Genomic DNA, 72,089 nt, shown 5'->3' on the forward strand with positions numbered 1-72,089 from the left:
TGACAATGATAATTTCACTCCAAAACTGTGATTTACCGAACTATTGATGTATTCATGCATTGTTTATGACGACTTACATTTTTCATCTTTATTGGTATAAAATAAAATAGAACAAAAATTACTAAATGATTACATTAGTACATAGTATTATTCTATGAGAAGAACAACTTTCGTCGTGCAATACTATCAGCGAATATATCTACAATTTTTGTTAATTCGGATGGGCAACTTCATTTTCAATAATGCACTGCTTAAAAAACGTATGTATGCGAATAATATAACAACAAATTTTTAAATATATTTGACGGAAGATGGGGCCCCTAACATATTGTATGTATCTCTGAATAATTGTATGTATCGAAATACTAAACGTAGGTAGAGATTAAAGAGGAAACCCATTTCTAGATTTAGAAATATTGTTCTAAAATTCGGCAAATTGCAATTCTCAAATTTTCAATAGTCACGTACAAAGCATTATAGTTTATTGTCGTCACCATAAAATTCGAGAGACCGGAAAGGATATATACACACGCAAAATAAAAAATAATATATAACAGATTTTTACATCATATCAGACGACAAGATGGGGCCCCTGATCGATTGGGGCCCCTGATCGATTGGGGCCCCCCGCAAGCTTCATGCTGCGGGGGCCTCTGTTACGCCCCTGACTACCAATAGTTCCATGATCCTCGTTCTTCTGGCTGTGGCCGAAGTAATTTATTTAGGTATATAGGGGAGTGCATATAGATTTTCACTTCGGAAAAAATCAAAGTTAGAACTTTTTGTAATTTCATTAAGAAATGTTTAATAAACAACATATCAAAAAGTTCTACTCGAGAAGTGGGTGCTTCATTTTTTATTAAACAAATGAACTACGAAATTAGATGTTTTTTTAAATAACTCCGAAAATATAAATTTTAGAAAAAAACTGACTTGACCAATGAAGAATTCAGAAAATTTTACAAAAAAAACCTTATATAAAGAATTTTCTAAAATTAAATCTGTATCTTCTATAATTTTTTATTTATAACGCTAAAGTCACCCTTCTCACAAACATTGGCGCACTATAAACTAGCGTACGGCGAAGTGCATGGTTGAGTTATTTTAATGTAATTCTTTAACAAATGGATCAAATGAAATTTTACAAATTGAACATGAAAGAAGAATAATTAAGCTATCTTACGGTTATAATAGAAAGAAATAAAATGTATGGACATAAGTAAGGTGTGGGCATATGACTTACATGAATTTTGTTTAAAAATGATTTAAAAATTTGTAACTAATACAATTTTTCTTATAAAACTCTCAATTTTGCACAACTTACCTTTCAAGCATATTACTAAATGATGTTTCATTCAAAAAAATCTCAAAAATTTGATTCAAATGATATGACGTCTCAAAAAATGTAATTTTTGAAATCTTCGTAGTTTTACAGAATTACCACCACTTTAAGACGGTCTTACTCAAGTTTGAAGAGGTCTATTACAGTTCTATAAGTGCTTTTTTAAAGCTTAGGATGTAATTAGGACTAAATTATTTTACTTTAGAAATTAAATAAACTATTTCTTTTTATGAAAATTAAGAAATAAAACAAAAATGTAATACAAAAACCGAAAATTACCAGCTAAAAAAATGTTCATACAAAGTGATGAAAACTTTTTTCTGTAAAACTTACCTAAAATACGTTTAATAATAAGCTTCAACAATAATAAATGTTCAGCAAAAAATTTTTTTAGCTCTTATACAGTATGTCTGCGTAACTTGGAACCTATTGAAACTTTTTTATTATCAGTTTTTCGAAAAAAAGTTATTCTTGATAAAATACTCTGCATCGTATACAATCTAAGATGCAATCATCAAATATCAAATTTAATTAATGTTATACGAGGTATGTAAAAAAATATGAATTTCACTCAAGAGTAAAGTACTTTTCCATTTTTGAGAAAAAAGTGAATTTTTTTTCGATTAGAATGATGTAATTGTATATTTAGACATAGTTTCTAATTTCAAACAACTTTTCATAACAGCATTTTTTGATATTCTGGAATATAAAGGTACTTTACTCTTTAACGAAATTCATATTTTTGACATAACTCGTATAAAATTGATAAAATTTGATATCTGATGGTTGAGTTTTAGATATTTGACTATCCAGAGCATTTTATTAAAAATAACTTTTTTTCGTAAAATTGATAATAAAAAAGTTTTGCATGTGGTTCCTAGCTATGCAGACACACTGTATGAGAGCTTCTTTATAAGAATTTTTAAATTGAAATACCATATTCGGATTCAGCATAATCAAAAACAAAATAGAAACATATTTGATCAAAGTAAAATGACGAATTTAACAATATTTTTAAAATTATTTATACAAAACAATTGTTATTGTTTAAACCATTAATAAACAATTAGCGGCCAAATCTGCGAGCAGAACTTTTTACTTTAACATGTATATAAACTAACAAAAAAAGTTTTAGTAAAATATAAGCTTGTTTGAATTTTTCCGAAACAATGCATGTTTTCGTTCTAATTGCACTCCCCTAATAATTTTTTTAAAAGCCTCTCTTTTATATGAAGCTCTTTCAAAATTGACAAGTTGATTCTGTCTTCTGTCCAAAACACGAGTAGAACTATTCTGTAGACCCACATTTCGAAGGCTTCGATCTTACTTCTATCGATTTTTTTTATTTCTAAGGAGCAATCGCCATTGTTGGTTATCAAGGAGTCCAAGTATACAAATCTTTCTACTACTTCGGAATTCGCCACTTGCTGTATGTATGAGCTGTAGATTATTATCTACCCTGTCTAGGATTATTATTTTTGTTGTCCAGTACATAGGCGTAACCACGGGGGTTTGGGGTTATAACCCCCATTTGGATGTACTTTGAGCAATATAGGCTTAACACCATTACTAATCCATACCCCCCCTTAGGATCATCCTGGTTACACCTCTGTTCCAGTATGAATTTGAAGTCCGAATTATTCTTTCCATATCCAGTCATTCGGTGAATGTCGGTGATGGTAACCATTTCGAATCGAGGCAAAACAAGACAATTATTGATGTATTCTGTGACTGTGACAACAAAATCCAATAAAAGGGGAAAAGGAAAATTCTATAAACAAAAGCCGTAAGATCAGCCATAAAGTGAGACATTGAATAGTAAACAGTGAAATGCATATAAAATAAATGAAGAATACACAATGAGTGAGGAACAACAAGGTTTTCGGAAAAATATGTCCACAATAGACGTCATATTCATAGCCAGACAAATTGCTGAGAAAGCAGAAAGCACTGGAATATAATAACCAGCTTTTATGTGCTCTATAGATCTGACTAAAGCCTTCGATTGTGTAAGATTAGAAGATGGGCTAAGATTGCCAAAGGAGAAAAATCAACCCAACAAAATGATGAGGATAATAATTAAAGACATCAATATGAAGAACAAAACCAGAATAAAAGTCGAGAATGAACTAACATCGGAAGTAGAAATCAACTCGGGAATCAGACAAGGGAAGAGCTTGAGCCCATTGCTTTTTAATTTAGTAATGGACAAAATTCATAGAAAACATTAAAAGTACTGGCAAAGGATATAAGATGGCAGAAAAACCAAAAAAAATCCTTTGTTATGTTGACGACGCAATCTTAATCTCCGATAACGAGGATAAATCTACAGCGAATGGCACAAACTTTCAATACAGTGACGAAGAACTACAGCATGAAAATATCAACAGCTAAGGCCAGATCCCTGGTAGTGTCAAGGGAACCCATAAGATGCAAATTAGTAATTAACAACGAACTAATTGAACAAATCTCGAGATTCTAATATCTGGGAGTCGAAATATGTGGTTATGGAGGGAGATGTTAAAGAGAGCGTCCGAAAGCAAGCAAATAAAGCAAATTACGTGTCAGAGTCAGGATGTCTGAGGGATGTCATCTCGAGAAAAGATATGAGGCTGGAACGGAAAGTACGCATATATAAATCATGTGTAAGACCGATCATGGCGTAGGCGATAGAAACAAGATGTGACACAGCAGAAAACAAGAGGGTACTGAGAACATCAGAAATGAGAACGTTAAGATCAATAACTGGGAAAACACTGAGAAACAGAATACCGAACGACAGAATAAGAGATCTCTGTAACATACATGATATAGTACGGTGGGGAAGACAGAGACGACGATAGTAGAATCAGCATGTGACGAGAATGGACAGCGAGAGAATAGCCCGTATAGCCAGAGATTCGAAGCCAATAGGCAAGAGACCAATAGGAAGGTCCTTCAAAAGGTGGCGAGATAGCTGGCAGTCAACATCACAGCTACGAATACAAGCTCAAAATCGGTTAATAACAGGCCAAGAGGCCTAATATAAGAAGAAGAAATGCATATGTGACGATACAATAAGTATTTTATAAGCTTTACTATGGTATTTTCTGCATAACATTTAATTATCTCTCCCAATTCATCTGAACCAAACCTATGATACAGTCCTGATACAGTTGCAGACAATTAGACATGGCATGTCTTCTTCCTCTAGTGCCATCTCCCAATCGGAGGTTGGACATCATCATCACTATATTTAAGTACTCTACCGCTACTACTATGAAAACCGTACTGCATTTAAACCAGTCCATTAAATTTTTCAACAATGACACTCTCTTTTTTTGTATGTTTCTTCCTCCTCTTATATTTTCCTGTATTATCAAGGACATGTCAACGAAGTGTATTAATACTGATTTAAGCAACGATATGACAGGGATCATTAGACACAACATTTCGATAGATGAATACAATTTCGAAGAATTCAAAATTCAAATACTTGGGAGCAGTGATAACAATTGAAAACTGTTATGAAAAAGATGTAGCAACTAGAATCATATCAGGAAATAGAGAGTATTACTGCCTAAGCTATTTAAATCAAATTTGCTTTCAAAAACAGCTAAAAAAGACGAGATAACAGGAGATTGGAGACGAAGACATAACCAGGAATTTCCAGTAGTCTATAAAGACGAAAGCATAGTATAGATACATTCATACATTAAGGAAAATCGTATAAGATGGGTAGGTCATGCATCTACTGGGAACGAATGATGAAAAGCTTCTAAATACAACCTTCTGGAAAAAGATCCGATGACAGGAAAAGTCAGTTGGTCGCCCAAAGAAAAAGATAGAAAGATGCAGTAACCAGTCATCTACGTAAGATGGGGAGTGAAACAATGGGAAATTGTTGTACAAAATCGGCAATGGGGAGGAAAATAATAAACGCGGTCAAAACTAACTTACGAGTTATAGAGTCAAAAAAAGAAGAAAGAAAAGATCTGGCATAGGCATAAAGTAAAAAAAAGTAACAATAATAGAAGTCCTAAAATTTGACGCATATATCGACGCTTACCTTATTTTTAGTTGTTGATCTGATGCAGGTATCGTGATATCATGAAGCTATTAGCTGTTCTTTTTTTAATATTCCTCTGCCTAGCAAAAATGGTAGCAATAATATGATCCGTGTAGCGGGTGGGAGATCTACCTAAACTTCTTTTGGCTTCTATCTTTCCTGAATGGTAGATAAGTTTTTCAAGATCAAGACCGTTTCTTCGAAGTACGTTTTCAAAATAGCCTATTATTTGCTTTGATATTTTTGTTCTTAGTTTTTCTTTATGTTTAGCTAGTGCAGTATAATTATACAGATTTACACAAGAGTAAATTATTACCAATTTATAAATTTCCGTATAAAACTTTGATAAAAAAACCCAGAATCATAATTCCTAAATATACAGAATCAAATCATTTAAATAATATTTTAGTAAAATCTATACTGAGCGACTTTGTGGATTACACAGTAATTTATACAGACGGTTCTAAAAATCAAACAGGAGTAGGATGTGCTATGTATGTGCAAAATACCCATCAACATAATAATTACAAATTATCTAGTATTAGTAGTATTTTTACAGCTGAGATTATAGCCATCGAAAAAGCTCTAGAATGGATCAAAGAGAATAATATTGAAAAAGCTGTGATAATAACAGACTCCAGATCTGCAATATATGCAATTGAAAATACTGATTTTAGTTCATACAAATCAAAAATTTTATGTAATATAAAAAATGATTTGTCTAAAGTGGAAGTAGTATTTATATGGGCAAAAGGGCATGCCGGTATACTGGGTAATGAGAAAGTGGATGAGTTGGCCAAAGATGCAATAAAAAAAGGTGAGATACTAACTCACATCTTATCGACAGATGCAATAAATGACGTCAAAGTTAGAATAAATAAAATATGGAAAAAAGAATGGAAAAATATTACAAGCATGTCAAAAAATTTATATTTTTACATAAAAATTTACTGAATACATATTTAAATATAACCTGCCAAAGCAAGATATTTCTACTATCGTCAGATTAAAAACTCGACACGGGAAATATGACGCACATCTGCACAAATTAGGAATAATTAATTCATCAGTATGTTTTTGTGATAATGTTTCGATTAGAGATTTAAACCATATTTTCTTGGAATGCAAAATTATCGAGAGATATATAAATCAATTATATTACAATTTACGACAAACACAAGTTCATTTTCCAATTAGTATAGAATATCTACTAAGTTGTCATAAAATGGAAATATTTAAATTACTCATAAACTACTTGAAAGAAACAAATATAATCATTTAAGTGAAATACGTATAAATATAACAAAACTAATAAATTGAGGTAAAAATAAAATAAAAATCTGTGGCTAACGGACTCGCATCCAAGCCATTTTTTCACTCACACACACACATAGTGCAGTATAAATTCATTTGAACTTCAAGCCACTAGTGATGTTGATTATAGTTACTTTCGAGTATTCATTACAAATCGTTACTTTTGTATAAAGTAATCATTTACAGTATTCGTTACTTTGATTACTATGATTACTTTTGTATTTGAGTACCGGTAATCATATCGAAAAATCGTATTTCGCAGTAGGTAGGTATTTTGTATAAATTAATCATTTACAGTATTCGTTACTTTGATTACTATGATTAATACTTTTGTATTTGAGTACCGGTAATCGTATCCAGAATCGTATTTCTCAGTAGGTAGGTATTTTGTGTAGGTATTCCGATATAATAACGACCTTCACCGATCTATTTAAGGGATAAAAATAATTTGATTACTATGATTACTTTTGTTACTTTTTTATTTGAGTACCTGTAATCATATCGAGAATCGTATTTCTCAGTAGGTAGGTATTTTGTATAGGTATTCCTATATAACAACGACCTTCACCAATCTGTTTAAGAGATAAAAATGATTTGATTACTATGATTACGTTTGTATTTGAGTACCGGAATCAAAGTAGATACAATAGTCGGTACTCGCTCTGATATACGATTGGTACGAAGTAATCAGAGTAATCAAAGTAGATACAATAGTCGTTACTCGCTCTGATACGATTGGTACGAAGTAACGAAGTAATCAGAGTAATCAAAGTAACGATTTGCCTCTCTATATAGTAATCGTTACTTTCGGTATTCGTAAGTAACGAGTACTTTGTAACGAATAGTTACTTTTTCAACATCACTACAAGCCACCCATGGTATTCTCGGTATTCGTTTCCAGCAGTGCATCTCAAATATTTTCATCTATAATCTTATCTTTCTCCATAAAGGTCCAGCATTCCGATGCATAAGTGGAAACTAGAAAAACTAGACTACTTATCAGTCTCATTTTTGTATCGATAGTTATTTTCATGGCTTTTCCAAGTTTTTGTTCACTAAAACGTTCTTATTTTTTAAGATTCCTATACGATTTTTTATATTGATATTAGATTGAAGCGCAAGTTTGTATGAGAAACATCTCGTGTGTGAACCAACCGAACTTGTTTAAAGTATCTGACAAATAACCTTCTAATTCGTAAACAAAAGACGCAATAAATGAACACATCATTTTCTCATCAATCGCCAGATCGTTATCGAATACTGAAAATGTTTAACGTTCTGCATTCCGGCGAATTTCCATGAAAATGTTCCCCATTGGACGTAGATTAAAAGGAAAAAGATTAAATTTAGCTAGGTACATTTTTATCCTCATCAAAAATTGAAATTATTATATCTAACAAAAATCCGTGAAGAATCTAAAAAATCATTAGTTCAAAGGAGTTATACTAACAAACATAATAAGGTCCATAGAACAAGTACGGACAAAGTTTATTTTTCACTCGCCCATGTGTTCCGCACCAAAAACACACATTGGAGAATGAAAATCAGGATTTACAAAACTAGATATTATTGGATCAATAGTAGTTATGGATGACCATACAAACACAAAAAGAAAAAGTTGGAAGTCTTTGAAAAAAAAAATCCTAAAGAAGATATTTGGACCTAAGTATTAACCAAAAGGGAGTATGGTGATCCAGGTACAACCATGAACTGTTCAAAGAGGCACCGATCTCTGAATGCCACATACAACACCCTTGCATATTTAATTAACCAGATACTAAAAGTCCAGCAGATAACCAGATGCAAACAAAGTTATAATGCGCATGCGCCCGGTCGCTAGGTTTTACCATATAAAAAATTCACCCTCTATCGCCGGTAAAGAAGTATAACTTCAAAAATATTTGAAAATTAACAAATTGGATTCGGAATAGGACGATCTACGATATTTTTTTTCATACATCATACCAAATTGAAAAAGATTGATTTTGTTGATTATTAAGGAACTGGACATTTATTACAGACGTGGAATAAAAGTAATTATAAGAAATACAAAGAGAACTTTGTTGAATAGAAATTAATAAAATCAATAGATAATAATGAATATAATGTTGTTATAATGAATATTCCTAATACCTAAATATGTTTAAGGTCGCTGCCTGGGGATCGCCAGGGCACGTCTAGAGCCGACGCTGGACGTGACAGCATGAGGAACGTCGGTGGCAGAGCAGAAGGACCCCTGTCATAGAATCAGCTACAGCTACAGGACAAAGGACAACAACAGCCACAAGCGAGCCAAATAACAAGAGCTCCACCAGCTGAAGTTGCTGCGTTGGAACATCAACATCAACCTACCTGACTTTTATAGAATACGAGAAAGCGCTTAACAGCGTAGAGTTATGGGCCATCGAGATATATGTTATATAATCAATAATTCTTAATTGTTAATACGGTTGAGCGGAAATGATGTATGTACCTATCAACTGACATTTTTATTAACAAGCTTATAAGACACGACATAAAAATATATTACGAATATGCCGTTTGTTAATAAATTTAATGCTAAATTTTCCTTGTGAATTGTTTAAACACATGTGGATTGTTTTTGGAAAAAAAATTACGATATTTTTGGACTATTTTTATTGACAAAACACAGATCAGTTGTAGTTAAATTTACAATAGATTACTTATATAAAAAAGTGAAATTAGGAAAATTCTATAATTTTATAATTATTTGTAGTTTTAGTTAAATAATATCGCATTGAACTATTATGAACAATTGTATGAACTATATACAACAATTTATCGTAAATTCAATTGTAAAAGTGGTCTATTCCTATGTATAAAAAAAATTGTTAAAACATCGCTTAAAACTTTTTATCAAAATAGTGCAGTCACTGAAGGTTTTCACCTCCGATTTCGTTGAACCTCCATCGATTTTCATGAAAATTAATGAGTTGTTAGAGGATATCTCGAGGAACAAAAGTGACATGCTGCAAATCTGCGCTTTTACCCTGGGGGTGGATGCCACCCGTTCTCGGGGGTGAAAATTATTTTATTAAAAATAACCCCATAAATCGATAGAGGGACAAATTCTAAATAAAATTTGTTATATAAAGTTATTAAAATAAATTCATAATTTTTGAGTTATTAAAGATCAAATATTTTAATTTTTCGTTAAAAAAGTGCATTTTTTACAGCAGTTTTTCGCAAATAATTCAAAAACTGTAAGTTTTCATAAAAAAGTTATGATTTCCAAAATTAAAGATAATAAAAAACCGAATAAATTCTTTACTTCAGAAATCTTACAGTGGTAATTCAAAGTGAGTTGTAGGTACTTGAATGTATGTATTTTTTCGCTGAGTACTCAAATGTAAGTATTCAAGCTTAAATAACGGGGAAACGATACATTTTATACCATTTACTTGTTATACATTTGTCAAAATACTCAGAAATATCTATCAAGTAAGCTCCAGAAAAAGTTGATAGCATCAAAATTGAGGAAGTTATGATGAAAATAAGAGAACCCTTTCGAATTTTTTAGAAAAAAATGAAAAATATAACATACGCAATTTCCACAAAAATTAAAATTTATGGCAATCCCTACAAGACGTTCTTTATTTCAGCATACGCAATGACCTCAAAATTTTTAACCAGTTTAGAGTGCATATTTTTGAAAAAAAATATGATTTAAAAAAATCAGATTTATTCAAATTTTCGTAATTTCATTTTCTTTTGATAATAACTCCAAAAATACTCGATATACGTAAAAAATGATACAGAACCAAATGTTAGCTTTTTCTTCGGAAAATATTTTGTCTTTATCATTATTGCAGTAGGATAAAAAATGTCCGAGATAGAAACGTTTAAAGCCTAAATTTTACAGCGAGAACCATATAATATCAGGGTCCTTTAACCTTTTATCTTAAAAATAAATAAGGGGTTTAAAAGATTAAGTTTAATACGATTTTATAGCCCTTAAAATTACCTATCAAATATTTGTTAGATCAACTTGATATCATAAAAACTAACGGAGGTATTCTAAAAAAAAAAACATTTTTTTTGGAAAAATGTTTGGAACATAAATTTTGAAATATTTTTGGAGCATAAATGCTAATGCTATTAATTTATTCGGAAGCTCATTTGATATATATTTCTGAGTAATATGAAAAATATGGTGTAAGTTTATGATATAAAATGCACCCTTTTCCCGTTTTTCTAGTAAGAAGTTTATTGGATTTTTTATTATCTTCAATTTTGGTAAGTAGAATGTTTTTGTAAAAACTTATAGTTTTTAAGTTATTTATGAAAAACCGCTATTAAACATGCTTTTTTCACAAAAAAATAACTTTTGATCTTTAATAACTCAAAAAGTATTAATTTATTTTAATAACTTTATATAATACATTTTGATTAGAATTTGTTCCTTTATCCATATATGGGGTTATTTTTAACAAAATAATTTTCACCCCCTAGAAGGGGTGGCATCCACCCCCAGGGTAAAATCGCAAGTTGGTACCATGTCACTTTTGTTCCTTGAGGCATCCTCTAACCACTCACCAATTTTCATGAAAATCGATGGAGGTTCAACGAAATCTGAGGTAATAGTTCATATCCACCTTTAGTTACTGTACCTACTAAAAATGATTTAAGCATTTTACATTAATTTAACATTAAATTTATTAACAAAAGGCAGATTCGTAATATACGATAAATACATACTTACAAATTAAAAAATAAACGTCAAAATCATGTGTTATGTGTTAATTATGTGCCTGGTCATGTGTCAATCAATATTTTGGAATTTATTGTGTCTTTTAAAGTATAAAAGTTCTACACTTTCAAGTTCTACTGAACTTGTAATTGTAAAAAAAAATCGAAAATTTTGTCTTTAACTTTAAGATAATTTCTTTAAAAAAATGTAGAACCTTATAGGTATTCTATACCATAAAAGTCACACAATAAGTTCCAAAATAAAAAGATTTTGAAATTGACAAATGATAAAGTTCTACAATAGGTATGTATAGGAAATATAATTTTTTTAAATTCTTTTCATAGAATAGACCTCTTTTGCTTATGCTATCCTATCCGAAGAATCATTGCAAGTTTGGGATAAAAAATTTTATAACTTCTAAATTAATTCAAGATCAGACAATATCAAATCAAGATTCTAGGTTCATGTTTACATTAGTTATTAACCTTTATTGAAAATATGATAATTAAGAGGAAACAGTAGCGATCAACAGGTAGCGAAAACGCGTTCCAAGATTGCGGCTGTAATTTTGAATATTTTTTCGAGATATTTGGCACACGTATTCGTAATATAATAAGGAATGGCGGTACAGAGCCCAATTTGAAAAATATATTAATATGTGGAAATTACTCTGTAATTAAATACAATATTAAAAAACGAGCCTGTACCGCCATTAAGAAGAACAAAAAAATATACTTTCTTCAAATAAACTTTTTTATCTGATGCCTAGATTTTGTATCATTTTGGAACTACTAAAATTTTTTATTTCATTAGTAGTTCCAAAATGACACAAAATCTAGGCATCTGATAAAAAAGTTTATTTGAAGAAAGTGTATTTTTTTGTTCTTCTTAATGGCGGTACAGGCTCGTTTTTTTTTAATATTGTATTTAATTACAGAGAAATTTCCACATATTAATATATTTTTCAAATTGGGCTCTGTACCGCCATTCTTTATTATATTACAAATACGTGTGCCAAATATCTCGAAAAAATATTCAAAATTACAGCCGCAATCTTGGAACGCGTTTTGGCTACCTGTTGATCGCTACTGTATCACCTTAAGACTTCTTAGGGTTTTACAGTTTCTTAGCAACAAAAGATTAGTAAATCAACATTCATAAATCGCTATTAAGCCTTAAACGTATTCTATCAAATAATTACCTCCAAATTCATTCAAAATGCTTTATTTTTAGCGGTAGACGAAGTTCTTAAAATGGTGGCATTTTTGGCCCTAAATAATTATTGTAAAATACAAGCGCTAAAATTTCATAAACGCGAGCGTTACTAGTGTATTTTTCTAATATTTAGTCATATTTATCTATAAAAAAAAATAAATGTATTGAGAGGGATTATAATTATTTTTTTACTATTTTCAGTTAATTTTTTTACCATCGCGTTAATATAATGATTTTTTACTATACATTCGAATTACAGTAAATCTGATAAAAAAAATTTACAGCGCAAATCTACCTAAATGGAACGAAAAAGGGAAGTCTATGATATAAAATGGATATAAAAATCTCAAATTAGTAAAGTAAAGATTAGGTACTCAAAACAAAAACTTTTCGACGAAAATGTTAAAATTATAATTATCGCATGAAAAAATTCTTCATATATTGAACAAAAATATGTTTATGATATTTCCTGAGAAGAATGTTACATACAGAATTTGAAAGTATCTATCACTGTCATATACATTTATCTGATTCTTTTTAACAATCTGGTTTAAAAATCGATGTCACCATAATAAAGGCACATTAAAATAGTGTTTTAGAAGTAATGTAGAAAATTACGTAGTGTGATTTTTCTGACAAAAATAATTATAAGTGAAGTTAATTATTCAACTATTCGTATCATACGGTATAATGTGTGATGTTTCTTACCGTTTCGTATGCGCGATTCCGACATTACTCAGCCACGAAACCAGAGCAGATGCCGGCGGGTCCATCCCACACAAGCCAAACTTAGTCCCCGCCTGCCTCTATCATCATCCTCTATTCCATTCGTAAGAGAAGACCACATCCTAAACAACACATCTTTACCCACAGACGTCTCTCCAACTTCTACGCGAACAGTATCATTCAAATTTTCGACTTTTGTATATAAAATCGTCGGCCGCCCCGTTTGTATATAAACTTATACTGTATATATACAATATTTATGTATACATACAGTCGTTACGAGTATCAAATGTTTGTAATATAAAGACGAAAATTTAAATTGTTTAGTTTCGAAGTGTAAATGTTTAATTTATCATGAAGGAGTTAACGGAAAGTGTGCCTAGTCCGGTTGTGCATCAAAACATCAACATTCAGCAGCATCTACACCAGCTACATTTGCACCAGAACCACACCAGTGTGATTTTGGCCAACGAGCAACCCCAGACGTCGCAGACGCCAGAAACCACTCAACATGAAGCTGACACTAAACCTACCAGTACAGATAAAAAGTCCGGGATACGACGGCAAGAAAAACCACCATACTCCTACATAGCGCTCATAGTTATGGCTATTCAACATTCACCTACAAAACGGCTAACTTTAAGCGAAATCTACACTTTCTTACAACAAAGGTTCCCGTTCTTTCGAGGCTCGTACCAAGGATGGAAGAACTCAGTGAGACACAACCTTTCCTTGAACGAGTGCTTTATCAAACTACCTAAAGGTTTAGGAAGACCAGGAAAAGGACATTATTGGACAATCGACCCTGCTAGTGAATTCATGTTCGAAGAAGGCTCTTTCCGACGAAGACCACGAGGATTTCGAAGAAAATGCCAAGCTATGAAACCACAATACCATCCAGGTTCGTTCTTCACCAATAACATGGCTAACATCGTCAACCAAGCTACTTCCTACGATCACCAATCGCTGATAACTCAAGATTACAACACCTGTTCGTATAATGGTACTCCTCAGGTTCCTAGTGTTTCGGCGTCGCACTATGGAAGTTACGAGTACCCAGCTTCGGTGTACCAGCAGCAATGTGATAGAGAATGGAGTGGTGCTACTGGACTATTGCCTTCGTATTCTGATAGTACCATTTCTAGTACGTATATGAAAGCTCCTTTGAGTCCGATCCAGGACGGGCAAGACGCTCCGTCGCCTGTGTTGAATGAGAATTACTACCCCTATGGTGGAATCAGCTCGTCGTCTTCAGAAAACAGTAAGTTTTTTTAATGATTGTTATTTTATTCTTTAAGAGATATCTATTACTTTTTTTGCGATTAAGTTTTTATTTTATTTTTTTTTATTTAGTTTTTACATACCTATCGTTTTCTTGATTGTTATGTTTCACTGTTTCAGTATTATCATTCATATTACCGATATCTATTTGTAAATTTTGATTTTTTAAATATAAAGATTGACAAATTACAAACACTGTTGAGAATAATACATAATATGTTAATAATTATAAAATAACTGTTAATTTGGCGTCTCTTGTTTTATCTATTTCAAAATCAGTCAACAATTAACGCAAGAATTAAAGCAACTATGTCGGGTAGATTTGGTTAAACCATGGCTATTTTTTTCAGCCTCTATTTTTTTCGTTCAGTTCTTTCCACATTTAATGAATATATCTTATACAAAATACACCATAAATGAAAAAATTACTGTTTGTTTATTTGATTTTTCGGCTTTTAAGGTGATAGGCGCAAACTTTTTGCCTAATGCTTTGAGCCATTTGGTTATTTAAATGCATTCATTTTTTTCGAATCCTGAGAAAACTAGTAAATGTTTTTGAAAAATTAAACGCAGAATAAAAGATTACATTATTACCGAGGGCCGAAAGTCCCTCAGAATAAACAAAAAGTTTTTTTGGGTGAAATATTTGAAATTAAAAATCACACTAAATTTTCTCTTTTTTTTCACCCCTATAACTCATTAAAATCAACATTATAGAAGTTTTCAGGGACTTTAGGCCCTCGGTAATAACGTAATATTTCATTCTGCGTTTAAATTTTTCAAAAATACGTATTAGTTTTCTCAGGATTCGAAAAAAAAATGAATGCATTTTAAAAGCATTGACGCCGAAATTTTGCGTCTACCCCCTTAAAAGCACTGTGGAGAATATGCTGTCAATTTGACGTCTCTTGTTCTATGTACATTGTTCAAAATTCAAAATCAACATACAGTCGGAAAAATGAAAGATTACCCATGAACGATCATATCAATCACTTATTTTGTATTTGCTGTCTTTTTCTATAAATAACAAACGTTTCTTATAGAAAAAGACAGCAAATACAAAATCATTATTGGGTAATCTTTCATTTTTCCGACTGTAATTAACGCAATTATATCGGGTAGATTTTATTTTTGGTTAAAGTGAGAGTATACTTGGCATCAAATTATTTTAGTAAACCTAAATCTTAATCCTATTATAAAGTCATTTTTGTATCTGAATGGCGTCTTTCAGTTTTGAGATTTAACATACTGAAGAGCAGGTACAATAATAGTTAAAGGGACAATAGATTAAAATTTATTAATTGCTACCTCTGCCGGAAACTTAATCACACCATTCACCAGGGCCTATGTTACCCCTAGGCCCCTGAGGCACCTGCCTCGGGCCCGCATTTTAATAGGGCCCGGAAAGATCACCAAAAAATATCACCAATAACAAAAAAAGAATGTGTGTGTACTTTGTACGCACGTAAGAAGTTATACTTCTATTATATGATTTAAACGAAATTAATATACTTTTTATTTATATTTTGTTTAAATATTAAACTAATTTATACTTACTACTTCTCAAACATTTTTATTAGAACAGTGCCAAAAATTAAAATAATAAAAGAATAAAACACACACAAACACATTAAACAAGCCACAAATGATGTCTGAACATTAATTGTCGAAATTTTTTTTAACTAAATACGTATTTTCTGAAAATACAATTATATAATAAATATACTTACAATCATAAAATGTATTAAAAAAAACAAAAAAGAAAGTTTCTATTGGGACTCGAACCAGCGCTGATAAGAGCGGTTGGTATTGGAATTCATTCGCCTTCTCCGCTTATCCACGGACACTATGTGTCATTATTTACGAAGATCGACTAACTAAACGGATTAAACTTGTGATATTTTGATATTTTGAAAATTGATCAAATTATTTTAATTTTGAATTGAAATGATTTAGAATTGAAAAAATACAACAAAACATAGAGTAAAAAAACAATATATTAGGTGAATATTGATAGAAATTTTGATGGTTCAAATTATATAAATAAAAGTATTACATACTATGTATTTTGGCAGATCAAATAGGTAGGTTTATACCCATGATACATTAACAATTATTACGTACCTGTTGCTTTTAAAAACTATTTAAAAGTCACTACAATATTATAAACTTTTTTGTTTCTGTCCTCACAACAATAAAACTAATATATTATACATTTGTTTACCTTTACCTTTACCTCCAAACCACAGCTGCCATATCGGATAATTTTTGACATGTCATTTGAACGTCCAATCAGAACAAAGTTATAATGCGCATGCGCCGGGCTGATAGGTTTTAACATATAAAATATTCAACCTCTATCGCCGGTAAAGAAGTACAACTTCAATAAATTTTCAAAATTCTTTCATTTTACGAACAGGAAATGATAAATAATGACTCCATACTCCATTATTGATTTTCAAGCGACTCCACCTGTCATAAGTACATCTCCTAGAGAAAACGACAATGTCAATAACTCTTTTCCTAGTGAAATATTTCCTATTTCTATTAAATAATTAATTCATTTAAAAAATTTATTATTATTATTATTAAATCATATTTAGAGGCCCGAAAATTGAGTAGTGCCTAGGGCCTCGGGTCTGATTTGTAGTAAAATAGGCTCTGCCATTCACCATTCAAATACAAATGACTTTGTAATAGGATTAAGATTAAGATTTTCTAAAATAATTTATGCCAAGTAGGTATACAGCTATATTTTTTCCGTTCAGTTCTTTTCCTATATAAGAATAAATACATATATATCTTGTACAAAATACACCCTGAATAATGGTTTGTTTATGTGATACTTCGACTTTTAAATAAAAAAATTACGTTGAAATGAATTAACTCTATAAGTTTATTTAATTTTTTCTCCTTTCAGAACTAAATGAATATTTGCGATATAGTAGATGTTTTGCATTCAAAAAGTTATAGTCCTGTCGCCAGGGGGGGTACAACGGCCTCGTTAATTCAGATGGACTTACCCAAATTTTTTTTATGTATTTTGACCCGTAGAACACGAATTTTTTGGGTAACAGTTGATCCGGATGTCGATAAGATTGTTATAGACCAAGAACTTGAGGAATCAAATAACAGCGATTTTTGGCAAAACAAAACAATATTTTGTATTTTTTGGGTCATTTTAAGCAAAAAATATTTCTACAAGTTTTTTAGTAGGATGCACAGTTCTCGAGATAAACGCGGTTGAACTTTCAAAAAATCGAAAAACTGCAATTTTTAAACCCGAATAACTTTTGATTAAAAAATAAAATAGCAATTCTGCTTAGCGCCTTTGAAAGTTCAAGTCAAACTATGTCGGTTTTGATTATTTGCATTGCTAAAAATTTATTGTGCTATTGCTAAACAAAGCTACAAACAACTAGTGCGTGAGTGATGTTTCTATGATTTCTCATTTAAAATCGAACGAGTAGGTAGAATAGGTACTAGTGCAATCAAGACTATTTCTACGTTACATGCGTTAAAACGCATGTAAAAGCACGGGAAACCCTACGTGTTTATAGCTTTGTTAAACAATAAAAAAATAAATTTTTACCAATGCAAATAATCAAAACCGATATAATTTGACTTAAACTTTCAAATGCGGTAAGCAGACTTGCTATTTTATTTTTTAATCAAAAGTTATTCGGGTTCAAAAATTGCAATTTTTCGATTTTTTTAAAGTTCAACCGCGTTTATCTCGAAAACTGTGCATCCTACGAAAAAACTTGTAGAAATATTTTTTACTTAAAATGGCCCAAAAAATACAAAATATTGTTTTGTTTTGCCAAAAATCGCTGTTATTTGATTCCTCAAGTTCTTGGTCTATAACAATCTTATCGACATCCGGATCAACTGTTACCCAAAAAATTCGTGTTCTACGGGTCAAAATACATAAAAAAAACTTGAGTAAGTCCATCTGAATTAACGAGGCCGTTGTACCCCCCCTGGCGACAGGACTATTAGTTTATAAATGCTTTTTTTATTCTTTTTAATGTAATTGATGTTATCTCCTCTCTAAAATAGATTTTAATCTATTATTAGTTCAAAAATAAACAACCATTTTCAATTTCGTTGCACCACGAAACTACAGCCGCATTATATTCTAGTTCAATCAGAGAGTGCAGCAAGCACCTCTACCGGTTTCGAAATTTATTAGTCTCTCATCAGGTGGCACATATTATTATGTTGCTCTCTCTGACCCAACCAGGATAAACCCTGGCGTGCAGTTACGGATTGCAACGAACGAAATGGCAGGGATGCCCGAGCGACAACTTCGAGCAAAAGACTAAGTTTTCAATCTAATAGCACATAAAACAACATCCAAAAATGTTTTCAATCTAATAGCACAAAAAATAATATTAAAAATATTACTCTACATCCCACCAGATTGAAAACAATGAGAACCTTCTCTGGTTACACCTCCGAGGCTTCTAAAATTTGCAAGCCATAATGGATGCTGAGACTAAAGAAGATGAGGGAATTTTACAATTTATAATTATATTGTAAAATTCTCTCATCTTCTTTAGTCTCAGCATCCATTATGACTTGCAAATTTTAGAAGCCTCGGAGGTGAGAGAAGGTTTCCATTGTTTTCAATCTGGTGGAATGTAGAGTAATATTTTTAATATTATTTCATGTGCTATTAGATTGAAAACTTAGTTTCTATTATTAGTTGTTTGCAATGTTCCATTCCATTATCATATTATTTAGTGCAGTTGTGAGGTCGCTTCCGTAGGAAAAATAATTCTGATTCGTTTTTTTTGCAGATTCCTGTTAAAAAATGTCCCCTTTCAACATTTCTGAAAGGTGCCGGGGAAATTTTTAGGCAGAAATTGTTTAAAAATTTTTTTTAAACTTAACAAAAATTACCTTTTTTGCTCCGGAAAATTGTTTTTTTTTTAGGTTTTTTGGGTCATTTTCAAAAAAGGTCTATAAAACTGATAGTTTTCTTGTTAGAAGCGATTTAGAATCGGAAAATGTGAAAATACACTTTTTGGAGACTTGAAAATTCATATATGTATAAATTATTTTTGAGGTTTTTAATTGTTGTGTTACTTTTTGGTTCCATTTTATTCTTATTTGCAAAAAAAATATGAAAATGGACCAAACTAGATTTAGAAGAGATGTTTTTTAACACTGCTTTGTGTATCTGAAACATTTGCAATTAGTCCAGAGAAATAAGAAATAAGGTATTTCTGTGACTTTGACTCTGCCATGACAATTATTATTTTTTTGAATTTTGTAGACCTCGATAACCCAAACGAAAACCCAAAAAAATGTTTCCTACATAAGGTTCGGCGGACTTTATTATTAAAAATATTCGTCTATAACTAAAAAGTAAAGTATTTTGATTGAATTTGGAGGTAATTATTTGACAACATACGTTTAAAGCTTTAAAATGGCGCTTTATGAATGTTGATTTATTGATGATTAGAAAACTGTAAAACACCAAAGAATCCTTAATTTTCAATAAATGTTAATAACTATTGTAAAAAATGAACCTACAACCTTGATATTGCGTGGAAAGTTGGGTTTTATAGTGCTAAACATGTGGTTAAAATTTCACAGTGATTCATGTATTAGTTTAAAAGTTATTCAATTTGATAGATTCAAAATATCATAATCAGGAGATAGTGATTCTATCAAAAGAATTTAAAAAAAAGTTAAAGAAAAACCATTTTCAACATTGCAATACCTGTTTGCAAAAACTTTGCAATTTTTGCTTATAAACATTTAGAATCTCTTTTTCGCTATTGTCCGGGAAAAATTAATTTCGTAATTGATGGATTCGACCGTTACTTGATGGAAGTTAATTTTATCTAACAATAAAACACTGAAAACGTTTGTTTTATGTACTTCCACAAAATTTATTATAGCTATGCGACTACAGCTGTTTCGGCAGAGTGCCTTTCTCAAGTGATTTAGTTAGTTTACTATGGGTTTGCCTTTTTAAAGTCTTTGACTGAAGAGGTTGAGGAGTGGGGAGCTGTTTATCTCGAGTTGGTCATTTAGAATTATATCTGTATTTTTTAATTTAATAATTTCCATAGATTCTAATAAAGATAGCTTAAGGCCTTTATTTTGAATATACAGAATTTGAAACTCTTCATTAAAAGAATGATTATGATCTAGAAGGTGAAGTGCGTATGTAGAAGTGTCTGTTTTTCTATTGTTGAAAGCCATTTTGTGTTCTGCTATCCGTTTGTCAAAGGTTCTGCCAGTTTGACCGATGTAAGTTTTCGGACAGTCACCACAAGTTAGTTTGTAGATACCACTCTGTAGTTGTTTTCTTTTTCGGCTCTTATTGTTCTTAATATATTTGCTTAAGTTGTTGTTAGTTCTGAAAGCTGGTGTTATTCCTTACTTTTTTATGTATCTGGCTATTTTTGTTGTTATCTTGCCAGTATATGTGATAAAGCAGAAGGTACTGGGTTCTTTCTGTGGTGGTGGATAAACTAATTTAGGGTGGATAGACGATGGATAGACTGTGGGTGGATAGACGAAACAGCTGTAGTCATATAGTTATAATAAATTTTGTGGAAGTATAGAAAACAAACGTTTTCAGTGTTTTTATTGTTAGAATTAATTTCATATTGTAGCGTTTAAAAAACCAGTGAAAATATGATCTTTAGATTTGTATAGATTTTACAATCCCTCTCTAAGAAGTCCAAATTTTTTTATTCAGTTTTTTACTTAAATTCAGATTGCAAGGAATTTTCTAAAACCGCACCTGTATACATCTACGAAGTATTCCGCAACATTTCAATGTGTTACAAGATTCCTGTTTATTTGAGACGCAAAAACAGAATTTGTAAGAAGTTTTGACAAAAGTACAGTTCTAATGCGTTGATGAACTTTCTAGAATAAATGTTGAAAATCAATTTGATTGGTTTGTTTGAATTTGGTACAAAGATCGAAGCTCGTAATTGGCTCTGAAGAACGGAAGCCGGAAATTGCGTAGTGACAGGATCAAGGAATTTTGGCAGGAGACGGAGAAGAAAGCAGGCATTCTTACAATGGTAGTGAATCAGTAAACATCGATAGTGAGTTACCGGCTTTTTTGTGACGCAAAAAGAATTTCCAAGTAAATGGGATCTATCAAAGTTCTTCTGTGTTGTTGTTAAGTAGGTGTACCATCAGTTTGATGGTGTAGCAGTTCCTTTTTTGATGGTAAAAGTGTAATATACGCTTTGTAAAAATACTGCGTATGTATTTATGAAAGCCGGCATAGTACTAATATCGTAGTGATGAATTAAACCCAAGCCTCCCGTCTCCTGGATTAGAAAACCTATTTCCCGAGGTAAATAAGCAAATTTCTTTTGTTTTATGGTATTTTCATGGTATAATGGTATATGGTGCAATCAGTAATTTTCCATTGACATTTTCCCCTTCGAGTGACGTATGAACTACGTACGTGCTGTCAAGTGTCATGTCAAGTTTCACAATGGTGAAGTTTTGAATTTTAAGGTATAGTGACTTTTAATAATTATAAAATTCTCAAACTAATAACGTTAATTTCTTTCAACATAAAAAAAATAAATCTTTTTGGAACTTAAAATACAAAGATGAAAAAGTAAATTGTTGAACAGAACAAAGAATAATTTTGCTTCCATCATTAAAATATTATTGTAAAGACATAATTGTAAGTTAATGTTAAAATCCTTTTTGAAACCTTTTGAAATAGTTAAAAATAAAAGATTTACGGAATGATATTTGACAGGTGACATAGTTGTTGTTATTTTCAATAATTAAGTACTACGAGGAGTAGTCAGTAATTCTTTAATGTAAACATTGTTCCCTGAATGAATATAAATTTTTGTTTTAATGCAAATGCTATAATATATGTCATAATTAGGTCAGTCAGTCAGTTATACAAGTCATAATTAAGTCAGATATCAAATCCTCAATGCAATAATATTATTGTTTATCTTTTGGTGCACCATAACCTATGTTCAGAAAAGTAGATGTATTTTTTTTTACAGGTAATCTTTTATGTAATCTGAAAGTTTTGTTATGTCAAGGAATAATTTTTCAATAAATGCCATAACTGTGTATTTTGTCCTGTTTATTTACCGCTAACCTATTGGCAAAATTTTAACCACAAACTTTAAAAGCTTTTTAGAGTCAAATTTTAAGATGTTGGATGATCATAGAAAGTAAAACTCCTGGTAAGGCGCCCTAACAAAATATAGCCAGGATTTATATTTAACACCCCAGGATATCTGTAAGTACCCTTGTTTAAATTTTTGATAGTAGTAAATATTCCCTAATCCCTAACTTCTTCTTAACGAACTCACAACCTTAGCTCTCCAACCAAAACACGAGCCGCCGTAGCAAAGTAGTTTTTAGAAATATCCCCTAGTTTTCTCGACCCTTTTGTATTTAAGCAGTATCTAAATTTTCCAAGCTTTTATCTTCCCCCTTATTTCTAAGTGCTACAAAATGGCGCCCAACGTGGGGCCGATTCATTTTTCTGCCTCTTTCAGTGTCCAGTTGTGCGCTACAAAATAGCACCCTCAGACGTGAGGCCAGTCTCTTTTCACCCCCCAGTCATATCGTTAAGTTGTTCCCAAGCAGTTTACATTTTTTTAGTTAGTCCCAACTGTTTTTCAACTTAATTTCCTCTCCTTGCCCCAGATTTGAGACCGATTCTACTATCACAACCAGTATCGCAACATAGTTTAGCCCAAGAGCCCCTACATTTTTTTAGAACGTTACGAAGTGGTATAAAATTTTCAATAGGATGTGTAAATATGTACTCATAGTAGTGTATTAACATTGTTTTTATGTATGTACTTATAGTAGATGTTAATACAGTACCCATGGTGAAAGCAATATTTAAATTTTTTTTAAAAAAGTATTGATTGTATAGACAAGTAGTCTATATAAGTAGCGTTGAACATTCCAATATTGAAACTATTGATAAAGTATAACATTTTAGTTGTATTTGTGCATTTATTCATAATTGATTAACAATTTTTTACAGAATAACTTGTTTTTGTGATTTTTTTTGTTCGTCATTTGAGTATATGTGTATAGTCTGTGTAGTTTCCGTTTGAGTTTTTACTCCCAATGTTGTCTAGTTGTCCCATTATTTTTTTCTCAACTAATCTAGCTTTGTCAGTGTCATAAAGATACCAAAGGTTAGTTGGAGTCTGCCTGTGAAGTAGTTTGAGTGTATCCGTGAAGTAAAGTAGTTAGTCAGTCCAATTACTATTTGTCTTTCCCTTCTTGTACCAGAATAGATCACAAGTGTAATACTCGTGATAAAGGAAGTGTGCTTAGTTGTCTAGGAACGCTCCCAATAGTTATCGGAACAAGAACCGTTGTTGGTGTTATCCCGTGTAAGCTCATTCGAGAAGCAAGTTTCAATATTATTTGTGTTTGTCTATCCCTGTTTTGTCTGAAAATATTTGAGTCTGTTGTTTCCTGTTTGTTTTGTGTACCCTTGTGTTATTCCCTGTTAGTCCGTGTCAGTGGTGGAGTGTGAATTTTTTGACCAATAGTTTATTGACCCCTCTTTTGTTTATTGAGTGATTGCAGACCAAGAGCAGAAGTTGCAACAAAGTCAGTGAGGTTAGGATCTGGCTGCATGAGAGTGCAAGTGAGGTTTGTGTTCGTTTGATAAATAGAAACGGTTTTTTGTCCGAAAGTCATACTTTCTACTATTCCCTTTGGTCTTTCCCCTGTGTGTTGTTTTCACCCCAGTTTTAAAAATGAAGTCTACCCAAGTTAATGATCTGAAAACCGATGAGTTATCTTATGAACTTTTCATAAGAGGTTTTAATGTCCAAAATAGGACTGTTGAAGAAAAACGTAAGTTGTTGAGAGGTCAGTTAAGTAAAGAGACCATCTCATCTTCCATTAATTTGACTAAAAATGTAGTCGATCCTGATCAAGAGTTACCTACAATCCAGTCAATATTAGCAGATTTGCAAAGTATTGCGCGGGCAATGAGTGCACAGTCATCAAAGGCTGACTTTGCTCGTTTCAAAACAAGGTCCAGTCATCTGGATTTCAGATTGGAAAATTTCCCTGATAATGTAGAAGAAGCTATAAAAGAAGTTATTGACAACTATAAGATGGATTTATTGATGTTGACTGGAGATGTCTTAGAAAAGGAAGAGACATCTGACAATGTGTCCGTCCCATCGACTAGTGGTACAACTTCAGTCCCCGTTGCCCCTATTAGTTCAGTTTCAGCCCCTATTATACAAATTTCAACTCCTGTTAGAGTTTCTGATTTAAATATCAAATTTAATGGTGAGAGTAAAGCCCTTCCCACATTTTTAGAAAAAGTAAGAGATTCTGCTAGATCCAGAAATATTTCTGATGATGTCCTGTTTAGATCAGCTTTTGAGTTATTCGACGGAAACGCTGCTATTTGGTATAGGAGTGTTGGAAATACAGTTAACAGTTGGAATGAGTTGGTAACCCTTCTCAAAACTGCTTTCCTACCCCCAGATTATAATGATAATCTCCTTGATGAAATTAAAGGTCGAAAACAAAAAAAGTCTGAGTCAATCACTATTTATTCCGCAATCATGGAGAATCTCTTTAAACGTTTAGAAGAGTACCCGTCTGAAGCCCAACGAGTAAAGATTTTAAGAAAAAATATTTTGGTGGATTATATTCCACTCGTAGCCCTTCAAGATTTTCCCACTGTCGAAATGTTAGTCATAACTGTTAAACGTTTGGAGCAAAATGTTTTGCCCCTGCTTCAAACTACAAAAGGTCTTGCTGGTATTTCATTAGAGGATTCAGAAAAACCCCAAGAGAAGCTTCAGGTACTTGATAAACAAGACAAGCCTGATAACCCCAAAGGAGACAAACGAGAAAAGCAAGATCGTCCCTTTAAGAAATCCAAGTCTACGCAGAGAAATGAGAGACCCAATCCTCCAGTAGATACTGATGAAAGACATCAGTCTTCTTCTTCTTATCCACCAGAAAGACATCAGTCTTCTTCTTCTTATCCACCCCACAGAAATCAGTCTTCTTATCCACCTCCGTTGATGCAATCCCCTCCCTATCGACCGTATGGAAATCAGTCTTCTTCCTATCAACCTCATTCAATGCAACCCCCTCCACAACCCTACCAAACACATGACAACCCTAGAAAAATTATTTTTTGTTTTACTTGTGGTAAGCCCAACCACATTTCTCGCAATTGTACAAACAGAGAAATGTCTTGTTCTCGTTGTGGTAATAAAGGAGTGAGAACGTCCTCCTGTATGTGTCAAAAAAACTAGGTAGTGTGCAGCCAGTCGGCAGTTGCACTCCATATAGAGTTAAGCCCGACAAATTCCCCCAAAACATACTTAACCCTCTTTTTGAAAAGAAAGGTTGTGACAGTCGTCCTCATGTTAGTATTTCTATCTTTTCTAAAAACTTTGTCGCCCTCTTAGACAGTGGTTGCACCACATCGGTAGTAGGTGCCGCTGGAGTTAAATTTTTGGATTCCCAAGGAATTAAATATAATTCTACCCCCTGTAAACACGTCTGCTTAGCAGATGGTTCTCAAAAATCAGTTGTTGGTACTATTGATCTTCCAATTGAGGCTGATGGTGTTTCCCAAGTAGTGAAATTTCTTGTCGTACCCTCCGTTCCCCATAGTTTTATTTTGGGAAGTAACTTTATGCATAAATTTTCAGTGTTCTTGAATTTTAGAGATGGAACATGGCATTCTTCCCAAAAGGAAGAGAAAACAGAAACTTTGTATTCTGTAGACTCATTTTCCCCCACTGAAAAAAATTTAGTAGATTCCACAGTCGCTTCTTTTGAGGAAATTTCTAGTTCCAACTACATTGGAAGAACCAGTAAAATTGAAATGGTTATTGACACTGGTGATGCAAAGCCATTTAAGAAAAGACAATATCCTTTATCCCCATACATGAATAAAATACTACATGAAGAGTTAGACGATATGTTACGATTAGGAGTAATCGAACCAGCCCAATCCCCATGGTCAAGTCCCATATTATTAGTCAAGAAAAAGTCAGGTGAATATAGGTTCTGTTTTGATGGTCGTTCATTAAATGAAGTCACTGTTCATGATACATATCCTTTGCCCCAAATAGACAGAATTCTTTCGTTACTTAGAGGAGCTAAATGCATTAGTTCCATTGACTTAAGAAAAGCTTTTTGGCAAATCCCGCTGCATCCTGACTCTAGGAAAAAGACAGCCTTTAATGTTTCTGGTAGAGGTTCCTTTCAATTCACTTCTGTTCCTTTTGGTTTGTGTAATAGTGCACAGATTCAACAAAGATTAGTTGATGCTATCTTTGGCCCTGAATTTGAACCCTATATATTCTGTTATTTAGATGACATCATAGTGTGTACCCCATCTTTTGAAGAACATATCCGATTGTTGAAAATTATAAGAGATAAACTGAAAGAAGCAAACTTGACCATTAACATCGATAAGTGTGATTTTTTTAAATCTGAATTGAAGTATCTTGGTTATGTAGTTGGTAACAATTCCCTTAAAGCAGATCCTGAAAAAATCTTAGCTATGGTTAATTATCCCAGGCCATCTAATTCTACTGAAATTAAAAGATTTATAGGTATGTGTTCCTGGTATCGTCGTTTCATTAGAGATTTTTCCAGTTTAGCCTCCCCTATTAATGACCTCCTTAAAGGTCATAGAAAGAAAAAACAACCAGTAGTTTGGACTAGTGAAGCTGAAAAAGCTTTTTTTAAAAATTAAAGAACTCCTAATTTCTGCCCCTATCTTAGCCCAACCCAATTTCGAACTTCCCTTTGTTGTGCAATGTGATGCATCTGACACTGGTCTTGGTGGTGTCTTGACTCAAACTATTGATGGTGAAGAAAAAGTTATAGCTTATGCAAGTAGGTCCCTTTCCCGAGCTGAAAGAAATTATTCAGTTACAGAGCGAGAATGTCTCGCAGTGATCTTCGCTATCGAGAAATTTCGAGGTTATATTGAAGGAGTTAAGTTTTCAGTCATTACTGACCACCATTCACTTCTCTGGTTGAATAAACTGTCCAATCCTACAGGCAAATTAGCCAGGTGGGCTATGCGCCTAAGACAACATACTTTCGATTTGATTCATAGAAAAGGAACATCCCATTTAGTCCCTGATGCTTTATCTCGAGCTCATACCAATGATACACCCAAAGATGCCCAAAAAGTTGATTATCTAGAAATAGATCTTGACAGAATAGACCCTTGGTTCGATGATTTAAGATCAAAGATACTCCGTTCCCCTGGTGATTTTCCACAATGGAAAGTGGAAAATGATTTCATTTACAAGTATGCCCCATCCCCCAATTCTTTCAAGACTAATGATATTGAATGGAAAATTTTAGTTCCCAAACCCCAAAGATTAGAAGTAATGCAATCTTGTCATGAGCCACCTACGTGTGCTCACTTTGGATTCTATAAAACTTTGTCCCGTATTCAAGAAAGGTACTATTGGCCCAAAATGCGTTGTGATGTGCTTAAGTTTGTCAGATCATGTAAAGTTTGTGGTGCTCAGAAAACACCAAATCATGCTCCTTTAGGTAAAATGGGTAAGCAGAGAGAAGCCCAATTCCCCTGGCAAATAGTTGCCATTGATCTGATAGGTCCCTTTGTTCGTTCTAAAAAAGGTTATACATGGTTATTAGTGGTTGCTGATTGGTTTAGTAAATATACCTTAGTCCATCCTTTGAGGAAGGCTACGGCTAAGAGTATTACTGAATTTTTGGAAGATAATGTCTTCCTGATGTTTGGTGTTCCCCAGTATGTGATTTGTGATAATGCCTCAAATCTGAACAACCCTCTTCTAATTAATCTCTGTAGTAGGTATAATGTTCAGAAAGTATGGTTTAGCCCCGTGTATGCACCACAATGTAATTTTGTGGAGAGAAATAATAAAACCATTGGAACAGCAATCCGTATGTATATAAAAGACCACGTAGACTGGGACAAGAATTTAGCAAAGATCAGACAAGCTATTAATACCGCAAAGCACGAAGTAACTGGATACACCCCAGCTTTCCTTAATTATGGCCGTCATGTTCCCCTGAGTGGAAACTACTATGGTGTTGATCAAAACGATCAACGGAAGCAAGATCTAGAAATTATTCCTGGTAACCGTGATATGTATGCTTCAGAAGTAAAAGGATTAAGTCAAGTCTTCGAAAAGGTCAGGGCTAATCTTCGAAAAGGATATGAACGTAACGCTAGAAGTTACAACTTACGAAGAAGAGAAGTCCAATTCCAAGTAGGAGATAGAGTATGGAAAAGGAATAAAGTCCTGTCTAATGCTGCTAACAAGTTTATGTCTAAACTAGCACCGAGGTACATTGAAGCTACAGTCCGTGAAAAGTTGTCACCAGTGGTGTATCGTCTATCTGATTTAAATGGTTCTGATCTTGGTAAATGGCATGTTAAAGACTTAAAACCTTTTGTATGTGATGAAGATAATATGTCATCCCCTTAGTCCTGATCCCCTATTCCATGTTCCCCCTGTATTGTTCTTCAGTTCCTTTAGTCTTGATAAGAAGTTGATATTCTCTTTGATTTTGGTATGTCGTCTTTTGGTCCCTGTTGTTGTCGTATACCCCCTTGTATGAATTTGTTGTGATTTGGCCCTTGTTGTTGTTGTATCCCCTTTGTTAGTCTTCTTTTATTTTAGTCTAGTTGTTGAAGTGAGTATATTCCCTGTGAGACGTTTAACATAAAGTTACCGATCTCGACTTGAGACAAATGTTAAGATTACGTTGTCTCATTGAGGTATTTAGAATGGAGATTCTAAATCCTCATTTTTGCTGAACCGTTGCCAACAAAATTCCCTGAAACTCGCTAGGCGTTTAGTGGAGTTTAGGCAGATGTCTATCTGCCGAGCCTAGAGCTCAAATGATTTGTTTAGTTTTTGAGAACCGCTCGCGGTTAGGCAACGAGGTGACAAGGCTGTGCCTGCCCTGATATTTCACTTGTGTTACTGTTGTGGATGTCAGCGAGGTCCACACAGGGCACAATGTTAGCTTCTTCCCCAAGGCACAGAAACTCTTGTCACCTACAGTTCATTTTAGAGTCATTACACATTTCAGTCTACTCGACTTTAAAGAGTCTGGCGATCGATGGTACGCTAGCCCAATCCCTAACGTTTGTTTGTTTAATTTAATCCCCACTAGCCATCATCTAAAAAAATTTTTGATGTGATTGTTTAGCCTCACTCAAGGAGTCATGGTTGATTTTTGTTTGGTTTATCGAAAACTGGATAGCTATCCGAGCTTTCTCTTTTCGGAGGAGGCTGTGTAGCGTTTAAAAAACCAGTGAAAATATGATCTTTAGATTTGTATAGATTTTACAATCCCTCTCTAAGAAGTCCAAATTTTTTTATTCAGTTTTTTACTTAAATTCAGATTGCAAGGAATTTTCTAAAACCGCACCTGTATACATCTACGAAGTATTCCGCAACATTTCAATGTGTTACAAGATTCCTGTTTATTTGAGACGCAAAAACAGAATTTGTAAGAAGTTTTGACAAAAGTACAGTTCTAATGCGTTGATGAACTTTCTAGAATAAATGTTGAAAATCAATTTGATTGGTTTGTTTGAATTTGGTACAAAGATCGAAGCTCGTAATTGGCTCTGAAGAACGGAAGCCGGAAATTGCGTAGTGACAGGATCAAGGAATTTTGGCAGGAGACGGAGAAGAAAGCAGGCATTCTTACAATGGTAGTGAATCAGTAAACATCGATAGTGAGTTACCGGCTTTTTTGTGACGCAAAAAGAATTTCCAAGTAAATGGGATCTATCAAAGTTCTTCTGTGTTGTTGTTAAGTAGGTGTACCATCAGTTTGATGGTGTAGCAGTTCCTTTTTTGATGGTAAAAGTGTAATATACGCTTTGTAAAAATACTGCGTATGTATTTATGAAAGCCGGCATAGTACTAATATCGTAGTGATGAATTAAACCCAAGCCTCCCGTCTCCTGGATTAGAAAACCTATTTCCCGAGGTAAATAAGCAAATTTCTTTTGTTTTATGGTATTTTCATGGTATAATGGTATATGGTGCAATCAGTAATTTTCCATTGACATTTTCCCCTTCGAGTGACGTATGAACTACGTACGTGCTGTCAAGTGTCATGTCAAGTTTCACAATGGTGAAGTTTTGAATTTTAAGGTATAGTGACTTTTAATAATTATAAAATTCTCAAACTAATAACGTTAATTTCTTTCAACATAAAAAAAATAAATCTTTTTGGAACTTAAAATACAAAGATGAAAAAGTAAATTGTTGAACAGAACAAAGAATAATTTTGCTTCCATCATTAAAATATTATTGTAAAGACATAATTGTAAGTTAATGTTAAAATCCTTTTTGAAACCTTTTGAAATAGTTAAAAATAAAAGATTTACGGAATGATATTTGACAGGTGACATAGTTGTTGTTATTTTCAATAATTAAGTACTACGAGGAGTAGTCAGTAATTCTTTAATGTAAACATTGTTCCCTGAATGAATATAAATTTTTGTTTTAATGCAAATGCTATAATATATGTCATAATTAGGTCAGTCAGTCAGTTATACAAGTCATAATTAAGTCAGATATCAAATCCTCAATGCAATAATATTATTGTTTATCTTTTGGTGCACCATAACCTATGTTCAGAAAAGTAGATGTATTTTTTTTTACAGGTAATCTTTTATGTAATCTGAAAGTTTTGTTATGTCAAGGAATAATTTTTCAATAAATGCCATAACTGTGTATTTTGTCCTGTTTATTTACCGCTAACCTATTGGCAAAATTTTAACCACAAACTTTAAAAGCTTTTTAGAGTCAAATTTTAAGATGTTGGATGATCATAGAAAGTAAAACTCCTGGTAAGGCGCCCTAACAAAATATAGCCAGGATTTATATTTAACACCCCAGGATATCTGTAAGTACCCTTGTTTAAATTTTTGATAGTAGTAAATATTCCCTAATCCCTAACTTCTTCTTAACGAACTCACAACCTTAGCTCTCCAACCAAAACACGAGCCGCCGTAGCAAAGTAGTTTTTAGAAATATCCCCTAGTTTTCTCGACCCTTTTGTATTTAAGCAGTATCTAAATTTTCCAAGCTTTTATCTTCCCCCTTATTTCTAAGTGCTACAATATTCGAAAAGCTACCATTTTTCAGAAAAAAGTTGTTTTATGACAATTAGGGACGAAGTTAGTCACATTTTTTAAATAATAGCCTGTTTGTTTACAACAATTAATAAAGGGGATAGGCGCAAAATCTTGGTGTCGTGCTATTTAAATGCATTCATTTTTTTCGAATCGTGAGAAAACTAATAAGTATTTTTGAAAAATTTAAATGCAGATTGAAAGATTACATTATTGCCGAGGGCCGAAAGTTCCTGAAAACTTCCACAATGTTTATTGTAATAAATTACAGGGGTGAAAAACAAAAAGAGAAAATTTAATATGATTTTTAATTTCAACTATTTCATTAAAACAAAACTTTTTGTATATTCTAAGGGACTTTTGGCCCTCGGTATTAGGTACTTTCATTCTGCGTTTAAATTTTTCAAAAATACATATTAGTTTTCTCAGGATTCGACAAAAAATGAATGTATTTAAATAACATTGGAACAAGATTTTGCGCCTACCATCTTAAGAAACCTAATTAGCGGCATTTAAAAGATTTGGAGTAATTATTAGAGTAATTTTAAACAAAATTTTTATTTTGATTTCCACTAAAGCAGTATTTTTACTTAGAGATTTATAATTAATTATCTTTTTAAGACTTTTATAATAAAACTCTACCTGTGGCCTGTGTGGCATTGAAACACATGCTATTGTAAATCAATCTAAAATAGCTGTCATCTCAGTCATTAGACATCGTCTCGTGCCAGTAATAGTAAAAGCTCAAATTACAGATAACAGAAGTTGCTGTCAGTTTCGAATAACACAGAACAATAACAAAAAGCTTTTGGCTATTAAGTTCTGATTTTTGATCAGTGATCAAAATAAAAATTCTTATCCTTGGTGAACATTTTTTCAATTTTTTTCCTGGCAAATCCTACCTGCCAAAAAAATAGTTAGGACTGTGGATTGTTATTCATGCGATAACGTATTAAAAATAATTTTTTTTTCGAAAATTACGCAGAAATCGAAAAATAAAATAAGAACATGAACAGAAGAGTATTCTACAGGGTGAGTCATGAGGAACTGTACATACTCCTACCTCGTATAGAGGCTCCTATGGGGAATAACAAATGACCATTAAAAAGTGTCTGCTCCCATTGTTTAATAATATACAGGGCGAGTTTCGCATTTTGACAGAAAGTTGTATTCGTCATAATTTTTGAACGGTCAGATCGATGTGTCTCTTATTTTGGCCAATCGTTACACTATTACCACCTAATCAACTAATTTATTCAAACTAGAAAAAAATCAGGTCCGGCTTTAAAAAAATTAGTTCGTTTGGGTCTTAGAAAAAATTTCACCCTGTATACGCTTTTTGAAAACTCTAATATGAATTTTACAAATAAGACAAAGAGGCAATTAAAATGGCATATTTATTTTTTCCCCACACGAATACTTAATTTTTTATAAAAAAATCAAATTTCACTATGAATTTAAAGTTTCGTAAAGTGAACCAAAGATTTAAAAAAAATAACTTTTATTACAAAAATTAATTTTTTTTTGCAAAAATAAGTAATTTATGGTACCATCCAATCAACTGATTTATTAAAACTAGAGAAAAATCAGGTCCGGATTTAAAAAATTAGTTCGTTTTGGTCTTAGAAAAAATTTCACCCTGTATACGCTTTTTGAAAGCTCTAATATGAATTTTTCAAATTAGACAAATAGGCAATTAAAATGGCATACTTATTTTTTTCCGCACACGAATACTTAATTTTTTATAAAAAAATCAAATTTCACTATGAATTAAAAGTTTCGTAAAGTGAACCATAGATTTAAAAAAAATAACTTTTATTACAAAAATTAATTTTTTTTGCACAAATAAGTAATTTATGTTACCATCCAATCAACTGATTTATTCAAACTAGAGAAAAATCAGGTCCGGATTTAAAAAATTAGTTCGTTTTGGTCTTAGAAAAAATTTCACCCTGTATACGCTTTTTGAAAACTCTAATATGAATTTTACAAATAAGACAAATAGGCAATTAAAATGGCATATTTATTTTTTCCCCACACGATAACTTAATTTTTTATTAAAAAATCAAATTTGTCAAAATCGGAATTTTAACCTAAAAATGAAAAAAAAATGAACTCACGGTTTAACTCGCTACAACTCTGTTCCATTTTAATATTTTTTTCTGAAATTTTTACAGCACATACCTCTTACCATTGTGAAGACTATGAAAATTGTTGTAGACTTTCAGTCTTCTTCTTGTAAAAGTAGCAAACTTGTAAATCGCAAAAATTAGGTGGAAAAATTTAAAATTTATCAATTTGATCACGTCTGTGTTAAACTATGGAGTCCAAAAGAAGTGTTATGGGAAGTTTTAGATCTAGACGTGTTATAGAAAAAAAAAAAAAAAATGGTAAAACTTTTAATTTTAACAAAAACGTTGTTTTTGTAAATTAATTTTTGTAAAAAAAGTTAATTTTTTTAAATCTATGCAAAAACTTTGCCAAACTTTTTATGCATAGTCAAATTTGATTTTTTAATAAAAAAATAAGTAATCGTGTGGGGAAAAAATAAATATGCTATTTTAATTGCCTATTTGTCTTACTTGTAAAATTCATATTAGAGTTTTCAAAAAACTTATACAAGGTGAAATTTTTTCTAAGACCCAAACAAACTAATTTTTTATATCCGGGCCTGATTTTTTTCTAGTTTGAATAAATAAGTTGATTGGGTGATAACATAAATTAAATATTTGTTCAAAAAAAATTCATTTTTGTAATAAAAGTTATTTTTTTTAATCTATGGTTCACTTTACCAAACTTTTAGTTATTCATAGTCAAATTGGATTTTTTTTTATAAAAAATTAAGTAATCGTGTGGGAAAAAAAATAAATATGCCATTTTAATTGCCTATTTGTCTAATTTGAAAAAATCATATTAGAGTTTTCAAAAAGCGTATACAGGGTGAAATTTTTTCTAAGACCACAACGAACTTATTTTTTAAATCCGGACATGATTTTTTTCTTGCTTGAATAAATCAGTTAATTGGTGGTAATATAAATTAAATATTTGTTCAAAAAAAATTTATTTTGGTAATAAAAGTTAATTTTGTTAAATCTATGGTTCACTTTACCAAACTTTTAATTGATAATCAAATTTGATTTTTTTATAAAAAATTAAGCAATCGTGTGCGGAAAAAAATAAATATGTTATTTTAATTGCCTATTTGTCTTATTTGTAAAATTCATATTAGAGTTTTCAAAAAGCTTATACAGGGTGAAATTTTTTCTAAGACCCAAAGGAACTAATTTTTTTAAAGCCGGACCTGATTTTTTTCTAGTTTGAATAAATCAGTTGATTGGGTGGCAATAGTGTAACGATTGACCAAAATAAGAGACACATCGATCTGACCGTTCAAAAATTATGACGAATACAAATTTCTGTCAAAATGCGAAACTCGCCCTATATATTATTAAACAATGGGAGCAGACACTTTTTAATGGTCATTTGTTATTCCCCATAGGGGCCTCTATGCGAGGTAGGAGTATGTACAGTTCCTCATGACTCACCCTGTATAAGAAAATTACTGAGCAGTAAAAAATTAGAAGACTAAGAAGACGATGAAAAATTAAAAAAAAGACAGACTGAATGTTTTAAAGATCTATTAAAAGAACCAGATGAAAACATAGAAGGGAAGAACATCTTGATAAGAAAAAAGCTAAGCTAGAGAAGAATTAAGACAAAACCTCTATATTTTGTTCTTTGTTACAAGCCTTATGCAGAAATACAGAAATAATGCTGGCAACAAGAGATTTCATCCAACTGGTTGAGCAAATTGTAGAGAAAGCCCATGGACGTAAAATAGGAATGAACTGTTTTTTGTGAACTTTTAACAAACATTCGATTCAGTAATAAAATCGAAATTGCTGTTAGTCCTTACTGGATGAAATCGCCTAAGACGATTACAAAAAAGACAATGAGCAGAATCATTCTTCTTCTTAAGGTGCCGTGTATTAATGCGTCGTAGGCGTCCACCATACATTGGCTTGTCAAGTTAGATGTTATACATCTAACTTATAATTTATATGTATAAATTATTCTATTTTGAGTAGCATTTCATAACTGTGGACTCCTGTCCATTGGCTACCCATTGCACCCATGACATCTCTTTAAGTCCTAGATCTCGTCTTAGAGTACTAGTTTATTAAAAATGTATCTTTCTCCTCGTAATGTGTATGTGCCCTAAATATGTGCCCTAAATTGTAGCGTTCCGCTACGTTTACGAGTAGCCACTCCCGACAACCGTTATAATTAACATCGAATAACAAAAAGTTACCTTACGATCGAGGTAGGAAAATGAAAACAGAATTAGTGCTAGCTAACCAACGACTTAAGAAGGTCAAATACAGACAAATATGTGTTGGAGAAAAAACGGCAGATGTCATACATAAAAGAATAGGAGATATTCAATAAATCTATTTTGGAATTGCAATTACAAAGCAAGCTAAATATATCTGTAAAGATATAATATACCTAAAATGAACGTCTGCCGTACCTAGAGAATTATAAAATAGAGCCAAGCTTTTAATATCCCACAAAGACAACTTATATGGAAAATGCACTAAGAATAACATTCCTATTAATTATCTGGAACGTAAATCTTCCCTAAGATGTGTATACTCATAGAGCCGCTTACCGTCTGATAAACCGGCACGTCCATAAGCCAACACTTGGAATTAGAGCTGAAGGAATTTCATCTAGATTGGAACAAAGATAAGTGTACTTAATTAATGTTCTCATTTATAGACCGAATTGTGTTCCGCAATATATTATATATTTATTCTACATTTGTTGTTAAGCATTAGATTATTTTTTAACTTCCCTTATCATATTATCTTTTACTATCGGTTGTGTCTACACAACAAATAATATTTTGTCAATTTTTCATCTAAATCTCAATGCATGTAAGGGAACATAAGTACTTATAGACCTAGAGCATTGGTCTCTATAGGGTTCATTACATAATAACTTAGGTATTGTGGTAGATAATATACAAGTATATTAATACGGTATTATGAAGAATATCATCTGGTTCTGTTGACTAGCACTCACTATTGTTTTTCTGTCTCTTTATTGTTTGTATCTGAAAGAAACGTAAACTCATAGAAATCATTTAATAGTCGGAAACTTTTACGTTATCTGCTTATATCTTGGCAACCAAAATTTTAACATTACTCATATTCATTATTTATATTATTAATTAAATTTTACTATTATATATTCATCTTGCAAGCCAATGTTTTACATTATTATACATTATTTATATTTTTAGCTAGAAATTTTACATTATATATATATACATTAGTTACCAAAATCTTACTTTACATATATCTAGGTATTTTTTTTACACAATAAAAATAAGGTATACCTATTGGGGTGTATCATTTCACCTGCACCTGATATCTCTCAACTATATGTGTTCATATAATATTTTATTTCAGGATTAAGTTATTTGGATTGTTTATATCTTTCTCCTTATTTCTCTCTCTCTCTTTCTCTCTCTCTCTTTCCCCCTCTCTCTCTCTCTATATATATATATATCTCTCTCTCTATATATATATCTCTCTCTCTATATATCTCTCTCTCTATATATCTCTCTCTCTCTATATCTCTCTCTCTCTCTTTTCTAGTCTCCCACACTGTTCTATCAACGAAGTAAAGGCTCTAAAAGGCATTTACTTCTGGCGCCCATCTTTGGTTTATTGATCATAGGTCAGTTCTTTTCTTTTAAGTATTTCATTACTTTTTAATTTTTCTGGTTTCTTCCTTTATCACTATCTCTTTCTCCCCTAAACAACAGCACGAAAATAAGCCGATCTCCACTTCCTGAGCTTTTACGTCTCATCTTCATCCTCATAATTAATTTGTTATCTTCATTCTAATTTTAACTTGTTAAGCCGTTTCTCACTACTCCTTTCTCTTCATCAATCAAATTTTAGTACCAAAAAAAAAATATAACCCTACTATAAGGGTTACAAAATAAATAGGTGCCCTAAATAAATATGTAGCATTTTTACTTTTTACACAATAAAAAAGTTCCCTGTCATGGACGCCTGTTCTTTTTAATACTTCCTCATTTCTGACTCTGTCCTTTCATAATATTCTTATTCGAAGTCGAAGCAAGCACCACATTTAAAAAACTTACAAGTTTGTTAATGGATCTAGGCTTTAACGTCCATACTTCCATTATGTACAAGAGTACAGGCCAAATGTAACACTTTAGCATCTTGTATCTCAGGTTGAAATCCAACTTACGATCAGTCAGACATTGACGAAGTATCAAAAAAACTCCGACTTGTTCTACTCTTTTCTTTCTTTCAGTCTTAGGATCTTAACTATTTCTTAGCAGACAACTGGATCTAGATTCTAGATGGAGATTTTTTCTCCAGCTACATATAAATATCTGTGCATTTGGGTCATTATTTGTACCTATAATCATAGTTTTTGTCTTATTGATATTTATTTTAAAACCCAAAGCTTCACATGCAAGAGTTAGATAATTTAAAAGACATTGAAGATCTTTGATGTTATTCGATGCCATCACAGTAAAACAAGCTAGAAATGCTTTTTTGAGTCTTCGTAAATTTATAACTGATTGTAAGTTGGATTTCAACCTATAGCCCGATCAAAGAACCCAAAAAAAATAAAGGAAGGATGAAAATTTGGGAATAGGTAGTTGAAATTGTCTATTATTATATAAGAAAAAGTTTACAATTCTACATCCCCTCCATTTTACAAAAATTGGAAAATACGGGGTGAAAATTTTTTTCTCAGGGGTGAAAAAATATACGTTCTCAAAATAAGACCGGAATACATGAGGTCTGTAGACCCAGTAGAAACAGAGTTGCATCTAATGAAAAGTAGGTTCTTCTTCGTCAAATTCCAAATCGAATATTTCAATGTGAAATAGCCCAAAAACGGAGCACTTTTAGTGGAAAATTCATTATAACTTTTTTAAAGTGTTTAAAAAAAGGTTTATTTTTGTTAAAAAAAACTTGTAATATTAAAAGTAATTGAATTACGCTCCAAATATTGTTGGTCCCTTTTATTTTTGGTAAAAAAATCGCGAAAATCACCCCCTAATTAGCATCACATATACATTTTAACATTACCACTTCACAAGTTACTTTGTATATTTATATGATCTGTAAGTTTCAGCGGTTCAAAGTGCTTCGTTTTGAAAAATCTGTTGTTAAAATGGCTTGAACGAGTCACTAATCACGAGTGTAGGCAAATTTTGAACAGCCATAGCATAACCAATTTTTGTCTAACAAGAAAACAAAAAATCAAAAATATTCACAAAAGCAAAACGTACATTTTATTACTCTTTGAGATTTTTGGTATTCTTAATGGTTTTTAAGTTAATTCCATAAACAATTACGATTTTTTTCAAAATTAAAAAAATAATGTTTTATTTTAAACCCAATTTTTTTCAAAACTAAGCACTTTGAACCAATGAAACTTATAGATAATATAAACAATACATAAGTAAAGCAACTTGTAAAGCGGTAACGATTAATTTTATTTGAGAAGCAATTAAGGGGTCATTTTCGTCATTTTTTTACCAAAAAATAAAAGGGACCAACAATATTTTGAGCGTAACTCTAGTAACTCACTTACTTTTAATGTATGAAATTTTTTTAAAAAACAAAAATAAACCTTTTTTAAACCCTTTAAAAAAGTTGTAATGAATTTTCCCCAAAAAGTGCTCCGTTTTTTGGTTACTTCACATTGAAATATTCGATTTGGAATTTGACGAAGAAGAACCTACATTTCATTAGCTGCAACTCTGCTTCTACTGGGTCTGCAGACCTCACGCATACACCATTTTTTCAATTTATTATAAGCTATATTTTTACTAGGAATATTTTTTCGCTAAAATACTTACTTTTTGAGTTATCTCCGAAAAACCATCCAAAAATATTTTTTTGTTGGTTAAAAATGAACACATTCACTCGCAAATAAATCAAAAAGTATTGACTTAGTAAAAAAACTCTATAGAACAAAAGTTACTTAGAATTAGTCATTTTATCCAATTCCGGACTTACTTTGAACGTATATTTTTTCACTCCCGAGAAAAAATTTTTCACCCCGTATTTTCCAATTTTTTTAAAATGGAGGGATGTAGAATTGTAAACTTTTTCTTATATAATAATAGACAATTTCAACTACCTATTGCCAAATTTTCATCCTTCCTTTTTTTTGGAGGTTTTCGTAAAATTTTGCGTTCCATGATCGGGCTACTAAGACACAAACTGCAAAAGTGTTAAGTTAGGCTTGTTCTCCTGTACGAAATAGAAGCGTGGACGTTATAAGTCAGATCCATTAACACGGGAGCAGTCGCGCCGTTAGAAAAAATCTAATATTTTATCCTTTTCCGTGATAACTTGATGAAATATTTTGCAACATAACTTTCCACTCGTAAGTGCCTCGAGGAGGATTGTAGTAATACGTGGGATTTTTTTTGAAATTTGTTTTTGTGGAATTTATGGCTTTGGTGAGAACCAATTAGTTTTAAAATTGTTAGAAATAGATATTTTTAACATAACAAGTAAATAAACATATTATAAAATAGAAATTTTGTTTAAATTCGTATTTTGAGATATTTTCTCTACGCGCGACTGCATAGGTGACAGAAGTGAGCGCGACTGCTCTCGGGTTAATCGAGACGATTATCATTTCTTAATGTTAATTTCTTTTGTTTCAGTGATGAGGCCACCAAGCAACTCAGTGCAGTCAGTGCAATGTGATAGAAAACCGTACTTAAGTTCCCCTCCACCGTCGATTCCAGCATCTCTTCCCTCCCCTCCTGCAGCTAACACACCTCATTCGTTTTATGAGGCCACAGTTAAATACAGCATGTGAATAAAGTGAGAAACAATAACAAAGAAAGATAATAAGTGAGACGTTAAGAATAGGAATTATCTCACAAAGAAACACAGCTACCAGAGAAATTTTGTGTTAAGACAATATTTGACATGGTTTTAATATTATTGATCTTGTGTACATAGTTTTTCTTCAGTTTCGTCTTCGATAGTAAGTATATGTGTTACAGTTCAAGTTGATTATCCAGTTGGAGTTGACTCCAACTAGTTGGAGTCAACTCTAACGGCTGGTTTCAGTAAAAGTTGATTATAAATATAAAATGAAGATTTATATTCAACATGTACTAGTAAAAGTAGACTCCAACTAGGAAAAGTATAGTCTTCCTAATGCCATTTAGTAAAAGTTGATTCTGATTCACACAAACAGCCGATTCTAGCAATTAAATGTTACTGAATATGTTCAAATTAGTCTAAGCTGTATCGTCGCCCCCGTTAGGTAAATTACTCCGATTCGAATTTTTTGCACAAACTTACTCAAAAAGAGGTCCTTATAACAAATCTACTGGGTGTCAGGCAGTACCTTGATCGATAAATTGTTTAAACAATTTTTTTTAGACAAATTCACAAAAATAATTTTTTCACTTCGAACAATTTTTTTTAGATCATTTGGGTTATTCTGAGCAAAAAAGGTATTTTGTGATTTTTCTCTAAAATTGATTGTTGTCGAGTTATACGCGATTTAAAATTTGAAAAATGCGAAAATAGCCATTTTCAAGGCTTAATAACTCGGTTAAAATCCATTATTATGAAAGTCAGAAAGTGACCAAATCAAAGTTTATAGCCCCCTCTACAAGATCCAGCAGAAATTTTTATCACTATTTTATTACTAAGCTTTATCTTTAATTATTAACAATGAGCGCTAAGTGCGTATTAGGCGGCCGTCAATGGTGAGTGCTAAAGAGATGCACCATTCCAGCCGTCCAATGGTGAATCTCACTCGCACTTACATTGACGGCCGCCTCAATACACGGTTAGCGCTCATTATTGATAATTAAAAATAATATCTTATTAATGAAATAATGACAAAAATTTCTTCAGGATCTTAGAGGTAGTTTTATTCTTTGATTTTTTTTAGTTTCTGACTTTCATAATATATAATATCGTATGCCATTTTTGCCTTTCGGACAGTTCCGGCGCCAATTACATCTTTAACCCTGTTTCAAGTAACTAGTGTCGATGTACATTAGCCCAGGGGGACCGACTGCTTAACGTGCTCTCCGAGGCACGGTGAGACGGCTCGTGTCATTATTGAAAATGAAAATGGTTTGTCTTTAGCAGGGCTCGAACCCACGTGCACTGGCGTATGAGGCCAGCGATTATGCCGTTACTCCACGGCCGCTCGCTCGACTTTCACAATAATTATCTTTAACCGAGTTATTAAACCTAGAAAATGGTTATTTTGGCGTTTTTAAAATTTTAAGTCGCTAATAACTCGATAACAGTCAATTTTGAAGAAAAAAAGGCCCAACGGATCAAAAAAAAATTTGTACGAAGTGAAAAAATTATGTATTTTTGCGAATTTGTTTAAAATCATTGTTTATCGCCAAACTTCACTAAAATCATTTATTATTGTACTCATTTGCCCTCATTTTCGGCAGTAAAGTAACACTTTGTTGTATTGAAAGAAGAATGTTACTTTACCTGCCGCGATAATTAATCAAATTAACCGAGATTGAATGTAAGTGGTCAATGGCAGCAATCGATTATTTATTAGAGTGAAATTAAAATTTATTTACTTTAATTATTAAAAATATTGTACAAAATTGATCTTATTATTAATAAAATTTATGTCAAAAAGTAAAATTCTGTAGTGTTTCGCAATTATATTCATACAAAATAAATCAAAACTTTACAGATTTAGTAATTAGGTAGGTATACAATATTGATATAACTATCGATTAAACATCAAAACCGGCCATCATGCAAAAGTCATCTGTCATTACTGTCATACGAGATTTTTATTTCGTCTAAAATTAAAAAAAATTCCTCAAAGTTGTAAGTATAAGTGTTAATGTTTTTTATGATTGACGATACAATTTTGTACGCACCACCTCAATATTCTTTATCGAACGCGTCTGTTTCTCTGCTCGTAATATCAGACTCGTTCGATAAAGAGTCACTTTACTGACTGACTTTACTGAAATTGGTTAAACAATTTTTCGACCGCGGTACCGCGTGTGTACCACTCTGTGTATTTGTTATAAGGATTGTTATACGGATGAATTTCTTTGAGCAAGTTTGTGGAAAAAATCGAATCAGAATAATTTACCTAACGGGGGCGACGTTACAGACTATACTAATAAGTAGTTGAAACGGCCAAAACAAAGAAACGCACACTCATCAAAAATGCACTTGAGATTCTCGTATAATCAACATTTACTGAATCGATCCAGGAAAAGTCAACTCCAACTAGTAAAAGTTGATTTACATTTTTAAAATCAACTTTTACTGCTCGTTTCAATTGGAGTTGACTCCAACTAGTTGGAGTCAACTCTAACTGAGAATCAACTTGAACTGTAACATATGCAGTAGCTGATAAGATGCTCGTTTTTGGCAGAAGTTAACTAGTTACTAAGTTACAGGTTTTCTTGCCTCGATTCTTTCACAAATTCTGTAAAATACAATAATCACTTCTTCATATTTTGAAGAGGGGGTCTTCATAATAATATATCTTCCATTCTTCCTGCTTTTTACTTTCTTTTTCTTGCTTAGGGTCTCACAAGGTACCTTTTCATGTGCTCAAATTCTTTTGATTTATATTTATTTATATCTTGTTTCATAGATTGTTGTTCCAAATATTGTACTTTTTTGTAATAATAATCAAACGGTATTAAATTGGGATTATCAGGAGTATGCTAACAGTTATTACTTTTACTACAACCATTACCGTGAAAATGTTTTGATTAATGTTCTTTCTTCATTTTTTATCTTTTCTCAGTTGTGAAATCGCCACATTGTCGCAGGCTTCTTTTATATGTAGGTATACATGTGGAAATTTTTGTACTATTTTTTCCATGACAGTCTATTTTCTACTAAATTACAATGAAATAGCATAGCATAGTGAAAGATATTCTACAATACAACAAAAAAGTTATGACACTATACAAATCTACAGACAATTATAAACAATTTATATTTTTGTTTATTGTTTAAGGATGTTATATAGTTTTGTAAGGAGATGAAAGAAATTTGTGCTGTTTAATATATTTTCGAAATATTTTATAAAAACACAAATTTTAAAAGTTTTGACATGAATTGAAAGTGCCGCTATTACAGATATCTTTGACATATTTACATGTTTACTCTTTATTGTCAAGCTTTTCGAGATATTTGTTGAAAACCAAAATCCTTTTTGACTAATTTTTTAATATACACGGAACATATTTCATTTTGTATCCCATTTTAATTATTGTTTCAAACATCTTTTAAGAGTAAATCTTAATCTTTTAAAGTTGTAAAATAAAATCTTCGATTTGAATCGACCACTCAATTTATGATTTATTTTGCTTTCTTTTTCTTCTAGTTCCATCTCCTATCGAAAGCTGGAAATCATCATGGCAATGCAGACCCTGTTGACTGCCGCTCTAAATAGCTATGCACTGCTGCATTAGAACCATTCCCGTAAGTTCTTAAGCCAGGATATTCTTCGTGTTCCCACATTTCGCTTTCTTCGAATTTTTCCTCTTATAATAAGTATTTTTGCCCTATCATAATTAATTTTGCTATAGAAAACAAATTATTGTTCGTCCGCTATAACTTTTCCCATGTGTCACGATTTATTTTCAAACAAATTAAGTCAAAACATAAAGTGAAACGTACGCCGATGTGTGTATTATATAGTATACAGTATACAAAATGTATATACACATCGACGTTCGTTTCACTTTATGTTTTGAGTTAATTTGTTTGAAAATGAATCGTGACGTATGGGAAAAGTTATAGCGGACGAACAATATCTTACAACTTTCTTTATAAAATCTAATAGGATTTGTTTCGTAGAAGATGGTCATAGAGGTGGTCCACTGTCGATCTTGCGGTTCTAACACCTGCTTGCTTTTCTGCTTCTATCATCTTTGTACTTTTTTTCTATTATATTTTTCAGTATTGTCCCATAACTCCTATATATCCGACTCAATGAGCTATGCCCTGATAATTTTCACAGTTTTCTTTGCTGCCCTTTTATGCACTGTTAAAATGTTCATATACTTATAAGACTCTCTCCACTCTGGCTTTTCCAGCTATATAAAAAATATGATCTATTGTGAACTGCGTTAGTTGTGTGCCTCTTTTCCATGGGTTTATTTTATCCTATACTTTATTTCACGTTAAGAATAGAACGTTACGCTTATGGAGATCAGTGTTGACAAACCTCTTGGGCACGGGTGGCTACTCGACTGCCGATATACGATTCCTTTTAATCAGTACGGCGTGCCATCGGCGCGTTTCTATTGTTCATAAGAAATGCATGGGGTTATCTTCACAATGTTCTATTCTTAACGTGAAATAAAGATAGTTGAAAATGATGAGTGATACTGAGAATGCTTTAATTTTCTGTTTTAGTTTTAAAAATAGGGCATCTATTACTTGATTTGATGGTAAAATGATCGAATACTATGTTTCAAGTTTCAACCAACAGATCAACTCATCGTATTTGAAATATTTTGATACAAGCAGTTACCAAAATATTGCAGTAGTTACCAATGTAAAGAAAACCAAAGATTTTATCTAATTTGTTAGTTTTCAATTTAGATTTTGAACATTTATTCAATTGAACGATTCTATCATTGTTCAGTTTAAGTACAGTCGGAAAAATGAAAGAATACCCATGAACGATCACATCAATCACATATTTTGTATTTGCTGTCTTTTTTCCATAAATAACAAACGAGAGAGATAAATTATTAATAATCTGAATAATATGTGATCTATGTGATCGTTCATGGGTATTCTTTCATGTTTCCGACTGTATGTATGTGTATATACATATTGCCATGACAAATTACTAATTATAAACAAAGGTGAATGAACTAAAATCATACAGGTCAGAGTCTAGGATCATTATGGTTTGATATTATATGAAATGGAAGTTGATGGTTAGATTGGGGAATTCTAAGAAACTTTCCTTGCTGATTAACGTATGCTGATGATGTGATGGTCGTCGAAAATACTAAAAGGGAATTACAACAACGCTACTCAAAGAGTTGTATTAAGTAACATTTTAGATATCTAGGATCAATTTCGAAAAACAATGGAAAAATATATAGATATGCGTTCAGTAGAGATAGTAAGTTGGAATAAATGGAACGAAATGTATTTAAAGCTGTGATGTAGGTACGGTACTGAATATTAGATAGTTCAAAATAAAAAAACACATTATTCTTGCATAATAAGGATGAATGGAGTGCCTAAAAAAAAGCAAAATGAATATCTAAGAGTAGGCTACATGTATGACACTATTGGTGCAGAAGTCAAAGGACATTGGTCATCATAATGTTCCGAGCACGTTCAAATCTGAAATGATCAATCAGTACAAAAAAATCGATGAGAAGAATAAGAGAAAAACCTATAAGTCAAATAGTTGATAGATTCCACTGATACTTGATAAATATTCAATTTAGAAGTAAATCAGTATAACCATGTTTTTTATATATTAAATAGTTATCATGCATAATTTGTTTATGGTTAGAAATTTGTCACATGGATATCTGATAAGTATGTACATTAATTTACCTATGAACAGCTGGAATTACCAAATTTATATTGTGTATATATATTTTAAAATATAAGTAGTTATTGTAATTATTTTAGATCTGTTATAAATTGTAAACAATAAAAGAACCGTGAATTTTATTTGGTAGTTTATTTATTATTCACCAAACGCCAACTTTGAAAAAAATAATTTAAAGATATATGGAAAGCTCAAAAGCAAGGAAGCCTTGAAAAAGGTTAATAAACTTCGTACTGAATATCCATGAAAAGGTAAAGATAGAACGAATACAAATGGACGAATGAGTTGGTTCTCCAACATACTTAAGAAAGAGATAGGAAAACACACAAATTGCAGATATATTATCTGAAAACGAAATAAGAAATGCGCTAAAAAGGACGGAAAGTAACACAAAATATGATGGAAAATAGCAACAAATGCTTATTAGATGGAAAAATACCGAAGGAATGGATATAATGGGCTACTTAAGTTACATATGTACATTAAAAGGGAAAGAAAAAAGACCCCAATAAGTATAGAGGAATATCCGTGACACCTTCTGTGGGTAGGTTGTATGGGAAAATTATTAAAGAGGGGATGGAGGAACAGCTGAGAACTTCAGAAGAATCGAGTGGTTTTGAACATGAACAGACGCTCTTGATTGATAATATATTTTCTATAAAACAGCTCTTGTAAACAGAGGTGTAACCAGGATGATCCTAAGGGGGGTTACAACTTCTTGATGGTCTCTGGGGGGTATGAAATAGTAATGGTGTATAGACCTCAAAGTACATCCAAATGGGGAGGGAGGTTATAACCCCCAAAACCACCCCCTGGTTATGCCTATGCTTATAAACAACAATAGCATTTACATGGACATTATATTCTTGGACCTCCAAAACGCTTATGATAGTGTTCTAGTCAACAACCTGTAGAAAGCAATGGAAAATCACGGAGTAGATAACACCCACATAAATGCTGTAAAATCACTTTACAAAGACAATGTAGAATAAAATAAAAGTCGGACAAAACTACTCAGAACCAGAAATGTTTAGTTTATGAAGTACTACATACAAGGATGCTTCCTGTCACTAACTTTATTTAAACATTATTTAAATGAAACACTAAAAAACTAGAAAAAGAATTCGACGCTGCCAAGCCAAAACGGCATAAACGCCAAAATGACCACTTTTTAGTTAGCTGCACTAAAAAATAGGATTTTAATTTCTGCACCAGACAGTCAACGCGGCATAACCGCAGAAAAAGTGAAATAGGTGTAATATAGGTTTAAAATTTTTATAAACGCCAGTCTAGTCACGTACGTGAACACCGACGTGAACACCGATTGACATAATCGCCAGTGCCCGTAAGATTATCATTGTGTACATTTCGGTCCAGTAATAATAGTAAAGGTATGTATTTTTACAATTTGTATGGATAAGTAACATGGTATTATCTACCTTTGCAATATTTTCAATTTGTATTGATTTTTGAAGCGTAAACACACTGAATTTCTCTAAAAACTATGAGGCGTTTATGCCAAAACCACATATTTACATCGTGGTTGACACAAGTGCCATTCCTCAATGGTATTCTTATGCAGGTTTCTTATTTAAAAATTGCGCAAATAAAAAGTTTATTTTAAAATATTCTATTGTAACTTTGTACTAGTGTGATGAACAATTCATTTTGTATTACAGCATAGAGTTCAAATCAATTTTATACAGCTAAAAATGCCGATCGATTTTTGGCGTTTATGCCATTTTTTTGTTGCACATGAATAGCAGAAGTAAAAAAATAATGGCCTTACTAAATGAAAATAAAACATATACCGAATCAGTACAAAATGATATACTGATATACTCACTGACAATAATCCTCCTATATATCCCTTAGAGGTTTATGACATTACTAGTGCCAACATTGCAGAAACTTTTAGCAATGCCATTATCATCTTTGAGGAACCACCAGACGTTGCAGTAGAAGAAGAAATATTTAGTCACGATCTCACAATGACATCATGGTTTAACTTAGCAGCAGATAATGGTTTGGAGGCCGGTATAAGTAGTGATCAAAATAAGGAAAATACAAGCAATCAAATCAATACGGATGTTGAACCAAATATTGACAGTGATTATGAATTAGAATCCACTACTTATTATTAGATATCCACTTTTAAGTATTTCATATTTACTTTTAAGTATTTCATCCTAGCACCAAAACATGTTTAAAGAATTTAAGGTTTTGTTTTTAACTTAGAATGTATTTTTGATTAATAAAAAGTAAACCCTATCAAAAATCTTCGTAATTTCATAATTTTTCTTGTTGGCATAAACGACAATTTTTGATTTTCGTTTCTTTTTTCATTAACGGCATATATCCCTTTTAAGCGCCATATTGACTAACCTTACAACGATGCGATCGACACAAACGCCAGAGGTAAGTTTGGCATATTCACCAATGTTATATCTTGATTGGATATAAGCGCCATTTTATAGTTTTTAATTTATTTCAGACAGTATTTTCAGCCACATTAATGTTCACAATATATTAAAATTTGAAAAAAAATCACCAATCTTTTTGAATCACTGTGCAGATAAGCAGAATTGGTAAAAATAAAAATAATCAGTTTTTTGTGTTTCCTGAAAAATCAAGTTAATGTCGTTTATGCCGTTTTGGCTTGACAGCGTCGAATTGTGGAGAGATGGGAGCAGTAAAAATAGACGATAACTACTATAGACTTATATGTTTTGCGGTGATCAAATAATTTGAGAAGACAAAGATAACATCGTATACGTAATAAAAAAGATGGAAGAAGAATTTGGAAGCTGAGTTTTGGACATCAATTGTGATCAAACGCAATACATTGATATTGGAAATATCACACCCGGAAGACCTGGAGATGAATAACCACTTAATCAAACAAACAAATAATATAAAAACTTGGAGATTTTACAAACTTTAACAAATAAAGGATCAGATGATACGGATATAATACATAAAATAAAGAAAGGAAAGACATAACACAACAATTACACTCGATTATATGGAGCGACGTTCAAAGACGTGGGTGGCAAATAAAAGACTCGAAAACAGGACCAAGAGCTAGTAACGTCGAAAAAAAAATTATTTTAAGACAACTGGTTCTTTAATATATTATTCCCTATGCTTCCTCGAACACCGTACCGGCCATCTGGCTGCTGATACAGGTTGCGTTCATTACTGCGCAGCACATTTGTACAGGTAAACATATCGAATTTAAAATTATTGTCGAAAAATTATTTTGTCATTACTTTTTAAACATTATTAGAAATATGAACTATAATTGGCAGACATTTTTGTGGTTTAAAAAGTAATGACAAAAAAATGTTTCGTCGTAAAATAATTGAAATTCAATATACAGGGTGATTGATGAGTGTGATAAAGCTCAGTAGATCCGCTATAGTAACAGATAGCAATAAAAGTTGATGACAAAAATTGTAGCCAACTTTCAGCTTTACATTACGAAATTAGTTAGAATGTTACAGGGTGTTCGATAACATAGTGGCAAACCAAACTTATGTTTTTTAAATGGAACACCCTATATTTTATTTTATATTCGAAATTCTCTTAACTTTCCAGTCACAAAAATATAAAGGTTTGTTATGTTATACAGGGCTTTTACAAAGTTATAATCAATTTTATATGAAAAACGTAAGAAGTTCAGCTCCCTGTATAAATAAAAATAAGCACAACAGCAATGGTTTATTGGTGCTATATTTTTTTGTTGATTGTCAAAATTTATAAAAATGGTGTAGATCGGGCGCGGGCGTATCGTCGCGTCGCCCCCGCTAGCGAAATTATTCCGATTCGATTTTTTGCACAAACTTACTCAAAAAGAGGTCCTTATAACATATCCACAGGGTGCCGGGCGGTGCCGTGGTCGAAAAATTGTTTAAACATTTTTTTTTAAACAAATTCACAAAAATAATTTTTTCATTTTGAACAAATTTTTTTCTAGATAAATTGGCTTATTCTGAGCAGAAAAGGTCTCTTGTCATTTTTTTCTAAAATTGATTGTTGTCGAGTTATATGCGATTAAAAATTTGAAAAATGCGAAAATGGCCATTTTCAAGGTTTAATAACTCGATTAAACATTATTATTATGAAATTCAAAAAGTCACCAAATCAAGTTTCAAGTCCCTTCTTCAAGGTCCTGAAGAGATTTTTGTCATTATTTTATTAGAAAGCTGTTATTTTTAATTATTAACAATTAGCGCTATAGTCCAGGATTTATCGTCGCCCCCGTTAGTGAAATTATTCCGATTCCATTTTTTTGCAGAAACTTACTCAAAACGAGGTCCTTATAACATATCCACAGGGTGCCGGGCGGTGACGTGGTCGAAAAATTGTTTAAATAATCTTTTTTAAACAAATTCACAAAAATAATTTTTCACTTCGAACAAATTTTTTTTAGATAATTTGGGACATTCTGAGCAAAAAATGTCTCTTGTGATTTTTTTCTAAAATTGATTGTTGTCGAATTATACGCGATTTATAATTTGAAAAATGCGAAAATGGCCATATAACTCGACAACAATCAATTTTAGAGAAAAATCACGAGACCTTTTTTGCTCAGAATAACCCAAATTATCAAAAAAAAATCGTTCGCAAAAAAAAATTTTTTGGGAATTTGTTTAAAAAAAATTGTTTAAACAATTTTTTGACCACGGCACCGCCCGGCACCCTGTGGATATGTTATAAGGACCTCGTTTTGAGTAAGTTTCTGCAAAAAAATGGAATCGGAATAATTTCACTAACGGGGGCGACGATGCATCCGGAACTATAGCGCTAATTGTTAATAATTAAAAATAACAGCTTTCTAATAAAATAATGACAAAAATCTCTTCAGGACCTTGAAGAAATGATTTGAAACTGACTTGATTTGGTGACTTTTTGAATTTCATAATAATAATGTTTAATGGAAAATGGCAATTTTCGCATTTTTCAAATTTTTAATCGCATATAACTCGACAAAAATCAATTTTAGAAAAAAATGACAAGAGACCTTTTTTGCTCAGAATAAGCCAATTTATCTAAAAAAAAAATTTGTTCGAAATGAAAAAATTATTTTTGTGAATTTATTAAAAAAAATTGTTTAAACAATTTTTCGACCACGGCACTGCCCGGCACCCTGTGGATATTGTTATAAGGACCTCTTTTTGAGTAAGTTTGTGCAAAAAAATCGAATCGGAATAATTTCGCTAGCGGGGGCGACGATACTGCCCGGTTTAGTTGATATTGCTAATTTTCCTTATATCGAATACAGGGTGAGTCAAAACGCAAGTACATTTTTTTCTCAGAAATTTTAAATGGAACACCCTGTATTTTATATCACCATCGAAAAGTATCATTACCGTACTTTAATTTTTGTATAATATTCCCTATGCCAAAATTTGTTAGTTTTCGAGATATTCTCATTTTTCAGAGCAAGTTATTAATTAAAATTAAGGTGTTCTATTTAAAATTACTGAGAAAATAATGTACTTGCGTTTTGACTCATCGTGTATTCGATATAAAGAAAATTAGCAATATCAACCATTTTTATAAATTTTGACAATCAACAAAAAAATATGGCACCAATAAACCATTGCTGTTGTGCTTATTTTTATTTATACAGGGAGCTGAACTTATTACGATTTTCGTAGAACATTGGTTATAACTTTGTAAATACCCTGTATAACATAACAAATCTTTACATTTTTGTGATGGAGAAGTTAACAGAATTTCGAATATAAAATAAACTATAGGGTGTTCCATTTAAAAAAAACATAAGTTTGGTCTGCCACTATGGTTACCCTGTAACATTCCAACTAATTTTGTAATGTGAAGCTCAAAGTTGGCTACAAGTTTTGTTATTAACTTCTATTGGTATCTATTACTATAGCGGATCTACTAAGCTTTACTTTATCACACTAATCAATCACCCTGATTTTGTATTTACCTGTTGTACAGGTGTGCTGCGCAGTAATGAACACAACCTTTATCAGCAGCCAGATAGCCGGTACGGTGTGCGAGGAAGCATAGGGAACAATATATGAAAGAATCAACTGTCTTAAAATAGTTTCTCGAAAACGTTGCCTAGCTCTTAGACAGGAAATAATAAACGACGAAATAGAAAAATGAAAATTACTCTGGTGTGCACGTATGCGAAGGATGGACGAGACAAGAATACCGATAAAAACTTTTTTACCGATAAAGATCATTTTTAAAGGATGGAAAAAATTAGATCATTTCGCAGTCAGTGGTAAAACATCGTAAACGTCGTTTATTTTCATTGAATGCCAGAATGCCACTATTTATTTGCACTCTTCCAAATATCTCGAAAACTTATTGAAAATAAAGAAAAAATGAACCACTTTCCTCGGCGCACAGCCCGAACCCACTTTATGATGCAATATTTTAATTTGAATGAATCATTATCAGTTTTCATCGCCACGAAAAGTGGAATCATCGTCACCTCGTAATTTTCGAAGTAAAAGGCTCTTCTGTATCTTTTGGCCTATCAATTGCCTATTTATAGCGACCGTACAGTCAGCTCTCAATGTTCATTATACAATAATTCTTTTTGTAATTGCTTTCTTTAAATATAGACTTTTTTAAGGTTCACTAGGTCAAAAAACTGAAAACATCTCCGAGAAAAATTGTTTGTGAGCGACAAAAATTGAATGAAATGATACTAGTTTAAATACGAATAAGAAAAAAAAACAGAAAAAGAGTATTTTTCTACAATCGTGTTAAAAATGCAATTTTTAGCACTCCATACGAGCGTTAAAAATGCTACTTTAAGGCACTAGTGCTTTAAAAAAATTTTAAGGCACTGAAGTTCGTATTGATGCAATTTTGATGAAATGTCAAAAAAATATAAAATTGGAATGTCAGTCAAGTTCAGGTAAAAGTTTTTGTAGATATTGTCCTGTAATTACGTTTGTAGAAAAAATATTGTATGATATGCGCGTCAAAAAGTACATTTTTAAGGAACTCATGTGAATTGCAGAACTCGCTTTCGCTCATTCTGCAAACTTTCACATGCGAGCCTTAAACGTGTACTTTTAACACTTATATCATAAATAACTATTATGTATAATATATAATATACTGATGTGATCTTAATTATTGATATGAGATAATATTTTTATATGTCATTTAATTTAATCAATGCATTAATAATAATCTAATTAATTTACCAGATCACATATCAATATGTTTTCAATCTCAGGGCTTTTTATAAAATTAATTACTTACATACGTGGCTTCTAAGTATTTCTCAATGGTTCCTAATCGGGATAGGAAAGAAAAGAGTAAAATAATAACACATATGGGTTACAATTGTAATCAAAATATTGTTTATTTTATTTAAATGGCAATCACTGCTTCATATTTGCTATATCTTATTATTCTTAAACATAACATTTACACATGGGAATCGTATTTCCTTTTGGTTTCCAATTGAAAGTTTTTTATTAACCATTAACTATTATGATTTATTAGCAACAATTCTATTTAAGTTTGATGAAGCTTTTCTGATATTATTGATTATGTTTCTTCAATTTTAAATGTGGTATTTACTACGAAAACCCATACATTCATGTCCAAACAAATGAGACTGACCTTTTTCTGATGAACTGAGAATGTCTTCACACAAGACCCGTTTCCTGCTATCCTTGGCTGCAATCAAAACCTCGTCCTGGCTTCCAGTAATGTTCTCCTCTGAAACTAGCTCGTATAGCCCTCGTTTCCTGCTTCTGTCGTGATGCTGTGTTCTACCTTTTTCGAAACTGCAATCAGCTACCGGGAACTCTTGGCTCAAGGAGGTTCTTTTACTCTCAACCTGGCCTACCTCTCGTTCCACGATAGATACTCCACACTCACGGAACTACACCGGCTTTCTCACTCTCCGTACACTACCGTCTACTACTCGACTTCACTTCTCGACAGCTCAAAACATTCTGATCTCTATTTGTCATTCATTCCCCTACTTTCTAAATATCCCTTCCAGATTCACAAATCAAACTTCCACCACCAACTCTCATTCGCAGTATTCCTCAAAACCAATTTTTAAACTTTCTAAATATGCTTAATGGATTTCAAAGAAAATAGTTAATTCCCATTCTAAAATTACTTTCTACTATATACAAATTTTAATGACCTATTCTCTATTTCCACTTAGTCTTATTTAGCATCGGCTAATGACCGATCCTTCCGCGAACCACGATAATGGCCTATTATCGATTTCACTTGAGTCTTATTTAATCACTTCTTAAAATTAAATATAACAATTTGTTGTATACAGGTTGTTCTAAATTTATATGCCCGTGGTTGAGAAAATTGAAAATATTTTATATTAAATTGAATTTTGTCTATCATTATCAAATTTTAATTTTCATATCAAATAGAAATATAACAAATCCCCGCCTTGTATTCGATAAAATTTATCTGCATTTTTAAATAAATTTTCTCGAGGCAAAACCAACTCCCTGTATATTTCCTTACTTTAATCTACGTCTTATATCCTAACTTACTATCTACTTCATGTAATTCTGTCTTTTATTCGTGATATTTGTATACATCGTGAATATTATAAATTCCTCGGATCTTTTCCGAGTTCCTGTGCCTCAACTCATAACTATTTATCCCATTTTCATTATTCACGATATACGGGCCTTCGAAAACAGGCATCAACTTTGCGCAAATGCCCCCAAGAAGATTTGATACTCGTAATGCCCTCACGAGTACTTTTTCACCCTTTTGGAAAGTCACTGGTCTTCTTTTTCTATTTTGTTCCTGTCTTTGGATATATTTTTCGTTGCTTCGCCGTAATCTTCTCTGTACGGTTTCAATCACCTGTTGATATTCTTTTGGCTCTTGGTCTTCCCATGGCCTTATCGGCAGTACACCCTTCATGATGTATTCTGGGGTCTCTTTTGTTACTGTGCTCGGAATTGTATTTAGATACCTTTCTATTTCCGCCATTTTCCTGTCCCAGTGGCGATGTTGACCATCTGTTGCAATGCGAAGAAATTTCGTCACTTCCTGTATGAATCGTTCCGAAGGATTACTCTGTGGATGCCTGATGCTGACAAAATTTGTCTCTATTCCTCGTTCTCGAAGTTGTCCCTTGAAACGATCATTTCGGAAATACGTTGCATTGTCCAGTAGAATCTTTTTTGGTGTTCCTACTATGGCTATAAAATTGTCGATTTTTCTTAATATTTCTTCCCCCTTTGTGGTGCGGCAACTATATAATTTTACGTATTTTGAAAACACATCCACCATTACCAGAATATGTTTGTTCCTTTTAGTGGTCATAATTAGATCGCTTAACATATCTATTGCTACAATGTCTAGTTTGTTTCGGGCTTCAATATTTTTGGCAACATTTTCGTTTTTGAAATTCCGACTCTTATATTTTTGACATACATCGCACTTCTGGGTAATTTCCTTTGCAATGCGGTAATCCTGTCGGCTTATGTAATTTTCCCTAAAAACGAGCCAAACTTTTCTGCTACCGATATGCCCATTGTCCTCATGTAATTTCTTTATTATCTTTTCGGCCAATGTCTGTGTCACTAAATATAGTTCCTTTCCGTCTATTCTCTTAAAATATATGTTATTTTCTACTTCCGCTCTTCTTTTCTCTCTTTCCTCTAGGTCTTCCTGGTTTGTCCTTATCTCATTTAAAGAATATATCCCTTCTTCTTGTATTAATCTATTTAGTCCCACCTGTAGAGTAATTGTTTCCTTTTTTCCGGTGTCCTCATCCCGTGTTAGAGCGTCGGCTATTATGTTGTCTTTTCCTTTTATATATCGGAACTCAAAATCATACTCCTGTAATAATAGAATGCCTCTATGTATTCTATTATTTACTAATCTATTCTTCATGATATGTACTAAAGCTGCATGGTCTGTTTCGATTGTGAATTTTGCTCCCAATAAGTAAAACCTCAATTTGTTTACGCAATATAGTACACTGGCAAACTCCAATTCTGTAACACTATATTTTCTTTCATGTGTTTTAGTCACTCGAGATATAAAACATATCGGTACTTCTTGGTCGTTTTGTATTTGAGACAGAACTCCTGCAAATTTTTGTATGGACGCATCAGTTCGGAGTATAAAAGGTAAATTGTAAATGGGGTGGTATATTTTCGTTCCTTTTGAGAATTCTCGTTTTAATGTTTCGAAAGCTTCCTCCTGTTCTTCTTTCCAATTCCATTTTATTCCTTTTTTAAGCAATTTTATCAGAGGGATTTCCTTTTGGTTCAAATCGGGAATCAGCTTTTTAAAATAATTTATCGTGCCAAGAAAACCTCTCAATGTTTTCAAATTCGTTGGTCTTGGGTATTCATCTATGAGCTTGACTCTGTCTTCGGCTAATCTTACTGTTTTGGTGTCCAATTGAAAACCAAATAAATGACTTCTTTTTGAAAAAATTGACATTTTTCAATGTTTAATTTCAATCCCGCTGTGTCCAATTCTTTCAGAATTATTTCTATGTGTTCCAGATGACTCTGAGTATCTTGTGAAAAAATTAATAAATCATCGATATAATGAACTATGAGATCTTCATGGCGATTCAAAATGGTATGTAGAGCTCGGACGAGTGCAGCACAAGCACTCTGCAATCCAAATGGCACTACCTTAAACCGGTAGACAATACCATCAATAGAAAAAGCGGTGTAGTTTCTACACTTTTCAGCTAACGGTATCAACCAAAAACTGTGTTTTAAGTCAATTTTCGAAAATATGTGTGACCGGGTGATTCTTCCAAAAATGGCCTCGATGTTTAGAGGTGATTCATATTGTGATACAGTGTGCTGGTTGATATTCCTGGCATCTAAACATAATCTCAATTCTCCATTGCTTTTCTTTACTATCACAATCGGGTTAACATACGGTGAATCACATCTTTCGATGATTTGATCTTCCAACATTTTATTTATTTCTTCTTTCACCTCTTGTCGATACTTGTATGGAATCGGGTAAGTCTTTGATCGAAAATTTCCCAAGTTTTTCACCTCAAATGAATGTTCGTACTTTTTAGCCACTCTGTTTTCCTCATTGATCAAATTTTCGTAGTTTCTTAACATCAACCGCAATTCTTTTTCTTTCCCTTCTCCACATATCAATTTTCTGTCTTTTTTTTCAGATTCTTCACACATGTTTACCGTGCATTCCGCATCCTCGTTTGCATATACCTCCTCTTCAAATACCACTGTTTCAATCATATTCTTTTCACTTTCATTTTTTAGCTTTATTTCTTCTCCTGAGCTCGTCTCTTCTTTTGAGGAATCCCAGGTTTCCTTTGTTTCTGATACTCTCAAATTTTCTTCTTCTGGGCTCAACTCTTCTTTTGAGGAGCCACAGGTTTCATTTTCTTTTATCCTTTTCTGACTTTTTCTCCCTTTTCTTCTTTGTCCTTGCTTCGTTGCCAAATTCATTTCCACTGTTTGTTCTTTACCTGATTCGTCCGTATTTTGTTTCTCCTGTTCCTTGTCCTGTTCCTTTTCTTTTTCTTCTGTTAGTTTCATCGTATTATTTTTAAAATCTATCACTACATGTTTTTCTGCCAATTCGTCGACTCCTACTATCATGTCATGTGACATATTTGGCATTATTACACATTGTAGTGCATACATATTCTTACCCAGTCGTACCATTACTCGTATGCCTTCATTTATAGTTGCCAATGTCCGTTTGTTTGCGCCCACTAAATTTACCCTAGGTATTTTGTAAATTAAATTTGTTAAGTTAACTTCTTCTATTAGTTTTCTGTTGACCAATGTTATTTCCGATCCAGTATCTATCATAATTTTAATTGGTGTCTCGTTGATAAATCCATCCACAAATTTTAAATTAATTCCATTTTTCTTTTCGTTGTTTCCTGCCAATTTAATAAACTCCTTGGGGTGACAAAAGATTCCTGTTTGTTTTTTTGTTTTTAGTGAGCGCCGTCGTGAAAAGACGCCGGTTGCTCATTGTTGTTTATATTTTCGTCATAATTTCTCTCTCCGTCATATTCTTCTGTCTGGGTATTATTTACCTCTCTTCTATTTTCTCTTGGTCTGTCGGATCTGTTTCGGTTTTCTCGATATCCCTGTTCATTTTGTCTACCATTATTTCTGTTTTCTTGATTTGAGCGTGTGGTGTTTCTATTCTGGTATTCTCTATTTCTGTCCTCATTCCATTGCCTATTTCTTTGTTCATAATTTCCTCTTCCGTTGTCTCTATTTTCGTTTTCCCTTCTGGGATTAAAATCTCGTCTTGTATAGTCCCTCCTATTTTGATTTCTATCTCTGTAATCTTGTGTTTCTCGGGGCCTGTAATCTTCTCGCGACTTTCTTGATTTTCTTTCTCTTAGACGTGATTCTCTTATTTGTAGGAATTGGCATAAACTATCTATGTCTTTGTAGTTTTGCAATGTGATATGGTCTTCCAGCGTTTCCTCGAAATGTCTTGCAATCAGTTCGACTAATTGTTCCGATGAGTAATTATATTGTAAATGTTTTGCATTATTGTAAATTTGCAAAGCATATGTCCTTTCTGATATACCCATCCTATCATTGTATTTCCCATTTTGCAATTCCTTGTTAATTTCCAATTGTTGGACTTTTCCCCAGAAATAATTCAAAAACTTTTGTTCAAATTGTTGCCAACTGTCAAATTCTTCTTCTTTGCTATCGAACCATAGGCTTGCTTCATATTTGAGATGGTTTCTGATAGTTTCTTTTGCTGTTTCGAAATTTCCGATGTGCTGTATTTTCTTTTTCAGGCTATTTATGAACGGCACTGGGTGTAATCTTCTTACGTCCCCGCCAAACCTTATCTTCACGTCATCTGTGCTATGTATAACCATTTCTCTTCTTTCTCCGACATTTTGTTGAGTATTGATTTCCGCAATCTTTCTTTCCACTTCTTCTATGTCTGCCTGAATAGCGTTTTGCAACTTGTTTTCCAAACTTTCCATTTCTTTTTTCTGGCAATTCGTTATCTCCTTTATTTTATTTTGAATTTTCATTTCTTGTTCTTTCATGTGATCCTTAATTTTCATTTCATACTTTTCTATGCGTTCCTCCATTTTCTTGTTGTTCTCTTCTATGGCTTGTTTTGTTTCCTTCAGATTTTCTTGCATTATTCTTTTTGTTTCATCCATTTTCTGTTGTGTTTCATCCATTTTTTGATCCAATTTTTGTTGTGTTTCATCTATTTTTTGTTGTGTTTCATCCATTTTTTGTTGTGTTTCATCCATTTTTTGATCCACTTTATCCATTTTCTTTGATGTTTCTTCCATGGCTTGTTTCGTTTCACGTTGATTTTCATCCATTTTTTGTTGTGTTTCTCTTTGATTGTCATCCAGTTTTTGTGACTGGAGTTGCATCAGTTGTAATAGTTTATCTATTCCTGATAATTCCTGATTTTCTGATGCCATGATTGTCGTGTCTAAAATATCTTCTTGGTCTGAATGTTCTTTTTGTTTTTTGTTGTCTTTGCTTTGGCTTCTTGTCACAGACATTTGTTTTCAAGAAGTACTGTCCCCGCCAAATATGAAATTTTACTAGTATGTTACCAAGACGACTTTTTCTCACCCAAATATTATAAATTGTCAATAAATATATCAAATGTAAATATCGTAAAAATAAAATATTAAATCAGTTATGTAAAATTTGTACCTAAAGAGATCTAAAATTTTATGTTATCAAATGTAAGTATCTCACTTTTTACCACAGGCATATAAATTTTCAAATACCGGCTTTACTCTTTCTATCCTTCAAATTTGCCACTAGAAATACTTAACAATGCTTTCCACGTTGGACGACAGTTGATGTGATCTTAATTATTGATATGAGATAATATTTTTATATGTCATTTAATTTAATCAATGCATTAATAATAATCTAATTAATTTACCAGATCACATATCAATATGTTTTCAATCTCAGGGCTTTTTATAAAATTAATTACTTACATACGTGGCTTCTAAGTATTTCTCAATGGTTCCTAATCGGGATAGGAAAGAAAAGAGTAAAATAATAACACATATGGGTTACAATTGTAATCAAAATATTGTTTATTTTATTTAAATGGCAATCACTGCTTCATATTTGCTATATCTTATTATTCTTAAACATAACATTTACACATGGGAATCGTATTTCCTTTTGGTTTCCAATTGAAAGTTTTTTATTAACCATTAACTATTATGATTTATTAGCAACAATTCTATTTAAGTTTGATGAAGCTTTTCTGATATTATTGATTATGTTTTTTCAATTTTAAATGTGGTATTTACTACGAAAACCCATACATTCATGTCCAAACAAATGAGACTGACCTTTTTCTGATGAACTGAGAATGTCTTCACACAAGACCCGTTTCCTGCTATCCTTGGCTGCAATCAAAACCTCGTCCTGGCTTCCAGTAATGTTCTCCTCTGAAACTAGCTCGTATAGCCCTCGTTTCCTGCTTCTGTCGTGATGCTGTGTTCTACCTTTTTCGAAACTGCAATCAGCTACCGGGAACTCTTGGCTCAAGGAGGTTCTTTTACTCTCAACCTGGCTAACCTCTCGTTCCACGATAGATACTCCACACTCACGGAACTACACCGGCTTTCTCACTCTCCGTACACTACCGTCTACTACTCGACTTCACTTCTCGACAGCTCAAAACATTCTGATCTCTATTTGTCATTCATTCCCCTACTTTCTAAATATCCCTTCCAGATTCACAAATCAAACTTCCACCACCAACTCTCATTCGCAGTATTCCTCAAAACCAATTTTTAAACTTTCTAAATATGCTTAATGGATTTCAAAGAAAATAGTTAATTCCCATTCTAAAATTACTTTCTACTACATACAAATTTTAATGACCTATTCTCTATTTCCACTTAGTCTTATTTAGCATCGGCTAATGACCGATCCTTCCGCGAACCACGATAATGGCCTATTATCGATTTCACTTGAGTCTTATTTAATCACTTCTTAAAATTAAATATAACAATTTGTTGTATACAGGTTGTTCTAAATTTATATGCCCGTGGTTGAGAAAATTGAAAATATTTTATATTAAATTGAATTTTGTCTATCATTATCAAATTTTAATTTTCATATCAAATAGAAATATAACAATACATATCTACAAATTAGATCTACCATTACTCTAGACGGGATCTGTCGAAAAGAAGACCATAATAGGAGGCTACTTTTTTCGCTGCAATCACTTCAGGATGTATTTATATTGTATCAATAATCACAATATGCGCCAGTCGTAATAGGTCTGGATCCGTCGTATGAAAAAAAAGTTGATTAATAGCAAGCTGAAAATTTGTTAATAGCTTAAGGGTGTCTAGTGGGATAAACTTTGATATATGGGAACACTGGAACAGGGGTAGTTTTAATTGTGGAACAGGTTAAAAATTTGGAACGGTCAGACCACGAAAACGGCACATTTATTTTGTCCGACAGAACAGACTTAAACTCTCCGAACAGAGATTAAACTCTCATGCAAAAATCAGACTGCTATTTGTCACCTGTCATAATTCCTGTCATTTGACATATTCTACATGTTCCACTCATGAAAACGCCCATTTGGTGATAAATAACAGTCTGATTTTTGCATGAGAGATTAATCTCTGGTCGGAGAGTTTAAGTCTGTTCTGTCGGACAAAATACATGTGCCGTTTACGTGGTATGACCGTTCCAAATTTTTAACCTGTTCCACAATTAAAACTTCCCCTGTTCCAGTGTTCCAATATATCAAAGTTTGTCCGACTAGACACTCTTAAGCTATTAACAAATTTTCAGCTTGCTATTAACCAACTTTTTTTTCATACGCGGGATCCAGACCTATAAACTTGGTGCATATTTTTTTTATTTAACAAAATATAAAAAAAATCGAAAATTTTTGCTTTTTGCTCCCATATTTTCCCCTATAACTCGAGAGATATTGCTCATACAAAAAAAAAACGTATAGAAAGTAAAAGTTTCGTTACATAAGATTTGAAATTGAAAAAGTTAGAAATTGAAAATTTAATGTTTAAAAAAATTGTAAAAAATGAGTTTTTCCTTTAAATTTTTTCTACGCCTTAAACATAACTTACAATACTTAAATTCCATTAGTATCGGTTTAATAGTTTTAGTTTTTGCATATAATAATAATTTTGCAATCCAAGGTCCGCAAAATAAATTGAAAATTAAAAAAAAATATGCTGGGCCCAAAATAAGCATTTTAAATAGTCTCTTTTTTTAATTATATCATAGACATTACGCACTTTGTCGAGCGCAAACTAAAGTCAAGCTTTCAACGCACTTTGAAATTTAAATAAAAAAATTTAAATCGACCAACTAGGAGAGCCTAGGGAATTTTTAAAGTTATGGTGGTGGTAGTAGCCTACCGGCATGCTAAGCCAAAAGTAAATCGGCGTATTCTAAATCACAACGAACTTCAAAACTTGCATTTTCTCGGCTTCCTGTCATACAATTTTGATCTATTTTTTTTAAGCTAGGACAAATAATCCCCACAAACTATCCCTGGACAAAAAATCTCCAGACAAAAAATCCCCGGACAAAAAATTTCCACAAAAAATCTCGGACATAATCCCCACAAAAATTTTTTGGACAAAAAACTATTTGCCGCCGAATAGTTATATAAAAGTTTTCCCGTGAATGCAACGTTTTCCAGCCTCAGTGCATGAAAGTTATATCAATCGCCATGAAACCGCTTTTCGGCACGAAAATAATGATTAATGATTAGCAATTAAGATTAATCATGAATTGTAATTTTGATTACCAAATTTCGAATTCCAATTCTACACCGTCGGCTAATGGATTAAGTCCACAGTCAGGAAATTCGATGACACACACACACACAATTCTACACCGAAAACTTCAAATTTTACATGACAAAAGAGTGAGTTTATTCAAAAATCGTGGAAGATATGAGGAATGAGCTAAGGCTGTGGGAATAATGTAATTATTCGTTTAAATATTTTGCTCACTCTGCTTTGAATAACTATGTTCAATACATTGCCTATAGTCCAGGGTAATAAGGTTTTTTCCATGACACTTGAACAGCCAGGGTACTGATGCGTTTTTTCGGCAGGTAATACCTATAATAGCAGATTGTAACTATTTCCTGTGTAGGATCTGACGGCCATTTTTATTTATAAACAATTAAGTGTCAAAAAATGGCATTTTTCACTTTTTTTTCAAGTCTATGGAAAACAGGGAAACTTATGGTTTTTTTAGTACAAATATCTTCGAGATTATGGAAAAAGCTTTAAAATGACGTATTACAAAGTTTGATATACTCATTTATTATTAATATTAATGCGAAAAAAGGTCGGAATTGCAAAAAAAAATTATTTTCGCAATAACTGTTGTAAAAATTAGTGTACAGCTTTGAAATTTTTGTCAAATGAGGGTTAGGTCTGGATCCCGCGTATTAAAAAAAAGTTGATTAATAGCAAGCTGAAAATTTTTTAATAGCTTAAGGGTGTCTAGTCGGATAAACATTGATATATGGGAACACTGGAACAGGGGCAGTTTTAATTGTGGAACAAGTTAAAAATTTGGAACGGTCAGACCAAGAAAACGGCACATGTATTTTGTCCGACAGAACAGACTTAAACTCTCCGAACAGAGATTAAACTCTCATGCAAAAATCAGACTGCTATTTATCACCAAATGGGCGTTTTAATGAGTGGAACATGTAGAATATGTCAGATGACAGGAATTGTGACAGATGATAAATAACAGTCTGATTTTTGCATGAGAGTTTAATCTCTGTTCGGAGAGTTTAAGTCTATTCTGCCGGACAAAATAAATGTGCCGTTTTCGTGGTCTGACCGGTCCAAATTTTTAACCTGTTCCACAATTAAAACTGCCCCTGTTCCAGTGTTCCCATATATCAAAGTTTATCCGACTAGACACCCTTAAGCTATTAACAAATTTTCAGCTTGCTATTAATCAACTTTTTTTTCATACGCGGGATCCAGACCTAGGTTCTTTGGTGCTTAATATGTGATAAAAATTTCAAAGCGATTCATTCAATTGTTTAAATTGTTTATCCCAGAGAGCATTTTTTTTTGCAATAACGTAAGTCAGAAGAAAATAACGTTAGAACCATTCCACAGGTGTTAAATGAAAGAGCATGAGCTATATTTTCAACTTGGTTTAAAAAAAGTGAATAAAATCTGCATTTATTAGTAATAAATAATTATGCAAAAGTATCGTACATATTTCCTTATAAACTTTTTATTTTGTTATATAAGTAATTATACATGTTTATTACAATTTTTTATCAATTATGATATAGATAACATTCCTTGGTAGTTGTGCACTTAAAACAGGGTAAAAAAGTTAATTTTTTTGGAAAAAGTTATTCAAAAAGTTTATAAAGAAAAATTGACGATACTTATGCATAATTATTTATTACTAATAAATGCATTTTTTTATTCACTTTTTTAAACCATGTTGAAAATGTAGCTCATGCTCTTTCATTTGACACCTGTGGAATGGTTCTAAGGTCATTTTTTCTGACTTATGTTATTGCAAAAAAATGCTCTCTGAAATAAACAATTTAAAGAAAATTGAAACAATTGTATGAATCGCTTTGAAATTTTTATCACATATTAAGCACCAAAGAACCCTCATTTGACAAAAATTTCAAAGCTGTACACTAATTTTTACAACAGTTATTGAGAAAATTTGTTTTTTTGCAATTCCGACCTTTTTTCGCAATTGTATTAACAATAAATGAGTTTATCAAACTTTGTAATACGTAATTTTACAGCTTTTTCCTTAATCTCGAAGATATTTGTACTAAAAAAACCATAAGTTTCACTGTTTTCCGTTGATTTGAAAAAAAAAGGGGAAAATGCCATTTTTTGACAGTTAATTGTTTATAAATAAAAATGGCCGCCAGATCCTACGCAGGAAATAGTTATAATTTGTTCCTATAGGTATTACCTGACGAAAAAACGCTTCAGTACCCTGGCTGCTGAAGTGTCACGAACAGGGTATATTTTTGTCCTATTACCCTAGCCTACTATTCGTGATGATAACTTCGGCCCTAAAAACGATAATCTTAATAATTGTAATGCAAAAAAACCTGTTCCTTTTTGTAAAGGATACCGCACACATTTTACGGAAAATATACGGTCACTTAAATGCAATATAAGTGCTCTACTACTAAATATCGTTGCCCCAAGTCTGAATTTTTTATATTAACGGAATAAATTGTAAATTTCGATAAACTTCATTTACAATTTACGCCATTACTATAATTTTCGGCATGGAATTGAAATTCGAAATTTTATAAACTAAATTACAATAATTCTTCCTTTATCTTAATTGCTAAATATTATTTTCGTGACGAAAACCGGTTTCACGGCGATTGGAAAACTGTTAGAGAACAATTCGGCAGCAAATATATATATTGGTGATTTTTTGTCCGGAATTTTTTGTAGGGATATTTTGTTCAAAAAAATTTGTGGGGATTTTTTGTGGAATTTTTGTCTAGGAATTTTTTTCAGGGATAATTTGTGGGGATTTTTTGTCGGGGATTATTTGTCCGGGATTTTTTGTGGGGATTTTTTTGTCCGGGTAATATTTGTCGGGGGTTTATTTGTGGGTATTATTTGTGAGGATTTTTTGTGGAATTTTTGTCTGGGGATTTTTTATCCAGGGATAATTTGTGGGGATTTTTTGTCGAAGATTATTTGTCCGGGATTTTTTGTGGGGATTTTTTGTCCAGATATTATTTGTCAGGGGATTATTTGTGAGCATTATTTATGGGAAAGTTTTGTGGAATTTTTGTCTGGGGATTTTTTATCCAGGGATAATTTGTGGGGATTTTTTGTGGGAGATTATTTATCCGGGGATTATTTGTCAGAACCCCTTTTTTTAATCGATATTTCGGGGGACGAGGATTTCGAATATGATTTTTTAAAATTATTTTCACAGCGGTGTTTGGTTATTATAAAACTTACTATCTCTCGTAGTATCACACGTTAAACTTTAATCGCAATAATAATTTGCAATTTTTAGACAGAGTGTCTTTTACTCAAACCTTATAAGTTTTTCGCGGTTTTCTTGCAAAATTATCTCACATTGTAAGGAAATGCCGCAAATAAACAAAAACAAAACTGTTTATACTCATAGTAAATGTTATAAAACTTTTTACAAATGAGATTTAAAAATAGTTTGCGGTGGAACAATTTTAAGAATAAATATTCCGGTATTTCGCATAATTCACTTCCTAAAATATCGGAAATTTCTTAATTTTCCGTACGAGTGATACAATCAGAGAGTATTTTTATAACATCGTTGTCTAAAAAATTGCAATAATGTGACGTTTCATGTAATCTAACCGAAAAAGCCACAAAGTATGTGTCACGGTGGGCAACCTTTATCGTAAAAAAATATTAATCACATATAATGGTATCCATATCGATAATTTTAAAGACATAATTATTTAGAAATACTTTTTTCTTATATTCGCGTTGTCCAAATTTGTGGACAACGCTTGAACCATGTAAGTTATCTAGGTACGCAGATGTCATCGTATTGATAACCGATAAAAAAGAAGATTTGTTTAAAACGATGAAAGAACTGGACATAGAAGCTGGAATTCCTTAATATGAATTACAGCAAGATCAAAATCATAACAAATACAGATGAGGACATCACAATGAGGATCGGACAAGATAAAATAGAAAAAGTTTACGATTATGTGTATCTGGGTCAAATTATAAAACTTAACAAGAAAAACCAAACAACAGAGATCAAAAGACGAGTTAGACTGGCATGGGCGGCATTTGGCAAACTAAGCTAGGTCCTTAAAAACAAAAGATATCCACATCTTAAGACCAATGTATACAATCAATGCGTCAGGCGCGGATCCAAGGGGGGATCAATGGACTCAATTGCCCCCTCCTTGAGACCTTGCCTTGGGTCTACTGACACTGTTTTTAAGAAAGAGATTACGAGTGAACATAAATAGTGAATTTTGTGTCCTGTTGATAACTGAAACATAAATATGGTAGAATTCCTTGAAATCGAAAATTATTAAAAGTCTTTGGAACATAATAAATGAAAAAGTCCCACAATAAATCTATTCAATTCAATGTCAGAGACCAGATAAAAATAGTAATTGCCGGTGCTATATTATAGTAATTTGATCATTTAGTAAAATCCCCCGAATAAGAGCCGCTTTTAGAAGGATGTCCAAAGTATTATGTAACAGAGACCTAAAATTGGCATTAAGGATCCGACTACTTTGCTGCTACGTGTTCTTGGTCTTACTGTATGGTGTCGAGTCTTGGACTGTGAATCAAATCGAACTAAATCGCCTTGAGGCTCTCGAAATGTGGTGCAAGAGAAGAATTTTAAGAGTTTATTGGATGGAGAAGATTCGAAACTACACAATACTAAAATGTCTCAGCAATACTACTGCGATTATAAAAAGCATCAAGAAGAGATAGCTGGATTATTTCTGACATTTAATGAGAGGTCCCAAATATAGGTTGCAACAAAATACTATTTAAGTGAAAATAGCAGGCAAACGCAGTCCAGGATGAAGAAGAACTTCATGGTTGATTTAGGGTGGCAATAAATAAAATTAAGATACCTATGATGGTAACCAACGTTCTAAAAAGACATGGTTAATGGAAGAATAAGAAAATAACAGCCCATCCCGAAAAAGAATTCTGCGTACGTCAGTCACGAGAAAAATTTTATTTCATTGCCCCCACCTTGCAAGGTTGTTGGATCCGGCGTTGCAATGCGTACTCCCTGTTCGCACTTATGGTTCCCAATCGTGGACGTTTACAAAAGCAAACATGGACAAGATCATAAAAACGCAACGAGCAATGGAAAGACAAATGTTGAAATGTTGCATATAAAATTAATGGCTAAAAAGAGAAACGAGTGGATAAGAGAGAAAACAAAAGTTAGGGATGTTAGACAAGAAGTTGCAAAATTGAAATGGAGATTTGCCGGACACAATATAAGACAAAAGTAACACCGATGGAACAAAATTCTTATAAACTGGAGACCGTGGGAATATAAACGAAGCAGAGGAATACCCAAAATAAGATAAGCAAATGATATCAAGAATCACATGGACTCTAGGAGGATGACTGTAGCGACAGACACATAAGAATGGAATGGAAAAGGATTGCGGAGGGCGCGGAGGCCTATGTCCAAAGCAGTGTTGCCAATCGCATTTCTCTAGATTACCCGATGATCGCTCGAAAAATATCCGATTTGTCACGAAAAGGTACGCTAGGTCAAAAATTATTCTGTTATTAAAATCAATGTTGCCAATGTTATTCTTTTAGTCCCCTTAACAACCATCAAATAACAAAATCTGTTATTCTTACGCCAATCAGTTGGCGTAACATTATAACATTATAATAATTAACATAATTAATTGATTAATTAATTATTAATTATCAATTAACGTAACAATTATTAACATAATTGATTAAGTAATAAATTAATCTCATAATTGTAATCAATTATGTTTTCAGCAACCCAATCAAACTTGACATTGACAGTAATTAAATATTTGATAATGATCAGTTGATTCCATTTCTGATTATCGTTCGAACAACCGACCCTTTAATCTACTGAATTCTCTGTTTCACAGTTTAAAAATTTTCGTTTATAGATGAAAATCTCGTATCCTAGCTGGTTATTACCTAATTCATGTGTAAATACTTTTTACTTACTATTATCATATTATTCGTATTTTGTATTAAATAAATTGTAATAAATAAATCTAAATATTTCATTATTTGGATCTTGATATTTATTATAATTATTTAAGTAAAAAAAACACTTCTAAATATTATTTTATTAAAACGTAATAACTACCTAAAACTAGGTATGTACTAGAAAAATAAATAATAAATGAATCAATACACAAAAAACTACAGCTACATTAATAGCATAGGCGCAAAATTTTTGGTCAATGCTTTTAAAATGCATTATTTTTTCGAGTCCTGTGAAAGCTAATAAGTATTATTTAAAAATTTAAACGCAGAATGAAATATTACATTATTACCGAGGGCCGAAAATCCCTGAAGACTTCTATAATTTTTATTCTAATAAGTTACAGGGGTGAAAGGAAAATAGGATATTGAGTATATTTCAAATATCTTATTCAAAAGACACATTTTGTTTATTCTAAGGGACTTTCGGCCCTCGGTAATAATGTAATCTTTCATTCTGCGTTCAAATATTTCAAAAATATTTATTAGTTTTCTCAGGATTCGAAAAAAATGAATACGTTTAAAGATTATTGGTCCGAAATTTTGCGCCTACGCTCTTGTAACAACTAAATATTTACTACAACTAAAACAATAGAAATGTATTTGACAGTCTTGTAGTTATTAAGATATCAAGGTTATTATCCATAATACCCGTGGTGCGTTCAACGTTTAATGCCCGACTAAATAATTTTTATAGGCAAAAAATTTGAAGAATTAAGTAATAAGTAGATTTTTCTACAAAAACTATTCCAAATGCATTTTTCTGCACAATTTTATGTTAACAAACTTAATATTTTCTCACAGAATAACTGACACTAGTGTGCAGAAATGTGACGTTTCTGTGCCGGAAAGTTCTTTTCTGCATAGTACCATTACATTTCTCAAAAATATCATAAATATATTCTTTTTCTCATGATCATCTTTCAGTGCGTCACAGTTTTTCGATTTCTTTCTAACGTTTTAAATTGTATATGACAGAAAAAGAGGCACGTCGGTGATTACTTTGGTAATTATTTCTAGTTCGGTGATTATTCTAGTTGTTGATAGATGGCGCCGTAATAAAAAAATATTTTTTTTTAATTAGATAATAATATTACAAATATAATCTGTATAATTTATAAGACTATACAAATCAAAGAAAAAACCATTTTATAAATGAAAGAAACATATTTGATTTGTTTTTATTCCAAATTGAAAATAAAATGTGACAACTGTCAGATTTAACTAAAATGTCATGTTAGAACAAATGTCATAAATGTGTATTATCACGGACTTACCCTTTTTCCTATCATTTGTTACGCACTGAAAAATGATCATGAAAAGGACAATAATTAGGTATCCGCTGTGAGCTCGTACGTAGAGGGGATATTTACAAATTCTCGAGCGCCAGTAGTGGCAAGTCTGTAAACGTTTACCGGAAATTTGACATAAATGTCAAAGTGATTAATGTAAAATTAAAATTAAAAACATTAATTATAAAAAATATTAGTTGGTCAAAGCTGTGGTATATATTTTTACCTTAAATATACTTATGTTTTAAATACTGAATTTAAGTTTTTTTAATGTTCCGTAATATGTAATTATAATTTAATCTAAAAATCTTAGCGCCATCTACACGATAATTGTGAAAGTATCCGAAGTAAGAAATTCATATTTTATCAATAGAACGTCAAAATGATTAGCAAAATCTTAAAAAAATCGATTACAATTTGATTAATTTTTTGCGTTGTAAATGTTAAGCGATAACAGTTAAATAATAAATTTAAAAATTACCGGTGAAAGATAATTCCAGTAATCCGCAAGGAGCGCCACCAGCGAAGCTCAGAGCGTATAACTGATGAAATGGTTTTGTTTAAGATATTAGATTTGACAGAACTTTACAGAAAAAGAACCGATTTAACTACATCTCATGTCCGAGAAATCTGGAAAATTCGCTATTTTAACATATTATTTTTGAGGTTTACATTTGGTATTCTTAGTGTGACCAACTCCAATTCAGTCGAATCCGGGACAAGGCTGAAAAAAATACCTGAAATCCGGGACTTTTCAATGAAAATCGGGCCATTTTTTTTTCAGAAGACGATAATTAAAATACAGAAACGAAAATAATCCACCGTTTCAGTTTTCGTAGAACTATAATACCACGATATAAAATGCATGCGTTTTGGATGTGGTATTAGTATTACACTCTAGAAATTGTCCACTTTTTTGTCCCACCAATTCAAATTGATGTGAATTCTTAGAAGAATAACGTATTCAAAATTTCAAAATAGAACTTTACCAAAAGGTTGAAAATTCGGATGGCCCGGAAGCCTTGTCCGGGACACCGGGACACGACTTCGTAATTCGGGCCATGTCTCGGATTTTTCGGGCTAGTTGGTCACACTAGGTATTCTACAAGTGACTACCTTATTCTGAGTAACGTTATATTTATATTCTGTGTACATCTGTGGTTAAAGTCTAGAAAAATATATAACCTGTAAGACAGGTGATATTAGTCTTAATTATCGAATAGAAATTAAATTATTTATTATTTATTAAATTATTAACTGTTTTATTTTACAATTTTATTCTTAATAAACATTTTATAATTATCAATTAACCAATAAGGATTTAGTAATCTCAGCAAGATACGTCGAATGAAGTATGGTGGAAATCCGTGACCAACTAAGATATAAAAGATATAAAACTAATGAATTATTTCTGTTTCTAGAGGAATTAGGGTTTCCACCGATAGTTGCGGTTACTGAGCACTGGCTTGAAGTCAACGAGCCTCTTTTTGTAGAAAAATATTCCACTATTGCTAGGTATGACCGTCCAAGTTCAGCTCATGGAGGCACCCTAATT

At 32.2% G+C, this 72,089-nt stretch overlaps 2 protein-coding genes across 3 annotated transcripts; both read left to right on the forward strand.

Annotated features, from left to right (window-relative positions):
* Positions 1-13,338: 13,338 nt before the first annotated feature.
* On the forward strand, positions 13,339-46,569 carry LOC114332702 (forkhead box protein F1-like). Its single transcript, XM_028282529.2, has 2 exons — positions 13,339-14,617; positions 40,542-46,569. Exons 1-2 carry the CDS (start codon positions 13,711-13,713, stop codon positions 40,697-40,699), a joined length of 1,065 nt encoding a protein of 354 aa, XP_028138330.1. The 5' UTR covers positions 13,339-13,710; the 3' UTR covers positions 40,700-46,569.
* On the forward strand, positions 21,275-31,783 carry LOC126885628 (uncharacterized). Of its 2 annotated transcripts, none has more exons than XR_007698404.1 (2): positions 21,275-22,658; positions 31,460-31,783. XR_007698404.1 is itself a non-coding variant. In XM_050652256.1 (2 exons), exon 2 carries the CDS (start codon positions 24,393-24,395, stop codon positions 25,923-25,925), a length of 1,533 nt encoding a protein of 510 aa, XP_050508213.1. In that variant the 5' UTR covers positions 21,296-22,658; positions 22,791-24,392; the 3' UTR covers positions 25,926-26,581. The 2 variants fall into 2 exon arrangements, 1 of the variants encoding a protein (XP_050508213.1); XM_050652256.1 differs by lacking the exon at positions 31,460-31,783 and adding an exon at positions 22,791-26,581 and having other exon boundaries at positions 21,296-22,658.
* Positions 46,570-72,089: the final 25,520 nt, after the last annotated feature.

The sequence above is a fragment of the Diabrotica virgifera genome, chromosome 5 (assembly GCF_917563875.1).
Source record: "Diabrotica virgifera virgifera chromosome 5, PGI_DIABVI_V3a".
NCBI classification, from domain to species: domain Eukaryota; kingdom Metazoa; phylum Arthropoda; class Insecta; order Coleoptera; family Chrysomelidae; genus Diabrotica; species Diabrotica virgifera.

Bases quoted from the DNA above. Each gene is read 5' to 3' on its own strand.
- LOC114332702 (XM_028282529.2), top strand. From the start codon at position 13,711: ATGAAGGAGTTAACGGAAAGTGTGCCTAGTCCGGTTGTGCATCAAAAC. The intron at 14,618-40,541 runs GTAAGTTTTTTT...CTTTTGTTTCAG, and splicing joins CTCGTCGTCTTCAGAAAACA to TGATGAGGCCACCAAGCAAC.
- LOC126885628 (XM_050652256.1), top strand. From the start codon at position 24,393: ATGAAGTCTACCCAAGTTAATGATCTGAAAACCGATGAGTTATCTTAT.